The sequence below is a fragment of the Glycine max genome, chromosome 16 (assembly GCF_000004515.6).
Source record: "Glycine max cultivar Williams 82 chromosome 16, Glycine_max_v4.0, whole genome shotgun sequence".
Taxonomy (NCBI): domain Eukaryota; kingdom Viridiplantae; phylum Streptophyta; class Magnoliopsida; order Fabales; family Fabaceae; genus Glycine; species Glycine max.
Genome location: NC_038252.2, coordinates 37,997,126 through 38,066,810, shown reverse-complemented (window position 1 = coordinate 38,066,810; position 69,685 = coordinate 37,997,126). Strand labels below are relative to the sequence as shown.

At 33.9% G+C, this 69,685-nt stretch overlaps 10 protein-coding genes, 1 long non-coding RNA gene and 1 pseudogene across 14 annotated transcripts in view; 6 read left to right on the top strand and 6 right to left on the bottom strand.

The window, feature by feature from the left end:
- The window catches only part of LOC100817417 (putative DEAD-box ATP-dependent RNA helicase 29), a 6,030-nt gene extending 2,637 nt beyond the window's left edge, over positions 1-3,393 (bottom strand). For all 3 annotated transcript variants that reach the window (XM_006599683.4, XM_006599684.4, XM_006599685.4), the window contains exons 1-5: positions 2,985-3,393; positions 1,737-2,898; positions 1,583-1,640; positions 759-866; positions 546-594 (exon numbers count right to left, since the gene is read on the bottom strand). In XM_006599683.4, the coding sequence (XP_006599746.1) occupies positions 546-594; positions 759-866; positions 1,583-1,640; positions 1,737-2,898; positions 2,985-3,330 (1,723 nt within the window). In that variant the 5' untranslated portion in view covers positions 3,331-3,393. The remainder of the gene's footprint in view (positions 1-545; positions 595-758; positions 867-1,582; positions 1,641-1,736; positions 2,899-2,984) is intronic.
- Positions 3,394-8,897: 5,504 nt separating this feature from the next.
- On the top strand, positions 8,898-11,570 carry LOC102667935 (transcription factor GTE12). Its single transcript, XM_014768797.1, has 10 exons — positions 8,898-8,911; positions 8,984-9,140; positions 9,228-9,276; positions 9,412-9,490; positions 9,582-9,627; positions 9,715-9,846; positions 9,967-10,035; positions 10,134-10,407; positions 10,634-10,740; positions 10,830-11,570. The coding sequence occupies exons 1-10, from the start codon at positions 8,898-8,900 to the stop codon at positions 11,568-11,570; spliced, it is 1,668 nt and encodes a 555-aa protein (XP_014624283.1).
- A 1,655-nt stretch (positions 11,571-13,225) lies between these two features.
- Positions 13,226-15,336, top strand: LOC100816878 (uncharacterized). The gene is made up of 4 exons (XM_003547591.5): positions 13,226-13,574; positions 13,761-14,108; positions 14,247-14,423; positions 14,662-15,336. The coding sequence occupies exons 1-4, from the start codon at positions 13,332-13,334 to the stop codon at positions 15,043-15,045; spliced, it is 1,152 nt and encodes a 383-aa protein (XP_003547639.1). The 5' UTR covers positions 13,226-13,331; the 3' UTR covers positions 15,046-15,336.
- A 5,016-nt stretch (positions 15,337-20,352) lies between these two features.
- Positions 20,353-22,082, top strand: LOC100527817 (uncharacterized). Its single transcript, XM_003547590.4, has one exon. The coding sequence runs from the start codon at positions 20,661-20,663 to the stop codon at positions 21,789-21,791; it is 1,131 nt and encodes a 376-aa protein (XP_003547638.1). The 5' UTR covers positions 20,353-20,660; the 3' UTR covers positions 21,792-22,082.
- A 6,604-nt stretch (positions 22,083-28,686) lies between these two features.
- Positions 28,687-29,499, bottom strand: LOC100815817 (uncharacterized; annotated as a pseudogene).
- A 202-nt stretch (positions 29,500-29,701) lies between these two features.
- LOC100815287 (putative pentatricopeptide repeat-containing protein At1g17630) lies at positions 29,702-31,426 on the bottom strand. Its single transcript, XM_003547589.4, has one exon. The coding sequence runs from the start codon at positions 31,424-31,426 to the stop codon at positions 29,702-29,704; it is 1,725 nt and encodes a 574-aa protein (XP_003547637.2).
- An 8,455-nt stretch (positions 31,427-39,881) lies between these two features.
- Positions 39,882-43,602, top strand: LOC100791899 (KH domain-containing protein At2g38610). Its single transcript, XM_003548286.5, has 7 exons — positions 39,882-40,095; positions 40,178-40,266; positions 40,636-40,787; positions 41,739-41,855; positions 41,948-42,064; positions 42,196-42,339; positions 42,886-43,602. The coding sequence occupies exons 1-7, from the start codon at positions 40,016-40,018 to the stop codon at positions 43,030-43,032; spliced, it is 846 nt and encodes a 281-aa protein (XP_003548334.1). The 5' UTR covers positions 39,882-40,015; the 3' UTR covers positions 43,033-43,602.
- A 1,178-nt stretch (positions 43,603-44,780) lies between these two features.
- LOC100792419 (protein RETICULATA-RELATED 3, chloroplastic) lies at positions 44,781-46,323 on the top strand. Its single transcript, XM_003548287.5, has one exon. It carries the CDS (start codon positions 45,201-45,203, stop codon positions 46,161-46,163), a length of 963 nt encoding a protein of 320 aa, XP_003548335.1. The 5' UTR covers positions 44,781-45,200; the 3' UTR covers positions 46,164-46,323.
- Positions 46,324-46,699: 376 nt separating this feature from the next.
- Positions 46,700-49,718, bottom strand: LOC106796559 (uncharacterized). Its single transcript, XR_001385507.3, has 3 exons — positions 49,585-49,718; positions 47,880-47,977; positions 46,700-47,577 (listed from the first exon to the last, which is right to left on the bottom strand). It is a non-coding gene; the product is annotated as an uncharacterized lncRNA (long non-coding RNA).
- LOC102661443 (acid phosphatase 1) lies at positions 49,186-53,479 on the top strand. Its single transcript, XM_006599682.4, has 3 exons — positions 49,186-49,860; positions 49,959-50,171; positions 53,046-53,479. Exons 1-3 carry the CDS (start codon positions 49,472-49,474, stop codon positions 53,221-53,223), a joined length of 780 nt encoding a protein of 259 aa, XP_006599745.1. The 5' UTR covers positions 49,186-49,471; the 3' UTR covers positions 53,224-53,479.
- Positions 53,480-59,423: 5,944 nt separating this feature from the next.
- On the bottom strand, positions 59,424-62,530 carry LOC100305569 (uncharacterized). The gene is made up of 4 exons (NM_001250304.2): positions 62,380-62,530; positions 61,897-62,152; positions 61,708-61,829; positions 59,424-60,361 (listed from the first exon to the last, which is right to left on the bottom strand). Exons 2-4 carry the CDS (start codon positions 62,144-62,146, stop codon positions 60,197-60,199), a joined length of 537 nt encoding a protein of 178 aa, NP_001237233.2. The 5' UTR covers positions 62,147-62,152; positions 62,380-62,530; the 3' UTR covers positions 59,424-60,196.
- Positions 62,531-63,754: 1,224 nt separating this feature from the next.
- Positions 63,755-67,064, bottom strand: LOC100790842 (acid phosphatase 1). 2 transcript variants are annotated; one of them, XM_003548285.5, is made up of 4 exons: positions 66,912-67,064; positions 65,136-65,585; positions 64,473-64,685; positions 63,756-64,145 (listed from the first exon to the last, which is right to left on the bottom strand). In XM_003548285.5, exons 2-4 carry the CDS (start codon positions 65,540-65,542, stop codon positions 63,968-63,970), a joined length of 798 nt encoding a protein of 265 aa, XP_003548333.1. In that variant the 5' UTR covers positions 65,543-65,585; positions 66,912-67,064; the 3' UTR covers positions 63,756-63,967. The 2 variants fall into 2 exon arrangements, with proteins under 2 accessions (XP_014624016.1, XP_003548333.1); XM_014768530.3 differs by lacking the exon at positions 66,912-67,064 and having other exon boundaries at positions 63,755-64,145; positions 65,136-65,640.
- Positions 67,065-69,685: the final 2,621 nt, after the last annotated feature.

The following is a 69,685-nucleotide window of genomic DNA, read 5'->3' as shown; positions in this document are numbered from 1 at the left end:
GTGAAGCCAAGGTCAAGTAGAACGAGTTTCCATCTTCAAGAATCCAGTATATTAAACTATTATCTGCCGTAGTTATAAAAATGAATTTACAGTTATAGGTAGTAATTTTCAGTGACTATACTTAGAGGATATAAGGTCAACTAATACAGTGAAAGCAAGCAATTAACACAACCATCAGACAACTCTGCCAGCCTTGTTATTAATATATTTGATAGTTCCTTTTTTTGTCATTAATCAATTATATACAATAGTAATCTTCAATTATTATATTCAATACAAATCTTTTTCCCCTTTCTTTTGATATTTCTCTTTTGCTAAAGCCTATGACACGTTCTTTAAGTATAGAAATCACCTTAACCACATTTCTACATCTTCGGTTGAAATAGAAACTAGACTGACCATGATTAACAAATAACATAAAACCAAGCATAAGAACTTGAAACAAGGGTATAAAATACTTCATGATGCAAATCATTCACTTTTCAAACTGAAAAATACAATGACCAAACTTAAACAAAGTTCAATGACAATAAATGAAATAAAACCTTTTCTTCCTTTCTCCATGGAAGGACTGATTTCCAATTGAATTTCCTCCTGCAAGGAACATATACATATCCCCAAGAAATGAATATATAGTAAAGAAAATCCAAAATAAAACTAACTAGATTGATTCCAATCAGTCAGAAGAATAATTCATGTTTTTCTAAAAAAGGAGGTTGAGTTCTCCAAATCCAAATTTCAGCAATAGCCATATATACCTTTTCCTTATTACTCTTCGACTGCTGCTGTTCATGAACCAAATTTATAATATTCTCATGAATGGCTCTTTTCCTTTTCATCACATCGGCCCATTGGCCAGAAGGGCCCTGCAATTTATTGAGCATCATTTTCAATGTTTAGGTAAAGTAGACACCAATATAGACATGCACATCATAACATATAATTCAAACGGGATTTTGGGTGGCATGCAGCATAAACTCTGACATGATACATCACAGAAAAGTGTATACCTATTACTCAAGAAAGAAAAAGGGATGGTTGGGCCAATGATCACTTTTAAGTACATTTTTTCCAACTTAGAATTTTAAATGATGAAGAGCAGGCAATGAAACTAAATATGATATAGTCTAGAAGTTAAATTGTCAATTTATCACTATAAGAACTGACATCACTCACTACACTCCACACCACAGGACTAAATATCTACATATCTGCACCACTCATAACAAATCAAAATTGTGTTTAACCCAGTAAAGAAATTATAGATGTAAATAGCATGCTTAAATACATTATCCACATAAAAGAGATGCAATAACAAACATAAAATGGATTTGAATTCAGAACAATCGCCAAAGATGACAGAAAGACACAGAAAAGCCATACCATCCACCATGATTATCCAACTTTCATTTATGTGAATATATTGAAAAATGTTAAATTGTATAAGAGAAGTCACTGGAAGGGGGAACAAGAAAGTGTTATTCTAGCTACCAAATCAAAAAATGAAATTATTGAATTATACCAAAATATGGAATTATAAATAGGACATAACATGGATAATGTACTTAAAGTAGAAATCCACCTGTTGATGCTTTAATTTAGCTGCTTCCCCTTCAGCTTCCAAAATGGTCTGCTTTGGCCTGATATTGAATTATTAAAGCAATGCAACTATAAAATCTACTTAAAGAATGCAACTAGAAAGGATATCAGCCTAATTAACATAATCTTGCACTCACCTAAACTTTTTCAAATGCTCAGAAAATGCAAGTGCCGTTAACTCCCCTGTTTCCAACACATTCATGAACATTGGATGCAGCCCTTCGTGAGGCAAATCCTTTACTCTTCTAATGGACTCCTTTGCGGGTAAGGGTTTTGTTTTTGAATACAAACGAAATGCATTTTTACAGGTCCTCTGCAACAATTCCAGTTCCGCAGAAGTATCAATAATTTCCCTAACTCTGTCTGAAACAAGGTCGATGACTTTTTGCGGGAAACGACCATAAATAGTTTCTCTATTTGCCATTGCCTGTTCACATCTAGACAATACTCCTTCCATATCCTGCAAGACCTCTTCTTCGGTGGGAGCAGGTTTGATTGGTTTCGAAAGAAACAAATGAAGATCCAAAAGGTAAGCCATATCCTCAGGAGTCACAAAAGAATATGCAGTACCAGTTCGACCAGCCCTTGCAGCCCTTCCAACTCGATGGACAAATATTTTAGGCTTGGGGGGAAAGTCCCAATTGATAACATTATCAAGTAATGGAATGTCAATGCCCCGGGCCGCAACGTCTGTCACAATCAACAACATTGTCTTTCTAGACCTAAACCTTGATACATGGATTTTGCGAGCATCTTGATCCATGTCGCCATAACACACAGATGGCTCGATACCCTCTTCACGAAACAAAAGGTTGAGAAACTCCACATGATGTTTGGTGGACACAAAAATCAATGTCTGCTGATCAGAACCAATGTGCTCCCTAATCAAATACAGCAACGCGGAGTACTTCTCTTCCTGCCTCAAAGTGAAGAAGGCAAGCTTCAAGTCAGGGCTAATTCGAGTTTCCAAGTCGAGGCGGAGAAGCTGAGGGTCTCTCAAGCCAGCCTTGGCAAATTCAGCAAGAGCACTGGGCAGTGTGGCACTGAAAAGCAAGGTCTGACGGTTCTCCCCGAGCTGAGCAAGAATCTGATGCAACTGCTCGGCGAAACCCATGCCAAATAAACAATCAGCCTCGTCGAAAACAACATACTCGACGCTGCGCAATGACATGTCATCAACCTCAGACAAATGGTGCATGAGCCTACCAGGAGTGGCAATTATGATGTCAGGACTCTGAGCTAATTCCTCAAACTGACTCTCCATACTATCTCCACCAACTAACAAACTAACACGAAGGTCTGATCGAAAGAAGAAGAAAAAAAAAACAGAATCAAATGAAATGAAAGAAACAGAGAATGAAAAAAAAACTTGAATTGAAGGTGACCTGTGAAGTGGCCAAGCTCTTTGGTGAACTTAAGAGTTTGAAGGGCCAAGTCCCTGGTAGGGGATAGGATGAGGGCTCTGACACCAGACTGAGGGATATGCTGATTGAGGCGGTGAAGCATGGGGACAAGAAACGCTGCCGTTTTGCCAGAGCCCGTGCGAGCCATGGCAACGACGTCGGAGCCAGAAAGGATGAGGGGCATGGTCTTCCGCTGAATTGGAGTGGGCACTTTGTACCCTTTGCGCTTGATTCCTTTGAACACATTGGGATTCAGACCAAGTGATTCAAAACCCCCAGATTTTGCATTCTTCTTCATCTTCTTCTTCTTCGTCGCTTCGCGTCCCATCTTTCACTCTGCTCTGTGGGCAACGGCTTCGAGTTTCATCCCCAAACCCACAGAGTAGGGTTTTATTCACTTTCATTTTATAAAATAAATAAAAATCAACCAACTATCTTACTATCTTTATTTTATTTTATATATATATATATATTAAAATAATTATGTGTTTTTTAATTTAATGGAAATTACCAGTAAATAATATGAGTGCTCTTTTTTAGTCAATCTTTATATATTATCCCGTATTCTGCACTGGTACGAACGATTAGTTCCGAAATGGTATTTTTGTTAGTCAACAAATCATTAGGCCGACTTTCGGCCAGACCAATTGAACTAAGTGATCTAGCTGGGATTTCAAAATTTTGCAATCTATTCTACTTACCAGTGTTTTTTACAGTCTTCTTTAAACACATTGATGATATCTTAACTTATTTTCTATTGTTTTTCTCAATGTGTCACACTAATATCTCCTTAGGAGAAATGTTAGCAAATTCTTAACTTTTTGAATGTAGACCATAATATTTAAGCATATGAACCTCATGTGTCTATATATCTATAAATAAATATATAGATATAAATCACAAAATGAAGTACATATGAGTGAGTGTATAGGAATCCAAATCTATCAAATCACTTATTCTACATTTTAGGTCTTCTCATTCCTTCATCTTGCAGATGTTCTTTGTGTAACATTTAAATTGAATATAATTCTATCAAGTTATATTATTATTTTCACATGACACATGTAACATATGAGACTTCTTTATTTTTCTAGAGAGCCTCCCTAAAATTTAATTTCAATATACACTCTTTGAAGTATTTACTATTAATGAAATTTATTAAAAAATTACAAGTTATGAGTCATAATATATCTAATGAGTCTTACTCTTAAATTTATAATTTTCAATAATGATAGAATATGTAATATGTATTTTTTCTACTGGTATGATAAAATATGCATTAGAAAGAATTTATTGCTAACATTCCTCTTATTTTATTTAATCATTATAGATTTTATAATTTCTTTTATGAGATATAGATTCATATTCATTTTAATATTATCATTTCTAGTATCATCATCTTTTTCTCTCATTTCTTTTGAAGGGAACCTTTATACCATACAATAAAGTTTCTTTTTTAACGGTCTTTACCACCATCTTTTTCTCTCATCTCTTTAGAGGGGGAATGTTTGTACCATACAATAAAGTTTTTCTTTTAACTTTCTTTTCGCTTAAATTCAAACTTATGAGAAGTTTCTCTTTTAACTTAGTAATTACTTCACAAATGACCCTCACTGTTTTTCTCTATTTTAACCTCTCAATTTGTTTTATGTGTACATCTTCATTAATTATCTACTAAATAATTATATTAATCCAGTATACACAAATTTAGACCCCTATAGAACATATCTGTCTTATTTTTACCTTCAAGTCATTTTTCCTTTTACTTTTTGCCAAAATCAGAATACATTTGCTAAAAATAAAAAAGGACATAAATTTTGGGATAAAAATTAACACTAGAAATGTAGAATGATCATGCATCCTGTGCAACAGCTCTTATATTGATGAAGAACGTAATGAAATATGATGCTTGGTTGAATTATAGAAGAAACGAGTGAGTCATCGAGTCTTTGAATCTTTGAAAGCAAGTTAGACTTAAAGTCATTAGGTCGAGAATACATCTCACTAGTTGTCATATATGATTACCCCAACACAAATAACTATGAATGTTGTGCGGTTATATGCTGGCCTCCCATCCTAGTTGTACAAAAAGATTGAAATACATGAGAATGTCTGCGTAGATTTGTTTTTCAAAATCAAAATAAAAACTCGTCAACACAAAGGTAGGGAACGTAGAAAGATGAGGTAATATATAAATAAATAAAGGGCATCCTTGTGCTACAACGAGCAGCTAGAGAGGACTTTACTGAGTGGTAAAAATGCATGTTTGTTTTACCTTTTTTTGAATAAGTAAATAATAATAAAGTGTCAAAAAGTTCTGGAAAAAAAAAAAAAGAGAAATGCTATCGAATATCTTATTATTTTTTAATACTAAATAGTATTCCTAGTGTATTTTTCTCATATGCCCAAGTTATTTTAACATGTGAATTGAGCAGCCTTTGTGCTTCAAAGTTCAATTCCAGCCGTAATATTTATGAACAGCATTCCGAATGATACAAGATCTAAACAAAGCAAAGCAATAAACAAAACAAAATCAGCCAAACGGTCAAATAAAAGAGATGAATGAATCCAAATTTTCAAGTTAAACCTGCTTGCCTAAACAATAAAAAACAATTTTTTCACTCTACTATTTATCCAAACGTTTATCATATCTTGACTTAGTTTAAATATTGGACAGGAGTCTTAGGTTAGTAACTCCAAAATAAATGAAATGTAGGATTAAATTTAGGATCTAGGACATTACAGTGATTCTCTAATATAACTGGCAGGAATAATCTCAGTATTCTGTACATACTATGGATAAGTTAGTTAGTTCCATTCCCTTGGAAAATAGCAACATTTTGCAAGGCAACAAGTACCCAATAACTGCAAAAAAAAATCAGACATACCAACCATAACAAGAATTGATATCACAGAGAATATGAAATGTAGTCAAATGGTTTCCCTATGATCATTCATTCATGCAGTGTTGGTTCTGTTACGTGGTTGGACCTGCACTAGATCAAAAAAAGGAAAAAGAACAAGCACAGCAAAACAAGAAAGGCTCTACACCAGCTTTACGTAGTTCAGCAGTGTGTCTACATCCATGAGAAATGACAGCTCATCATCATCACATTGATCATGAAAAACACAGTTCAATACAAGCAGCAACTAGCTTTGATCTCTCTCGGTTTCTTTCTAACAAAACCTCTCTCAATCACCTAGCTCACTATCTCCTCACGAACTCTCTGAATTTTTCTGCAAAACTCTCGGTTTTTCTATATCACGATCAGGGATATTTGTACACTAGTTGCTAGCTCTTGGAACCAAGATTTTCCTTTGGTGCCAAGTCACCAATTTAGTTATGACAACTGAATTCAGTTATGACATCAACCAAGGAACCCTTCACACTTGTGGCTTTTGGTGATTTTGAGTCATATACCACATGCAGACTCACAGCCCTCAATTCTAGCTTAATGCATGTTCTTTACTGAACTATTGCTGTGCATCAGTACTGCATAAATGGTTGCCGTATTTCTTTTTCAACGATTAATATAATCGCACCACATATCATTTTGTAAATTTTGTAAAAGATGCTGGTATGTTTATCTACTATACTGATGACTCCCAGAATGTGTTTGCTACTAGAAATTTCACCCACTTGCATAATCACCTCCACTATCCATCCGCTGCAAAACAAACAAAAAGAACATATCTAAATAAAATTATAATAGCTTTATAGTGCATGGAAGAAGTAAAATCCTAAATTAACAACTCAACTTATTCTTAGTGCTACAAATTCACAGATCCATTTGCCAGTTTGTTTTGAACTTCACCGTACTCCTAGGCAGGGCAAGGACACTATGTACTATTGCCAATTTTCTTTGAATTTCATCCAGGACACTATGTACTATTGCCATGAAGCCACCTTAGAGATGGGTAATAAACTGACAAAGATTGAGTAGTCCTAAACATTCGGACATCTGGAACAATTAGACATTTTTAAAACTGAATTAAAAATATAAATAAAATCAATAGAAATCATTTATTCATGAGGGAGAGAATGACTTCTCCTTTCAACTGAGACACAAAATAAGCACATAAAAATAAATGCATGTTGGAGTACAAGTCTGAAGTGAAGTCCCATACTAAATAGAAATAGAAAAGTTAAGTATCATATAAGTGAGGAGAAAATCCATAAATTTAAATCCTGAGGTTTTAGGTTAAGACTTGATGTGAAGTTCAACTCTGCAATTATTGATGTAAAGGCTAATGATGTAATACTATTTATCTTGGAACAAAAAACAAAAAGATTATTGATGTAAGGGTGAAGAAAAAAGCAGCAAAAAAGAAAAGGAACAGAAAAATAGAACAACTGCTTGGTGTATACACAGAAACAAAGTCCAATCACCATTTCTGCAATCAAAGTATAATGTACAATAATCCAATTTTTTTTTTCTTTTCTTCTTTTTGGGCTACACAATGTGCACTTGTTGGAAACCAACACTCAACCTATATTTGCCAAATTGCTCACACTAGTGGGATAAAATTGAACAAAAAACTACAAGCTTCAAGAAATAAAACCAAACGCTTAAGAAACCTGACCGGACTACCCTTAGCCAAGACATGATTGGTGCCAAGGCTAGATACCCAAATTCCCATCACTGAAGAAAAAATTAATAAAACAATATAAATGAGAAATTTTCAACTTTTTCTTCTGGCTCAAAGTGGCCTCTCGGTATCAATTAGAATCACTTGAGCTCGAGCTGGAACTGGAACTAGATTTTCTACTGTGAGATTTACTAAAATAAAACAGAATTCAAATTCAAAAACATGACCAAAGTACCATATTTCATAAGGAGTAAACATGAAAGTTGGTCCTAATAATTGTTAGGAGTATTAACTTGGTCCCTACAATTAATGAAATTTTTAAATGATTTTTTTTTACAAGATAAAGTTTTAAAATGTTAATTAACTTAGTTTTCTCCTTCTCTTTTGTAACTTTTGTGTTTGTGACTTGCCATAGGCGATAAGTGAATGGTAATAGCCAAATTTGGTCTAGCCATCACGTATGTATAATTTTAGTCATCATTTTGTTGAAATTACTCTGGCTAAGATTGGATGAAGGTACTCTGGTTGAGACTGAGGTGAAGATAATGTGATCCTGACCTAAGCAATATGTGTTTGTGTCTATTTTCAGTCCAAAAATGAGTTACACAAGTAGAATACATAGAATTAAGTGTATTTACAAGAATCCTACTTGAAAACTTCTGTATTCTACTTCTTTTTACAAGGAAAGCGTGAGGAAAAAAAGTTGATGTAAATATAAAGAAAAAAAATACTTTTGTTTATATTTTATGTCTTTCTTTATTGTTTAAGGTATATCAGTTATTTAAACTGCATATTTTTTTTTTCACTTTTCACACAATTAAATAATAGAAAAGAATCACTTTTCTTTCATATCTCATAATCTAATTAACAAATCGTCTCTTTTCTGTTGGTCCCTTTTTTCCTAAATAAAAATGGATAACGCGAGGTGGCAAGAAATGGAGTGGAAGGATCTAGACTTGTCTTGAGTTGAGAAACGAAGTGTTACCGGAAAAAAGGGGAATATTTTTTTGTGTCAACGGAGGGCAAAACAGTCTGATGACAAACTATTTATTTGGCTGACACGATCACTCACGGAAGAAGAATCCTTGATCTTATGCCCCACAAACATTACTACATGATCATGATCGATTAATTCACATATCTCAATACTCATACTAATACCGGGTTTGCTTTTGATATGATATCCCCCAAGGCCAAATGCAGTAGTAATTAAACATTCATTTAACACACATGGAATTCCTATATGCTCTCTACGTACTGTTAAAAAGCCTTGATCACTCACTCACCCTTCTTTGCCAATGCAACATGAGCCGATTGAGGTGAGTTCAGTCTTCTCTTTCATTTGGCACAACATTTACATTTACATTTTATGGAATTGTTTTGTGTGACAGAAAACTGCAAAAAACAGAAGGGCAAAGGAGAAGCCCACGAATATCTGCATTGGAGGCTGAGGCTCATGTCCATTCAATGAGGCGCCACTTGGACAACGGTCAGGGACCTGCATTCCGAACTAGGGGCAGAAAGAACACAAAACTGAGGCCAAACAAGGTCTTGTTTAATATTAACGTTTTTCATGCCTTGCTTAATCCCTATCTAATTATCTTATAGTTCACACTCACAAGCCACATTATGCAGGGTGTGAAGCATTCCTGCCATCAAGATATTCAAAAGAAAAGTGGTGATGGTGAGTAAAGGTCTTCTCACCCTCAATAAATAATTTGCTCAATCAAACTGAGGTGGCTTTGAACTTGATTAAAATTATTATTTCTTATGACACTCCCAGTGCATTCAATTTACTACGTTATTGATCATGTATCAGATAAACCATCAAAACTGCCATCTTCACCTTCGTTGCCTGAGAAACAAATACTTCAACTTGTACTTGACACTTTACAAAGGTGTACCTTACTTTTATCATTGTTATGTTACCAATTCGAAACCTTTGTTATCTCTTGTAATTTAAGTATAATATTTTAAACTCATATACAGGAGAGACACGTATGAAATATTTGCTGAACCAGTTGACCCAAACGAGGTGTGTGGTCATTTTTAGTCATAGTATTTGTGGATATTACACGGCATTCCCTTCTAATTCACTTTTTTTATGGAACTTTGTTCTAAGGTTGAGGATTATTATGCAATCGTTAAAGAGCCTATGGATTTTGGCACCATGAGGGCTAAATTACACGAGGGGATGTACAGGAGTCTAGAACAATTTGAGGTTTACAGCCTTTATTTTATATATGCTCACGTGGTTTTCTCTTGCATTAATCTAACACCATTGGTATCAATTAGCAAATATGTATGCTTAAACTGCTGTAATGTCCCGGCTCATCATCTAATTCTAATACATGGTATTTGAACCATTATGCAGCATGATGTTTTCTTAATATTCGACAATGCAATGCATTTTAATTCTTCTGGTACCATCTATTTCAGGCAGGTATGGAATATAATGCTGGTGAAATTGTGGCTCCTAGTTTTGCCATAAAATCTCTAATTTATCTTCATAAAATGATTTATAACCCCTTCATTTTGCAGGCTCGTGTAATCAATGAACTAGCTAAGAAAGTTTTTGATCTATTAAAAAACAATCCTGAGAAGTTTGAATTGGAATTCTCAGAAACAAGGCGAAAAGTAGGTCGGAGAAACCAAGGAGATTCTAGGGATTCCACAGACCTGAAATCCAGTGAAATAGCTAGTGGTGTGCCCTCAAAAACTGTGCCATGTTCTTCTCGTGGTACACCAAACAAGAGAAGCTTTAAGGCAAATCATGGGTCTAAGCATGTTGAGATTACTGCAGGTAAGTTACTCTGTAACATTCTTGTACTCAGATTAATATTCTACAAGCTAAATACTTTTTTTGACATTCTACTGGTTGTATTTTACACTGAAAAATCTCTTCCTCCCAAGCTTAGCTGCAAAGCTTCTTATGTATCATTTGTTCAACAAAACTATTCTTACATGATTTGTGTATTTAGAACATATCCAAAAAATAATAATAAAAATTTATCTATCAGGTACTGAAGAGAGAAGCAGAGGCAGATCTTCTGAGATTGATAGGCGATGTACTTATAGACCTTTGTCCCTTGAGGAGGATAAGTCAATATTTTCAACAGTATATGGTAAATTGAAACTGCTTGAGCACGTGAGTAATCTTGTTTATTCTCCTTGCCTAATGCGTCAACGCAGTTTGACAATTCTAGTTTGAATTTGTTTTTCTTATCCTTTATATAGGTAAATCAGCAAGATATTGGCTACAAAGATAGCTTGATGTTGTTTGCTAAAGATTTAGGACCCACTGCACAAAATATTGCTAAAAGGAAATTACTTGGATGTGAAATTCGTACAGCATCTACTTCTGCTCCATGCAGGCCAGATACTTCTAATGGAAGGGAAAAGGTTGAAGGCACATTGAATGCTGAAAGAGAGAAAGACTGCAGGCCCTTAGATGGTAATGCTTTGGGATGTCACAGGTTGTCCTTAGGGTGTCACAAAGAGTTCCCAAACAAGAGTTTCTGTTTTGATTCATCCTATTTGCAAGCTTGTGCTGAAGATTTTACTTACTCAGATCAAGGATCCAAAGAAACTGGTAAGAAGTCTGTGAGGATGTTACTGGACAGATCAAAGTTGCTTAATCAAGAAAATTTGTCTGTTTCAGTCCTAGAGAATTTTAAAGCTGGTAGTGTGGTAAACTCAAGGTTAGAAAACAGTTGTGAGCTTCAAAGTCAACCTCAGGCCATAGAAAGTAGTGATGTTTCAGGTTACGTTCAAGAAAAAAGCCAATTGCAAAACAATTTCATGTTTCGTTCAAATTGTGCAATGGGTGATCGTGAAGGAACAAATGAGATTAGTTGCTCAGCTGATCAGGCCATGAAGATTTTAAAATCAGACCAAACTGTGTCGTCGGCTTCTAGTTTTGTTTTCAATCTTCCATATTTGAAGACACGACTTGATCAGATAAATTCCTCAGAGTAACATAGGTTGTTACAACTGCAATAGGATTCTAGTGACAAGATGAGACCCTTTTCTACTCAAGTGAGTTATCAGAGAATTTTGATCGGTAATCCTCCAACTTATCTGCACACTACTATTTGCGGTCACAATCAGCCTAACACTAGTCATTGAATAATAATCAATAATAGCATACTGAGATTCGACGCCTTTGTTGTTGTCTAATCTTTGAAGGGTTAAGGGCCAAATGGAAATTCATGTTGTGTGTTAAAATTGCTAGGCGTTTGCCCCTTTTTCAAAGAAGACCGCATTAATTAGTTGTCTAACATGAGGTATTAAAGCATGAATTGGTGGTTTGTTGGAATGGAATGCTATTGTTAATTTTCTCCTTTGTTGTAAATGGTGACCATCTTTCAATAATAATTAATACACATGATATGTTTCTAATAAAATTTGACTGAGTGATATATGCTAGCTAGTTATGGTGCTGAGCTGCCCGTGTCCATTTTGTAATCTTAACCTACCAACGTATGTTTGCTTGTCATGTACTGAACTATATGGAACTGCAGGCATATTAATTGACAGATTACTTACAATGGCTTCGTATTAGGTGCTCGTAAAGTTGGTCATGGAAAAGCTCGTTGAGAATTAGTGGTCTAAAGACAGGAAAGTGTTAAGTAAATCCAAGATTCAGGCAAAAAAAAGCTGTCTTGTTCGATTTTGGAATGTGCTTTTAATTTTTGAGACAAGTATATATGAAAAATATAAATGTCATCTGTGGACCATATTTTTTCATCCTCGCAAACATGGAAGCTGAATACGTTAAAATTAATACAAATTTCTTGAAACTTTTAGAAGAATACAAATTGAAAGGTTACGTAGTAGAAAACACAAATAAAAATCATGTACCATTAGAAAGCACAAGATCCATCCTATTAGAATTAAGTGTCAAGATGATTATGAATATTTTAATAGTACAGTGCACTGCCATTTGTGTTGTGTTATTCATGTCTCATTATTTGGTTTTATTTACCTTCAAATGCTTATATATCAATATCAATATATTCTAGGACTTTTCAAACAAAGCAAGTAATAAATGTAGGCTTGTATGCATAAGAGTGAGACAAATTGTCATTGTGCGCCTAAAAATGGGCCTTGTGGACTTTTTTATGTTCACCGTTAATTAGTTTAATTATTTTTAGAATTTTATTTTAATTTTGAAATTGAACTTATATGAAAACCTGTGTATGACCTTTTTGACTTGGTCTTTCATCCAAAAACGTGGGTTAATGAAGCTAACAAATATTCACATTTTTATTCTTTAACATCCATAATTTTATTCACTAAGTTAATGGGCTTATATTAAGCTTAGAAATAATCACTGAGCCTATAATAACTTCTAGTTGTTTAAAATGAATGTACATGAATCATTAATCTTAAATGAATATATTGGATGCGTTCAACTCAGCTCCTATATGTGGGATATTTATCAGTATTGGAGATAAGGGGTGAATCTATGAGATGAATAAGTGCAATTTTGATCTTATCTAGATAGAAATGAAACTAAATAAAAGAATGGGGAGATTTAAAATGAACGATGGGAAAGGGAGGGGCGTTAATTGCTACGAATCCTACGTTCAAGGGGGGCATGGAGGCACCAGACACTTGTGTGTTAGATTTAAAATGGGAAAGGGTTGGTTATAATGAGTTGAAAGTTGGGAGGGACAGGGTTGGTTGTTTTCTGATCGAGATCGTGGCAGTGGCTGTGGTTTGGTGGTGGCGGCAATGGCATACAGGAGAAGACACGGAATATCCAGAGCTTCCACCTTCAAGGAAGAGGTTCATCCAGATCATGATAATGCCAATGACCCAACTCCTCTTCCATCTTTGTCCTCTTCCTTTTCCTTCACTCCATCTTCCTCATCCTCCCTTGCTGCTCAGGCCATCAAAGCCTCTGCTGCTCGTCGTGATCCCTCTCTTTCTTTTACTTTTCCCAAATCTGAACATGATCAACATCACAGATCAAAGGTAATCAACTAATTTTCTCATCATTTTCATTTCATTGAGTCAAACGGATAAACAAAGCCTTAAGTTTTTAGTTGAAGTATGGTGTCAAATTCACAAGTGTGGTTTGATTGAGGGTCACTGATGGTCATGATCTCCCGCAACAATATATATACATTGATGTAATAATATTATATGCATGGCATGCAGAGCTTTGACGCTTACGGGGATGTTTCCAAGTCTGGTGTGTGGGGCGTCCTCGCCAAGAAAGCCAAAGAAATTCTAGAGGACGACAAGTCATCCCCACAACACAACAACGTCGTCAATATCAAGCCTGTCGTCGACATCGACAAACTCAAATCACACTCTTTTAATACCTTTGCTCCTAATAAGGCAGCAGGAGATCACAGAACTCCAATTAAACTAAAAGAAATTTCTCCAGATCAATCAAATCAAACTGCAGCAGATACGTGGAATCCATGGCAGCAACCAGACCAGACAGGAGGAGGAGGAGCCTCTCAAACTATCCATGAAACACAACTCAAGGCATCTCGCGACGTAAGGTGGCACTAACAATTTTGTGATGATGCATGTGCTTCATTTCAATGAATATTCTCAATTGTTTCGATCGCTTTCTTTAATGACATGACACGCACGACTTTCTTTTTCGTTTTGTTTTGGTTGGGTGACATACAGGTGGCAATGGCAACAGCTGCCAAAGCAAAATTACTTCTTCGGGAGCTAAAAACCGTTAAAGCGGATTTGGCTTTTTCTAAAGCACGCTCTGCTCAACTAGAAGAGGAAAACAAAATGCTCCGGGACCGCGAGGGTACCGACAAGGGACAAAACGTTACCCGTGCAGATGATGATTTGGTTGGTATTGATAATTAGTTAAGTTTTTTATTTATGTTTTCTCGTGGTTTTAAATTGTGGTCGCAATTGCAATTATGGTGAGTAAGAAAACCTTCACATCGTGGGCAACTACTGAAAAATGAGGACGCGACGCGGTTGTTGCGGCGAGTCGAAATACCTATGTTGCGATTGCAATTGTGATATTTAAAACCATGTGTCTTCTACTTGTTCCTTAATTAATTTGCTGGTGATGGACCAGATCCGGCTTCAACTAGAGACACTTCTTGCTGAGAAGGGTCGATTAGCTAGTGAGAACGAGGTATATGCACGGGAGAATCGTTTTCTACGGGAAATTGTTGAGTACCATCAGTTGACCATGCAGGATTTGGTGTATCTTGATGAGGGCATGGAAGAAGTCACAGAAATTTATCCCTTAGATACCACTGGCACTGTGGTTCCTCGGGTGTTGCCAAAGTCCCCACGCTCGCCTTTAAGTCGAGGAGGCTCGCATACTAAATCATTTTTTTCTGTGCCACAAATACTAGAACAAGAACAAGAAAACAATGTTACATCAGAGTTAGATGAGGCTCCTCCTAGTATCGATATCTCAGTCTCAGTTTCTAAAGATCAGCATGCAAAGTGATCTTTAATTTTATACATGTGTAGTTTGGTTTAGCCTTAGATGGGTTTCTTACTAGTGGAAAATACATATATATGCACAATGCATGCATTACTTGTAAGATTTATTCACATGTTTCCCAAGGAAAGAAAAAATTAAAATAGGACCGACGATGGTTAGTGTTGTACGTGTTCCCCCGAAACAAAAACACATTTGTTGTTAATTGATTCTGGATCCATATATATGTAACTTGCCCGCCCAGAAAGGGTTCGTTTGGCAATGCAAATTCTTCTTCTTTCTCTCCTTTTTATTAGCATGAACAAATTTTATTACTATATACCAAGAGAAGTCTAACACTTACATAAAAAATTTGTTTATTCACTTGTGTTTCAAGTTTGTTTCTCACCATCAGAAGGCTCATTCTTTAAAGTTTAGTTCAAAAACTTCATATATAGCTTAATAGCTTCACAAAAGTTAACCTAAAGTTTTGTTTGTTTTGTTGTTTTATTTAAGCTCAACGATTAAGAGCGTTCGATTTGTTATTATTGCAGAATCATGTGCATGCGGCCGTCCAATTAATGCAGTCAGAATGCTAATATGATGTCACTAATAATGAAAACGAGCTTCTACCAGAATTTGTGCTTACTCTATCTCTTGACCCATGTCAATGATATGATACAATCATACAACTACAAAATTATCCTAATTTCTTTTTAGTTTCTTGTCAATGATTTAAACTTGTTACCTTATTGTACCATCTTAAATAAATAATTTCCAGGAGTTTTAAAAATAGGAAATTATTAATTATTGCCATGCACTTTACAAGAAAGAAGGGCCGGGGGGCAAAGCGGATTCCCTTCCTTTCTTTCTTTATTGTAATTTGCTTTGAAAGCAAGAAATACAATAATTTAGGAAAAGTTAAAATCATCCACGCTTTATTTAATCATTTTCTTATGTTAACTACTTTATTCAGCCAAATCCTTCATTCGTGATCAGAAACTTACAGTTGCCGACTTAACAAAAAGAGGGGAAAAAGTCACTGACTTGTTATACATTCTTTTCATCTATTTTTCAGTTCCACGTATGCCAATTACAATTACCTGTTAGTGTCAATTCGTCCAGCACATTTTTCATACGAGAAAATGCCATCATATCGCTCCTAAATGTTACTCAGGTGAAAATGTTATGTTGGTGTAAGTTGTGAGAAGTAAGTGAAACTTGTGTTTTATCAAGAATTGGACGTAATCTCAGTAATAAAGATGAACTGGTATAAATTTTTGTGTTTGATATTTTTTTGTTTTCCTTCTACTTTCAACTAACCCAAGGTTAGAATTGGTTTTTAGGCTTTTGAAAATATCTTGTGCTTTATATATTTGTTGTGCATTTTTATTAAAAATCTATTATCTATTTTACAAAGTTCTCGAGACAAAAATCTTTGTTGATTTACGAAAAAGGTTTAAGAATTTCTAAATTCTCAATTCAACCTATCTTCTTGTGATTTTTGTCTTTACAATCGTGTGAAGAATCATCTCTATATCCAACAAGAAATATGATCTCTCGTTGCATGCACAACGGTTAACATGCATAATGCCCCATTGATTTTTGCTTTGACGTGCCCCATTGGTTTTTAGGCTTTTGAAAATATCTTGTGCTTTATATATTTGTTGTGCATTTTTATTAAAAATCTATTATCTATTTTACAAAGTTCTCGAGACAAAAATCTTTGTTGATTTACGAAAAAGGTTTAAGAATTTCTAAATTCTCAATTCAACCTATCTTCTTGTGATTTTTGTCTTTACAATCGTGTGAAGAATCATCTCTATATCCAACAAGAAATATGATCTCTCGTTGCATGCACAACGGTTAACATGCATAATGCCCCATTGATTTTTGCTTTGACGTGCCTAATTAACAAGGGCTTTTGGGTAAGTTGTGCTAATGAGAACTCGAGCATAATCAACCCTATGCATATCTCTGGCACCTTCATCAATATCAATAAGTGAACCAATACCATTCACCAGCTTGGAAAAACACTCATGTCCCTATGCTTCAAGGGTATCCCCGTGCACTGAACCCAGGCCAATCGATTTGCTGATACCAAGTACCGAACTAAAAATAGAGAGAATTTTCCCCTTCTTGTTTTACCAGTTCATGTACCTTTTCATCGGACACCCCCTGTTGTTAGTACTAAATCCCCACCCATATATCTCAGGTTAACCTCCTCACTTCCATCCATAACATGAATCTTACGTGATCTATCATTCATTTTAAGATCAACAAGAGTCCCCACCCAGCTATCTGTGAGCCAACTTTTATCATCTAAGTTTACATTAATTACCATACCCTTCCAATCATCCCCTACAGACTTCTTGTCGTTGTTATTTTTCACTCTCCATACTTTCTTAACTGGCAGCCCCTTCAACTTCCCATCATTGGTGTGAATTCTGATATGTCCATTGTTGTGGTTAAAAGGTTAAGGACTTCAACGACTGATTCATGAAATTATCTCTACCTTCATCTTTAGCTTTATGTTGGTACAGCTCCCTATATGAATAAACTTGGTGAGGCCGATGCAGTGGCTTTTTCGGGGAAAAGAAATCACCAGTTCTTCTGTATCTGGGTAAATTCACATGAATTTTCTGATCACCAATGTGAATGTTATCTAGTTCCTTTTTCTAGTGACTTTGGATACCTGAAAAGCAAATAAAACCAAATCTCCTACCCCATTTATTTTTCCTCTCAACTATGAAAACCTCCTTCACTTTCTCATATCTACCAAAGATACTCCTGAATTCCTCTACACCAAAACCATCCGGGAAGTGTGAAAAAAGTAAGTCACCACATTTGGTTTGAGCGATTTCTGGTTTTTCACCAAAGTCCAGCCTTCATCACCACCCTTACTAACACCCCCACCTTGATCCTTCCTCACGTCCTCACACTGTTTCCCAGAAGAACCACCCCCACAATGTTTCCCTGACCTTCACTAACTCGAAGAACCCTCAATCTGTTCCCCTTTCCACCTCGCTACACTCAGAGGATCATCACCCATAGTTCAGAAGATCATTTTCTACTGGATACTCCTACTTTATTGGTTTGGTTGAATTCAAATGTTATATCATTAAAATATAATTCAATTAAACAAAGGATAATATAATTTATGATTCCCTATTACAACTTTTTTCAAATTGCATAGCCTTCTCTAGGGATGCAAAGTGAAAGCATGCCTATTTCCAAATGCATATTATGTTCATATATCGTGGCTAACAATAGCACACTCAGCTACGACATTAATAACCAAGAAATAAGTCTGAGTAATGTGGAAGTAATGCAATATAGATATATCGTTGCGTAGTACAGACACGCCGAGTGATGTTGATTTCATTTCATGGTTTACTTTTGAGAGAAGAAGTTTTTTTTTTACCAAACAGGGTATTCTTGTAAAACAATATATCATAGGTGTTTTTCAAAATTACCTATGTGGGAGCAGAAAAGCATGTTTGAAATTATATTGTAAGAAAAATCATGCCAACAATACGTATTTATGAGTTTAGAGCACCGATTAAAATGACTTGTTGAAGACATAGTTGTATAAAAGTAGCTTGTGTTGCACCAATCCTTAATTGATGAGTCAAACTTTTTTTTTACTTGATCATACACTTCAAATACAGGATTTTCAATAAGAAAAACCCTAAAGAGCTAAGGAGACCTAATACATTATTTATTAATCGTAGGCATTTTTCACACAAATCAGAATTAAATATCTAAAACTCATAATCAATTAATCACATTATTAGTATGTTTAAATATCATTCAAATCCAATGAATCATAATATTAATTCATTTTTAACAAAATAAAACGGTATAATTAATTGTGGCTCACTTTTTTACCAAATTCTAACTAAAATGAACACTATGACTCATTCATCAATCATCACTGCTCGCTGAACTGAGCTGTACATCATTTTAGATTTTCATTGAGATTGAGGTTAAGGTCCAAAAAGAATTCATGGAGATTATTGGATTTTAATGACCGTAACTTCAATATCCTCGCATGTTATATCCAAAATACGGATAAACATTCTTTTCATTATTGTTGCATAAGATTAAATTCATGAATGATGAATGCACTTGCTTCTATTTTTAGTAGGCAGATATTGGTACATCTTCAATGAATTGAATTGATTCACGAGTGTTTCTGCGCTGCACTCCAACGAACGAAGGAAACAAAACCAACTACCATCACATTAAATTTGGAGCCACTTGGTTTCGGGACAGAACAATTTGGTATATATGTAAAATAAGTAGGGTCATACGTGTAAAAAGACTCACTCATACAGAGTGTGTGCCTTTATTTATTTATTTATATTCTTTTCTTTTTGGTGACGAGTCATCAGTCATGTATGCGTGAATTTCTTTAACAAGTTTTTTTTTCTTTATTCTCTTTCCCCTACCGGTAACTGTATTTGTTTTCTCCTAGTATTAGTTCTTATTGTCCATTATTTATGTTCTTACTTCTTTCGCAGACTTGATTAAGGATTTTTTTGTTCAATAAACAAATCATTTTTTAAATATATTTGTTTTAATTTTTTAAAATAATCAAAAGCTAAAATAATATAAAATTGGATCAAAATCGAAAGTTATTTTAAATAATTTTTCATAAAATCATTTTTTTTTTCAATATGTAACAAATTCGTGATAAACATATTGAAAATAAGGACATTAAATTTTAATCCAACTTATTCAGGGCTTTTCTTTAATTGAGTTTAAGTCAATTCAGTCTATCTAATCGTAAAGCGCTAATTCTTTTTTGGCTAAGTAAAAAATTAAAAAAACAAAAAACAAAAAAAGACATAACGCAAATTCAAACCGGACTTTGAGTTTTTCTATTACCAAAATAAAAATGGACTTTTTATTTATTTTCATAAACAGAACTCAATGAAACTAAGTTGTCATCTATACGTAAGCTTAACTAATAATAGAACCCTTCATACGAGTTTCCGAGATAAGACTGTGTTTTTTTAATTATTTATTTTAGTTAACATAAAAATTAAATTTTAATGTATTATTATTAAAAGTACACCTATATTCAATCAAATAACATTATTATATAAAATAAAATTAAAAAACATCAATTACGTGGAGGAATTTAAGTCTTAAATATATTCAAAAATACTTAATACAAAGTTTTATTGCGGATAATAAATTTATCTAATATGTTGATGGTAATGAGTCTCTGACCTAAGAAAAAAAGAATAATAATAATCTGACTGGACTTAAGAAAGATTACCTCACCGAAAAATAAAATAAAGTATTATATAGTCATCAAGAGAATATTGAATGATGTGAAAAGGTTTGTTGAGAGAGAAGAAGAAAGGGGATTGAATGGAAGGGGAAGGGGGGCGATGGTTGCATTTTAGGAGCAATTTAGATATAGAATAGAACAATGTAGGATTGGTGTTTTTGTTTTGGCACGGGCCACAAAAACAGTCACGCTGCTTTCTGCTTTTGTTGTGGTGTCTCCTCAAGTGGACCTCAACTTACTTATCTCCTTCTTCCCGCATGATCCCAACCAAAATGCAGTAATGGAGGACTCTGATGAAGATATTGTCTGCAACTGGGTGCCTTCCTCCCCCGAATAAATGGATTTAGGGCTTTCAATTCTTCTTCAGCCCCTTTTTGGAGATTCCCCAGTGCTGCCCTTGCCTTTTCCCATTACTTGCAACGGTTCAATTCAAAGCTGCTTCTTCTTTAGAATATTGCTCTTTATACCCCTTGTTCTCAATATAACCCAACAACTCACAACTTTATTATTATTATTCTCCATGAGGCTTCATCTTCTTCTGCTGCTGCTTCTTCTTCTATGCTTTTCTGCTCCTCATGCCAGTGCTCAGTCTAGCCAAGCCAGGTCCCTTGACGCAATTCTGCAAGAATATGCCTTCAAGGCTTTGGTCAAACCCAGAACAGGTACCATTTACAACGCAACAGCAACTCAGCTTCCTTCCAATTTGACCGGGGTTAAGATTTCCGCATTGAGATTAAGGAGTGGCAGCATGAGGAGAAAGGGGTTTCCCAGTTACAACGAGTTTGAGATTCCCATAGGGGTCATTGCCAAACCATATGTGAAGAGGCTGGTTTTGGTGTACCAAAATTTGGGGAATTGGTCCAACAGCTACTACCCTCTGCCCAATTACACTTACTTGGCTCCTGTCCTGGGACTCTTGGTTTACAATGCCTCCAATTTGTCAGCTACTAATTTACCAACGCTCAATGTTAATGCCTCTGGTGACCCTATCAAGGTCAAGTTCCTCCATGTCAAAGTTCCTCCTCTGGGTGCTGTTCCAAAATGTGTTTGGTTTGATTTGCAGGGTTCTTCCAATTTCAGCAATGTAACAGGAGGCAACACTTGCTCCACCTCCTCGCAGGGCCATTTTTCTATTGTCGCCGAGTCTTCTGCTCTTCCACCACCGGCTCCTTCTCAACCGCCGTCACCACCACCACCACCAGCAGCAGTTGTTCCAAAGGAGAGCAAGAGTAGCAACAAGGTTGGGGTTATTGTGGGGTCTGTCTTGGGTGGATTTGCATTCTTAGTTTTGCTGAGTTTGCTGGTTTTGTGGCTGCTTAAGTACAAACAAAAAAAGAAAATACAACAGATGGAAAGGGCTGCAGATGCCGGAGAAGCGCTTCATATGGCCTCTGTTGGGGATACTAAAGCACCTGCTGCCACGGTTACTCGAACCCAGCCTACCCTTGAACACGAATATGCGCCCTGACACACACTCATATGTGCAAGCTCCGTTGCTGTATTCATAAATTCTTCAAACACCTCTTTTTGGTGGTTGTTTGCTTAGGCTCTTTTCTTCCCCTTGGTTAGTTTATACTGGTGGTAAATGGTAATATAGTATAGATTTTTGTGTAAAGTAAATCTGTTTATTATTATCTCCTTTGTGATTCATTGTGGTGTGAATGTATGTACCAGCCCAAAGTGATTCTATATGTGATGAATTCAGTTGTTCCATTGACAAGAAATAAAAATGTAGATCCTACTTTTGGGATTATTTTTACTGATCCTCTTTGCTCCTGTTTTGAAACTTGATAAATTGGTATGAATGGTTGGCTCACAAATGCCTTTTATTGCTCCTGCAAAAAGCACTCTTGGGAATTCATTGTGGGCTTCTTTTTGCCTTGTCTCTGCTTTTGTTGGCATTGAATTGCTAATAATAGGATTTAGGTAGGATATAGAAAAGGGAACTTGATCATGAAGAAAGCAAATGGCTTAGAATTAGATTATTCAAGTTGTAACTGTGGCTGTGTTCATTGTATGTTCCTGGTCTCCTAATTATGTTTCCAAGCAAACAAGTGAGCAAAGTAACTCAAGATATGCTGCTGAGTGGTAGTCCTTGCAGCACATGAATCTTCATACTTTTGCTTGCAATGCTTTCCTCTCCCCTATCCTTCAAAAGAACCACACAGAAAGAACATCCAACCAACCATAAGTTGTGCATAAAACTAACTTACACGACTTGCATAAGCAACCATCCATTGATTCATTTGTTCCAGGAACGATGATAACACTGAAACTAGGTGCACATAATTGATGGACAAGAATGATTGATTTTCCTGCCCTTCTCAGGGTGTGAATGTTTGACTAGATACATATATGGGGTCGGTTACTCGGTTTTTCAGTTTTCACTTTTCAAGGATTGATATTCAGATGTGATCAAACTTAATGTCCAAAATTGCAGCCAAATGCTCTCCTATCACGATATCTTCTTCCCTTTTCAGATTGACATTTTATTGTCGTAAAATTCGGGACAGCGCATGGCCAACGAATCCAATTAGTTTGCTATGACTTTAAGCTTAGAAGCCGTCAGGACAACGCATGTCCAAACATCAGGACCCTTTCTTTAAGTTTTGAAAAGGATAAATATATTAGTAGTATTTTTAGGCATTAAATTTAGAGAAAAAAGAGTATATACTAACATGGTAAAAAAATTTGCACTATCATTTGCATTATCATCCAATTATAACCTATATTCTATATTATGTAAGTTAAATTTGTTGACTTTTATAATAATTACTTAAAAAATTATATTAATGGTGAATTATGATTGAACAATAATGTAATTTTATATAGTTAATATATTACCATTAAACTCTTAAATTTATTTATATTATTATAGTTTTCAAAAAAAAAAATATTACAACATACATTTTCTTGATAAACAACAATATTTTTCTATCTTTCCCGGTTTAAGTACCACCCTCTAAAACACTTTGTTGAGAATTCATGAATAGGATTCCTAAAAAAAATTGATGAATGTTTCATTTTCCTATAACTATTGTGCTTATAATGAATTATCATGAACATTTTAGTAACTTTAAAGTCAGTTACTACATGAAAGTTTTACTTCAGCTATAAAAATGAGAAAATTTTATTCTTGTTTATTCACAAATTTATATTTTCATCAATTTTTTATATTTTACCGATGAGAAACTCTTTTTCCCATGTTAATTTTCTAAAATTGTTAAAACATTCGTTCGCCTTAAATAAAACTGATAAAAGGTAACCTGAATTGCTTTAACTCTACCCTGAACCTGAAGCGACCAAAATCCGCTAATAAAAGCTTATAAAATTTAGGTTATATTTTAGTCGCATGAAAAAAAAATATATAAGATTGGTTGAATCCCTCTTGCCAACAACAAACTAATCGTTAACGATAAAAAAAAAAGTCCCCTAAAGAATCATTGATTTTTTTTTCTCTTTCAAATAACATAACTAATATTATTACACGTTTTTTTCTTCTTCTTTTCCACCAGTTGATACTCAAAATATAATTTATATTATTAGCATCCAAAGGAATCAAAGAAGAGGCATGTCTCTAAATGGCTGGATGAGATAAGATGAGTGGAGAAAGAATGACGTCCACAGCTCAGCAGCACCGACGCCAAAAAAATCAGTTTAAAACTCAATTATTAAGTTGTGTCTTGTTGCAAAGCTAGCCCTAGGGAAGTTTGCATACATATTATGAATTTATTGTTTTATTACTGTGTTCTTTGGTCCCTGGAAGCCACAACTCCATACCGCTACCCAAACTGAATTGTCGACCCTTCTTCAAAGGCATACAAGATACATATAATGGAAAGACAATTTTAATTTCCACCACAATTTACACCTTTTCACTTTTTGCCCACTCAATTGGCCAAACTTTGAAGCTACCTAGTATATTGCAAAACTTAAGGGATTATTTAATTTTTTAAAAAATATTTTCTATTTTTTTATCTTTGACTAAAAAATGTTATCATATTTTACTTTATTTCTTATGTTTGGAATTTATTTTCATTGTTATCTATATAAATATTAAAAAAAGTGTCACTTTATAATTAAAGATACAAATGCAAAATTTCTAAAAAAAATATTTTTTTTTCAAACGTGAAAGTTCCTAAGGGGTCATTTGGTGTGAAAACTAAATATTTTATGTTTCCACTTTTAAATACAAAAAGGACACCTTATTTTAACTGTATTTCTTATATTAAAATATTTGTATAAAAAAGTGAAAAAATAATTTATTTTCATTATTTCTTATATAAACTTTTACAAATAATTTTTTTACAACAAAATAAGAAAACAAAGAAATATTTTTTCAAACCAAATAGTATCTAACCTTTTCTCCAAGTAACCAAACTACATTTTATGTCACTAATACTATAGTTATTCCTATCTTTAGTCCTATTTATAAGACTTGTTTTTAACTGCTTCACAAGAATTAGTGAATTTATTTAATTTAGTTAATAATATTAAAATATCAACAAATATATATTTTTTCTAAAATAATTCTTTTAAGTACTTATACTTTGCATTCTTTATGTTATGAGAATATAACATATTAAAGACTCTATCATCTCTAGACACCGACTCATCTCTAACGATTGACCGACTCATCTCAAGGGCCGACCAAGTTATGACTAAGTCTAGGAACAAACTAAGTGAGACATCGCATTTCTGACATGACACATAAATGCAACAATGCACTCATACCACATACCGAATCAACATGATCATATATAAACACGGGTCTTTTGAGAATCAATATTATGAGAACACATGTAAAGAGTTGTCGAGAAAACACTTCATATAAATAGAGATGAACTTCAAGCTTCACCTCAAGTTAATGGTTAAGGCATAGCTGGGATGGAGCATAGTGGAGCCTCTGAGTCTTGGGACACTCCATCCTCCCTTCAATGTCCTCCTGATGTGAATATATTTAATTTTTATAATCTCTTTCCACCATATCACCTAATTATTTAGTACATTTTTACTTAATGACATTTGAAAGAAAAAAAAGCCGATTGATGTAATAGACAATTTGAAAGACAAACTTCACAAAATTTGCATGCAAAACTGGCTAGGGGTCATAATATATTGCATTACTCAATATTGTTTGTGCCTAATAACCAAACAAATGAATAGGACGGGTCAGCATAACCTCAAGCTGCATCAGAGCATCTTGACATTTATGCAGAATAGCTTAAACCTCGTGACGCAAAATTGATTTCAAGACAAGATGCATATTAGAAATACACACAGCTGAGTGGAGGCAAGGATTTGTTTTGTTTTGTTGAAAAGATAATGAAAAATAGGGCACAATCCTTCTCATTTTCTTTCCAATTTTCGCGAAGTATGGATTGGCTTGTCTAATTATTCATAAACCATCAATATCGAGTTCTATTCTCAATCACAAAAGTCCTTCAAAATTCTAAAAGGCAAGAAACATATCTAAGTCCAATTGTAGTGATTGATCCATTCTGCTTCCTTGGAAAAGCTGGAGCATCAGAAAAACAAAACATTTCCTTCACAACCACACTGATAAAACAACCTACATTTTCCAACACAAGAGAAGTTATGATTTCTATTCTATAATTTTATGCGTAAAGAAAAGGATAAATTACATTTTATCCACATGTAGGTTCACCCACTTTCTGATTACCCCTGCATTTTTGTTTTGTGTCACTCACCCCTTACTCGCTAGAGGTTTTTTTTTTTTTTTTTACATATATTACCCCCGTAAAAAACAAAAGTTAGGGGTGATAAAATGTTAAGCTATCGTGCCAAATAGAAGGCTAACGTTTGTAACTTAACCAAATTGAGAAAGGTTGAAACTACAAGAGAATTGAGTTTAATTTGACAAAAGAAAATCAAACCTCAAGCTCAAGGTACCTGTTAGCTTTCTTCGGAAAAAAGCTCACAGACACATGTTAGTGATGTTACCCTGAGCATGAAAAAATGTACAGATGTCAATTGTCCTTTTAGTTGTCGAAAGTTGTCGAAATCACAAGTTCTTTTTTTTGATAAAAAGAAAAAAAATATATCAAAGAGTAAAAGAGCAAAAGTATATGAACAACTAAAGAAAGTAAGAAACCACTAAACAAAACAAAGAAGCTACGTAAAAGATATCACATGAAAGAGAATAATCTAGGCAATCCCTCTAAATATCCAACAAAGAACCCATTCTAAAACAGCCACTAGCTAAGCAACATAAAGAGGCTATTAGGAACTTATCCTATAGAGAGAGTAATAGCAAAACAATATCATTGAAAATTCTAGAATTTCTGTGACCATAGACACCAAATCACTCATATATTAACTGCACACAACTAAAGAATGTTGCCTTCTGTACTGCTCCATCAACCTATAAATTGTAAGAAGAGGGTATATAATAGAATAAATAGAGACTCGGGTATGAGGATGTAATACTAAGCGTTGGCTGCTATGATTCACAGCTTCCAGTCATATCAAACTCATCTTTGTTTTTCTTTTTTCTTTTCAAGGAGACATGCTCACGATCACATCTAGGAGTGTTTGCAGATTGAATTTGATGATTTTGAAGAAAAAAACCATCAGACCCAATCATTTTGGTTTTATTAATTTATTATTCAATCAATTTAATTTAAACTTTTAATCTAATTCAATTCAATTTAAAATAGTTTGAATTAGATATGTTTTTAATCTTAATCCTACTTTTAACTTTTTAGAAAATATTAGATAAAAATAAAATATATAATAAAAAATAATTCAAAATATCAAATATTTTATTTATATGTCATTATATAACTAATAATAGAATATTTCATATTTTAACTAGTAAAAATATCTTTAGTTAAATATATTTTTCATATATATTTTATAAATATAGAAGAAATAAAAATAAAAATGAGTAATATTACAAATTTATAAATAAAAACATATGTACATGTATAAGTTTAATTTTGATTAGTTTCTAAAATTAAATGTGAAATCCTACCCAATCCAATAAAAAAATTGCGATTTTTCAATTTTATAATCCGTTTGGTTTTTAGTTTATTCGGTTTTTAGTGTTCTTGAGAAACTTTGATATTAAGAGCCATGATCTGCACGGTGGCGAGATTGTCGGAGGAGAGGGCGATGGCAGACTGGAGGAGCTGGAGACGGGTCGGGTTCGTAGGGAGGGGTTCTGGGATGGGGAGAGAGAGGCTTCACATTGCTGCGGGAAGCGCGTCGCGGCACAGGCTTGTTGGAGAACGAGTGAATGAAGTGAAAGGAACCCAGCCCAAGTTTCTTGGATGTGTGGACCAATTATACGGTGCAATGTGTCATCTAGGCATTCAGAGGGCAAAACCGGATATCCACTGTTCATTCTACCGCACACATCAAAACTTAAGTGGTGGGCTGCAATTTTGGACACTACATTTCACATCTGAATTTCATCCTTGAAAACTGAAACCATGTAACCGACCCCATATGTCTATCTAGTCAAACATTCACACCCTGAGAAGGGCAGGAAAATCAATCATTCTTGTCCATCAATTATGTGCACTAGTTTCAGTGTTATCATCATTCATAGTACAAATGAATCAATGGATGGTTGCTTATGCAAGTCGTGCAAGTTAGTTTTATGCACAACTTATGGTTGGTAGGATGTTCTTTCTTTCTTTCTTTGTGGTTCTTTTGAAGGATAGAGGATAGGAAAGCATTGCAAGCAAAAGTATGAAGATTGATGTGCTGCCAGGGCCAGCACTCAGCAGCATATCTTGAGTTACTTTGCTCACTTGTTTGCTTGGAAACATGATTTGGAGACTAGGAACATACAATGAGCACAGCCACGGTTACTACTTTAATAATCTAATTCTAAGCCATTTGCTTTCTTCATGATCAAGTTCCCTTTTCTATATCCTACCTAAATCCTACTATTAGCAATACAATGCCAACAAAAGCAGAGACAAGGCAAAAAGAAGCCCACAATGAATTCCCAAGAATGCTTTTTGCAGGAGCAATAACAGGCATTTGTGAGCCAACAATTCATACCAATTTATCAAGTTTCAAAACAGGAGCAAAGAGGATCAGTAAAAATAATCCCAAAAGTAGGACCTACATTTTTATTCCTTGTCAATGGAACTACTGAATTCATCACATATAGAATCACTTTGGGCTGGTACATACATTCACACCACAATGAATCACAAAGGGATAATAATAAACAGATTTACTTTACACAAAAAATCTATACTATATTACCATTTACCGCCAGCATAAACAAACCAAGGAGAAGAGAAGAGCCTAAGCAAACAACCACCAAAAAGAGGTGTTTGAAGAATTTATGAATACAGCAACGGAGCTTGCACATGAGTGTGTCAGGGCGCATATTCATGTTCAAGGGTAGGCTGCGTTCGAGTAACCGTGGCAGCAGGTGCTTTAGTATCCCCAACAGAGGCCATATTAAGTGCTTCTCCAGAATCTGCAGCCCTTTCCATCTGTTGTATTTTCTTATTTTGTTAGTACTTAAGCAGCCACAAAACCAGCAAACTCAGCAAAACTAAGAATACAAGTCCACCCAAGACAGACCCCACAATAACCCCAACCTTGTTGCTACTCTTGCTCTCCTTTGGAACAACTGCTGCAGCTGCTGCTGGTGACGGCGGTTGAGAAGGAGCCGGTGGTGGAAGAGCAGAAGACTCGGCAACGGTAAAAAAATGGCCCTGCGAGTGGGTGGAGCAAGTGTTACCTCCTGTTACAATGCTGAAATTGGATGAACCCTGCAAATCAAACCAACACGTTTTGCAACAGCACCCAGAGCAGGAAGTTTGACATGGTGGAACTTGACCTTGATAGGGACTGGAGCCAGAGCAGGAATTAACATGGAGCATTGGTAAATTAGTAGCTGACAAATTGGAGGCATTGGAAGCCATGAGTCCCAGGACTGGAGCCAAGTATGTGTAATTGTGCAAAGGGTAGTAGCTGATGGGCCAATTCCCTAAATATTGGTTCACCAAAACCAGCCTCTTTACATATGGTTTGGTAATGACCCCTATGGGAATCTCAAACTTGTTGTAAATGGGAAACCCCCTTCTCCTCATGGTGCCACTCCTTAATCTCAATTCGGCAATCTTAACCCCAGTCAAATTGGAAGGAAGCTGAGTTGTTGCATTTCTTTCTGTTACATCACATTAACAATCATATCAAAAAAAATTCTTTCTTTCTCCAATCTCTGTGTTATGATGCAGAGAGCACAGGGGTATCCAAGAATATTTTTCTTTATTTAATTTTCTCAATAACTCGGATTCAGTGTGGCATTTTCCAGTAATTGACGGAATAAGTCATGGAATGACATAATATCTAGCTTCTCGGCTCAGTTTGCAACAAGAGCTCTTATTGGCTATCAAGTTTATAGTTTTCACTCGCCATGTGAAGATTCAATTCTTCAAGGATCACATAAATATCTTCCAGACCGAAATGGACTAAATTCCCTGCTGAAAATGTGTAAACTTTCTTTCTCACCTCAATCCAACTCTGGCCAGGTATTTTTTTTAGACCTTTTGTCCTTGCCGACACCCTCACTCTTGCAGAGTCATCCCATCTTCCATTTGCAGCATAAATATTTGACAGCAGCATGAAGCTCCCAGTTATTTTTGACTTCAGGGTTAGAATTTGTGAAGCTGTTTCTTCTACAATGTCCATATCTTTGTACATTCTGCATGAGTTCAGAAGAGCTCCCCAAACATACTCATTAGGTTCAATTGGCATGTTTCGAACAATATCAGTTGCTTCTTTCAAAAGTCCAGCACGACCAAGGAGATCAACCATGCATGCGTAGTGCTCTACATTGGGTTCAATCCTAAACTCTGTGACCATCTGATCAAAAAGGTTACGACCAGCAGCAACAAGTCCAGCGTGACTGCAAGCAGATAGAATAGCAACAAAAGTGATGTTGTCTGGCTTCATTCTGGCTCTAATCATCTCATTAAAAGTTCTCAAAGCATTCTCACCAAGCCCATGCATTCCATAACCACCAATTAAAGAGTTCCATGAGATTAAATCTCTACCCTCAATGTTATCAAACACTAAATGTCCTTCCTTGAAATCCCCACACTTCATATACATGTTAATCAGACCATTTCCCACCAAAATATTGTCACTCATCATATTCCTAATGGCATAACCATGGAGCTCCCTTCCAAGGTTCAATGCTGCTAACTCAGCACAAACTGATAAAACGCTGGAAATTGTCACACAATTGGCCATTACTTTGGCAAGCTGCATTTGCCTAAACAGTTCTAGTGACTTCTCACCACGCCCCTTATACGCAAAACCACTAATCACTGCACTCCAACTTATCACATTGGGCCTCACCAGGGAATGGTCATCTGAATCTGATTTCTCCATATGCAAAAATGCTGCATAGGCTTCGTCACACAATCCAGATTCAGCATATGACGATATCAAAGCATTCCAACTCACTAGGTTCTTGTTCTTGATTTCCAAAAATACTTTATGTGCATCCCCCATATGTTGGTGCTTCCCATAAGTCCCTATTAGTGCATTTTTCACAAACAAATAATCTTCATATCCACCTTTAACAACATACCCATGGATTTCTTTGCCCCAGTCAACTTCAGCCATATCAGCACACACAGATAACACCACAGCCAGTGCTTCGGCACCAATTTCAATTCCCCTTGTCCTCATCACCTTAAACAACTCAAGAGTTTCATCATAAAGCCCACATCTAGCATGGCTCGACAAGAGTGAGGTCCACGTCACAGAGTTCGGCTGCAAACCTTCCAACTCCATCCGCTTAAAAACCCTAGAAGCACCAAGAGAATCACGATTTAAGGCATAACCTGAAACCATAGTATTCCAAGAGACAATACTTCTCACAAACATTCCGTCAAACAGTTGGCGTGCATCCTCCATTCGCCCAAGCTTCCCATACATACCCACGAGTTCATTCACGACATGAAGGTGATTCCGAAACCCCATTTGCAAAGCATGACAATGGACAATCCTGCAGAGATAAGAGCTACCCAGAGACGAGCAAGCCCGTATTACCAATGGAAGAGTGAAACCATCAGGCAAAAATCCAAGCTTTCGCATTTCAACATAAAGCTCAAGTGCGTGTTGATGGTACCCATGAGAGACATTGGCTCTGATAATGGAGTTCCACAAAAGAAGATGGTGGAGTGACTCAAGAGGGATTGCATCAAAGACTTTGCGAGCGTGAGAGAGAAAGGCAAAGCGGGCGTAAACGGCTATGAGCCTAGCGGCCAAGAAGGGTAAACGATGCGCGGTGGTGAGAACCAATTGGGAGTGAAGCTGACGAGCTTGTTGGAGAGTGAAGCAGCGTTGAAAAAAGGCGTGGAAGGAGTAAATGAGTTCATCATTGTGGACGTGGGAGATGAGAAAAATGGGTTGAAATCGTGAAAAGAGAGAGCGGAAGCGCTCAGAGGCTGCATTGAGCATGAATGAAGATTTTAAATAATGTCACCTTTCAAGACGGGGTTTCAGGGAATCGGAAGAAGAAGGTGGAGTGAGTGCGGCGCAGAAGAGTTTTTGATAGAGAAGGAGAGCGACTTTGGAGCGGATTTTTTTTATTTCTATTCTGATTACATTTTTTTCCTTCTCTTTTTCGTTTTTCTCTTGGCTTTTTCTGATGCACATTCGATGTTGGTGTTTGAGCTGTTTTTTTTTTCTGATTTCTTCTTCGTTCTCTGTTTGATGCAGATCCAGTGCTGGTGCTGAGGCCTGGGTAGCTGTTCGGTGCGCGTGATTCTGGTGTGGCGAAGATGGGATTCAAAAGTGTTGTTGGTTGTTTTGTGGTTCCCGCTATGGGCTGCATTTTGGAGTGAGATACTGAATTCTGTGTTGATTGTTTGGAGTGGAAGTGAGGTTATTTTTGCTAGATTTCGATGACTTTTGTAATTGTATTGATATAATTTTTTATTTTAGTTTCTTCATTTTTTTTACATTTGTAATTCTACACATTTATGAAGAATGTATTAGATTAGTATTTTAAAATATTTTATAAGAATGTATTGATTTTTAAGATTTTAAAAAAATTATATGATTAGAATTTTATAATTTAGATTTTCATGAATTTATAATATATAAATTCATGAGATTCAAAAGAATTTGATAAATTTATAGGATTTTAAAAGACTTAATAAATTTTTAAAAAATTTAAAATTATAAAGAATTAATTAAAAGATAAAAAAGAGTAAAATCAATAAAAAAAATTAATTTTGTAATAGGTAATTGATTATAACTTTATATCTTCTTATATGTTGCATTTTTTTTTATAAGCAAACTATTTCATTGGTGCAAAAACTCAAACACTAGTAGTACTTGGATTTACAAATTTTGTTATGTTTTATGATTATTGAATTTTATTAATGATTATTGTTTATCATATGAATAGTATTTTTCTTAAAAAATATCTTATTATTTTTTGAATTTGATGGTTTTTTTTATTTTTTTTCCAAGACTTAAATATGACAATTTTTTAATGGCTCAATCCGATAATCAATCCAATTAAAATTTGATTGGGTTGACAAAAAAAAAGATAAACTTAATCTAATCCAACCCAATTAAGTTTAATTAGATTGAGTTAAAAAAATAGATAAGACTCGATCCAACCCAACCTACTTACACCCCTAGTTGAAAGACAAAGTGACAAATTCATCAAGGTTCTAAGAACAGATGAAGGAGGGGAGTACACACCAAAGGAATTTGAGTCATTTTGTGAAAAGTTTGACATTTAACATGAAGTCATAACTTCTTACACCCCTTGGCACAATGGATTGGCAGAAAGAAGGAATGGAATTGTACTCAACATGCTAAGAGCATGATGAAGCAGAAGAATTTGCCACATTCCTTTTGGGGTGACGCAGTTACCACAACAGCCTATTTGCTCAATAGATGTCCCACTAAAAGGCTCAAAGAAAAGGTGCCATATGAGTATTAGACTAGTAGAAAACAACTATGAGTCATTTGAGAATTTTGGGCTTTTTGTGTTTTAAAAATGAGAATGATGCAAACAGAAAGAAATTGCAAGATAAGAGTGAAGTCATGATTCTAGTTGGCTATCATGCCATTAGAGCATATAGACTTTTCAATCCAGCAAAGCAAAAAATCGAAGTGAGTAGAGATGTGATGGTGAGTGAGGTTGAGTCATGGGATTCGAAGAACCAAATGAGCAACCCGAACTCAATAATTCTAGTACAAAATGAAAAAGATACAACATCTAATGTGGCTTAGAACCAAAAATCACAAAGGGACAGGGAGTTTCCAGCCAAGTATACAAACTTTGAAATGCTTCATGAAATTGAAGTAACACCCGAAGGTGATTTAGTGCATTTTGCTTTACTGGCAGATGCAGAACCAATTGATCATGAAGAAGCCATGAAGGAATATGTTTGGAAGAAAGCAATTATGGAAGAATTAAAGGCTATTGAGAGGAACCACACTTAGGAGCTAGTTGAATTACCTTTGAACAAGAAATCAATTGATGTCAAATGGGTGTTTAAACTAAAACTAAATCCTAATGGGTCTATTGCAAGACACAAAGCTAGATTGGTGAGTTAGAGAATTCAAGAAAAAGCCTGGTGTAGATTATACAAAAGTTTTTGCACTAGTGGCTAGGCTTGAGACAATAAGGTTGTTTGTTGCCTTAGCTAGTAGTAATTGATGGCAAATTTGAATTCTTGAATGGTCCTTTAAATGTGATGGGTTTTTTTGAACTCCCTTCCTATGTGGAGTAAAAACCTAAATGAGAAGACCCATTTTGTCTCACTTATTTAAGTGGAGAGGGGTTAGATTAGGGTGAAAAAGAGAGACTCATTTGTGAGGTAAAAATAGTTACAAAACATTGAGAGAGAAAGGAGAGGAAAAATCATTGTGATTTTCACACACTCACTAGATAACGTTTTTCAGATTGCAATTTCGGATTTGTTCACCATTGGATCGAGCTAATTTTTGGACAATGGGTTCTACACATGTGATACTTCAAATTTTCCTATTGGATTGTCAAAAAGATATCTATAGAGGGAGATAAGTGTTTCACATTCTCTATTATACATTTTGGGTTTCATCTTCTTGTTTTTCTATTGTAAACATTGGTGTTCATATTTGGATTTGACTGTTTGTAGCATGTTTTAGTACACTTGTTAGAGACTCTCTTGTACCTTTATTGATTATAGTAGAGTTATTTCTTTAGTCTGAACGACTCATGGTTTTTACCCTTGCATTGAGGGGTTTTTCACGTTAAATGAATTGTGTCTCTTGTGTGTTCTTGATTTTTATTTTGCACTCTATATTTTATTGGTGTTCTTCATAGGTTTTTCCAAGTTAGGGAAAATTTATTTTCGCTACCTATTACTCTGTTATTGAGTTTGTTATTGTATTGATTTATTTTCCCCATCAAAGTGGTATCAGAGCTCTTTGGTTAAGGGGTTGTTTTTCTACTTGCTTGAACGATGGAGGCACATATGAAGATGGTATCCTTGAGTGGAGCAAACTATCACTTTTGGAAGGGCAAGATGAAGGACTTGTTATTTGTGAGGAATATGCATCTTCGAGTCTTTAGAACACAGAAGCCAGATTCTATGTCTAATGAAGAGTGGGGTTTTGAACATGAACGCGTATGTGGTTTTATTACACACTTTGCATATGAACCTATTTACAATCTTATTTCTCATGAGACACATGTGGGAACTATATGGCAAACTCTAGAGTCCTTGTATGCTTCTAAATCAGGGAGCAACAAATTGTACCTGTTGAAGAACTTTGTTGAATTGAAGTATAAGGACAAAATTCCATTTACTGAGCACTTGAGTGAATTTCAAGGATGTTGCGATCAATTGTTAGTCGCAGGTATCAACTTTGATGATGATGTGTTGGGATTGTTCCTATTAATAACTTTACCTGATTCGTGGAAGACATTTCGGGTTTCCATGATTAGTGTTGCCCCTAATGGTATTGTTACTTTGCAAATGGCAAAAACTAGTGCTCTTAATGAAGAGATGAGAAGAAAGGCGCAAGGTACTTCTTCTCAATCAGAAGTGCTTGCTACTGAAAACAGGGGGAGAAGCCAAGAGAAGAAGATGAAGGGTGATAGAGACAAGAGCAGGAGCAAGTCTAGGTCTCCATACAAGAATGTTGAGTGCCATTATTGTCACAAAACAGGGCATATCCCGAGGAATTGTTTTCTATGGAAGAAGGAGAGTAAAGACAAGAAGGATCATGATGATGACCGTGTGACTACTGCTACTAATGATGATCTTGTTATTCTCCATGACCTTGACTCACTTAATCTTGTATCTAATGAGAGCATGTGGATAATTGATAGTGGTGCTACACTGTATGTTACAGCCAGTAAGGAGTTATTCACATCTTACACTCCAGGTGATTTTGGAGTCTTGAAGATGGGTAATGATGGCGTGTCCAAGGTGATTGGTGTTGGTGATGTTTGTTTGCAAACCAACATGGGAATGTAGTTGCTACTTAGAGGAGTGAAACATGCTTCGGATGTCCGCTTTAATTTGATCTTTGTGCAGGTACTTGATGATGTTGGTTATGATAACCACTTTGGTTCTGCAAAGTGGAAACTCACCAAGGGTGATTTGGTTGTGGCCAAGAGGGAGAAAATTTAAAAGTTGTATTGCATGAAAGCTTTGGTTGCCTCTTTGTGGCACCGAAGGCTTAGTCATATCAGTGAGAATGGGCTGAATTGTTTAGCCAAGAAGGATATGCTTCCAGGATTGAAGAATGCAAATTTAGAGAAATGTTCCTATTGCATGGTTGGTAAACAAACCAGAGTATCCTTCAAGAAGCATCCTCCCTCCAGAAAATCTAAGTTGCTTGAATTGGTGCATTCAGATGTTTTTGTGGCCCTTTGAAGGTGAAATCCTTTAGTGTAACACTTTATTTTGTTACCTTCATTGATGACTATTCCAGGAAACTTTGGGTCTATGCTTTGAAGACGGAAGACCAAGTTCTTGAGATGTTCAAGGAGTTTCATGTCTTAGTTGAGAGGCAGTCAGGCAAGAAGCTGAAATGCATTCATACTGACAATGATGGGGAGTATTGTGGACCATTTGATGTCTACTGCAAGCAGCATGACATTGCTCATGAGAAAACTCCTCCTAAAAGTCCTCAACTGAATGGTTTGGCAGAAAAGATGAACAAGACATTAATTGAGAGAGTGAGATGTATGCTCTCTAAAGCAAAGTTACCCAAGCACTTTTGGGGTGAGGCAATGTACATGGCAGTGCATGTTATCAATCTTAGTCCTGTTGTTGCTTTGAATAGTGAGGTGCTGAACAAAATTTGGTTTGGCAAGAATGTGAAGTATGATCACTTAAGAGTTTTTGGTTGCAAGGCTTTTGTGCATGTTCCAAAGGATGAGAGATCCAAGTTGGATGCAAAGTCAAGGTAGTGTATCTTCATTTGTTATGGTGAGAATGAATTTGGTTACAGGTTCTATGATCCTGTTAAGAAGAAGCTTGTTAGAAGCCGTGATGTGAAATTCATGGGAAACCAAACCATTGAAGACATTAATAATGTGGAGAAGTCTACACCCAAGGAAGATAATGGTGTGACTGATTTTGAACCACTTCAGTCGCCTATTTAGAATCTGAATACTGATATTCAAAATGATGTTGGTGTCCAGCAACTTGGAGAGGAGGTTGATGTTCCTACTGCTGATGATGAAGATGAGCATGACATGTCATAAGATGAAAATCTTGATGATGCTACCGAACCACCTCAAGTTCAACTCATGAGGTCCAATAAGGAGAGACAACCTTTTAAGAGGTATTCTACTAATGAGTATGTGATCCTAACAGATGATGGAGAGCCTGGGTGTTTTAGAAAAGCCATGGAAAGTGAAGAAAAGAGAAAGTGGCTGGATGCAATGAAGTTTGAAGCTTGTTATGAGATCGTCGGTTTGGCAGTCACCTCCACATAGTTGTGAGGGAGGAGATTTGTTGGATTTTTTTGGGCTCCACTAATGATGACTGAGTTTGAAATGTCAAACTTGGGTAGATTGGCATATTTCATAGGCTTGGAGTTTGTAACAACATCAAGAATAATTGTTCTACATCAAAAGAAGTATGTTAGTGATGTACTAAAGAGGTTCAATATGGCGGATTATAACCCTGCAACAACTCCTGCAAAAGTGAGTATCAAGCTAGACAATATAAATGAAGATGATAAGTTGGTTGATTCCACATTGTTCAAGCAATTAGTTGGCTCTTTAAGGTACATATGCAATAGCACCTGATATTTGCTTTGCAATTGGTTTAGTGAGTAGATTTATGGTTGAACCGAGGAAGTCTCACTTAAAGATTGCCAAAAGAGTATTCAAGTACTTAAAGGGAACTCTGAAATATAGTGTGCTAGTTCCTAGTAATAAAGAATAGAAAGCAGTGGAGTTGCATGGCTATTCTGACTTGGATTGAAGTGGTGATAAAGTAGATAGGAAAAACACTTCAGGGAACTTGTTCAAGTTTTTAGGAGCACCAATCTTTGGTGTACTAAGAAACAACCTGTTATGGCTTTGTCATCTTGTGAGGCTGAATATATAGTTGGGTCATTTGCCGCATGTCAAGCTATATGGCTTGATTCATTGCTAATGGAGATAAAGATTAATGAGAAAAAGCCTATGCAACTATTAGTTTATAACAAGTTTGCTATTAATATGGCAAAGAACTCGGTTTCTCATGGTAGGAGTAAATATATTGAAACTAAATTTCATTTTCTATGGGAGCAAGTGAATAAGGGAATAATTGAAATCGTGTATTGTCCAACAAAATTGCAAACTAATGATGTGCTTACTAAAGCAATGAAAGCTAAGCGATCTAAGAAGTTAAGAAAAGAATTAGGAGTTTTGGCTCTTTGAATTAATGGAGGGTGTTAGATAGTTAATTCAAATAGGTTAGTTTTGTTAGTTATTAACTAAACTTGTGATGTACAACTCTATATAAGATAGAGTGCTTATGTGAAATAAACATAATAAATAAAAAATGTTACAAGTTTCTATCATTTTGTCTTTCTTCTCCTACACAACTATTTTGCTTACTAAATATAATCCCCATTAGTATACATATTAAAATCATGTCATTCTATTTCTACCTCAATTCTTAACAAAGAGAGGTTGGTGATAAAAACTAAAAGAGTAAAATATGATGTTATAGTTATTAAATTCAAAGTTTTTTTTTTCAAAAACATTAAATCCAAATAGTATGCATGCATTGAAAATGGTCTAAGAAAATCAGACTTATAAACCTATCTCTATTAAATAGGTCATCACTTAATAGTAAATCCTAATGTAATGCAAATGATTAAAATTGAAATAAAATATTTAATAAGAACACAAATATAAAAATTAAAAAGATAAAAAATAAAACGTTATAATTTTTATAGAAATTAAAAAGTTATTCAAGCCAAAGAAAACAATCGATGCTTGTTATAATATAATGATTCAGTTTAATATATTATTTTTAAAATACATCTTAATAATTTTTTTTTTTATGTTTGCTCACTTGAAATACCAGGTTATCTCCCCCCGGTACACAGGACCAATATAAATAAAATGTGAATAAGAGTAAATAAAAAATTAAACTAAATCATGCAAGCACAGAAAAAATAGACGTGATATCAACCAGTTTTAATTATTTGTTATTATAACAATTTTTTATTGCTATAGATTATAGATTTTATTATATTAATAATTAAGGTTCTGTTAAACAATATATATATATATATATATATATATATATATATATATATATATATATTCGAAATAATAGGAAGATAAATATTAATCCGTATCTGTAATACATTGATTAAGAGATTAAAATAAAAAAAGATTTATATCGAGACACGTAACTTTTTTATATTCTCTTATGGTTTATATTATAAATATTTTCCTTTTTTAAGTTTTTAATCAATATTACAATAACATTAGTTAGAGTATTTTGAATGAGATTTTTTTAAGGTTTTGTTAAGTGAAGAAATTATTTTTTATCGTTTCTTTTTTATTAGAGTAATGTGACAAAAAATTTCTTAAGAATAAAATATATAATTTATGCAAGAAATTGTAAAAAATTATTTTTTAATAATAAAAAATAATATTTATTTAATGCATAACAATACTATAATAAATTATAATTAAGTAAAAATAAAAAATATAAAAATATGAGTTTTTTAAAAATTTTAATCTGCAGTAAAATTATATATAAATTTCTTATAATAAGATGAAATTTTAAAAATCACAAAAAAATAACTTAAAAAACTCATTTAAACTAATTTGAATTGAAGATGTTATTAGCACAGGGAAACAATGGAGATTAATTAGAGGGGAAAGGACAGATTGAGAAGAGGTAAAAGAGAGTGGGTCCAGTCAATTACCGTTGGCAAACATTATAATAGTTGCCTATTGGGGTTTCCACTGCTTTCAACACAACCCCTTTTGATTCTTTGCATGCCCAACACGTGTCTCCACTCTCTCTACACCTATATCTTTTTTTGGACAAACAAAACAAAACAAGTAGTATTATAATTAAATAAGGATTTGTTTCTTGGAAGTAAAATTGAGTCTCCAGCCAGCATTTGACGACAGACACTAACTAAACCTACGGCTGGTTTAGGTCTGGTCTCCAACCACGTTTAGGTTTAGCTTGAGCGATGTCGGGCCTGTATAACTCCAACTTCTCACCAGTGAGAGCTGCTTCTCCTCAGATTAGAACCAACCCAGAAGTCGACAGGTATTTATGCTATTGAACTAGATTACTAGGGCTGACGTCAATCGCTCACTCTGAACTGAATTCAATTCTTTTGTGTTTTCAGTCAGTACCTTACGGAGTTGCTGGCAGAGCATCAGAAGTTTGGTCCCTTCATGCAAGCCCTTCCCATATGCAGTCGTCTCTTGAATCAAGGTTTCTTTTCTATTCTGGATCTCTGCCACTCACTTCACTTCCAACTTTTTAAAACCCCAGATTGCCACTGTAGAGCATAACGTGGTTTTGACTTTGTTCAAGTATTTGGCATGGTGTCTGTTGGGAAAATATGTTTTTTATGATTGGATGAGAGGTAAAAGAGAGGGGGAAGGGAAAAGTGACCAAAATCATAACCCGATAAGGAGGTAGATTTGTTTCTCCCCTCCTAAACAGGGAGATTAGTTCCTTCATTCCACAATATCTGCTCTTTCCTCTTGTTTAAAAACAATACAAATATTTATTTATCGTGGTTCTTTTCCATTTAGTAGTACATATGGGTTTCTCATTACAACAGTTCTCTCTGTGCAGAAATATTAAGAGTTTCTGGAATGCTGTCCAATCAAGGTTTTGGTGACTTTGACAGACTGCGGCATAGAAGCCCTAGTCCTATGGCTTCTTCAAACCTCATGTCAAGTGTCACTGGAACGGGATTGGGTGGATGGAATAGTCTTCAGCAGGAGGTGACTGCTACCTCCAAACTTTGTATCATCAATTTATGCTTGTCATCATCTGTTCATGGAGATGTCAATTTTGTTTTTGCTACTTTAAAAGACTGTTATATATTCTCACATATGCTTGTTTAATTCCTAAATTTGAAAGTGCTAAGATTTTGTCATTTACTGTTAGCCCAATGGCCTGGATTGTGGTGCAAGATTTATTCATCGCATGACATATTGTGCTTACTCCTTTTGTCGAATAACAGAATGCAAAGAAAGTAAAGCCTGTTCTTGGTAAAAGCAAAAGATGTTAGTTATATGTGAACTAAGGACCTTGGAAAAGAGAGAAAAGTGAATTTTTGGGTTTCCCCATAATTTACAATACCTAAAACCTATATCAATATGTAGCTTTCTACAAAAGATAAAATTGTGTGTGTGGGGGGGGGGGGGGGGGGGGGGGGGGGGGGGTGTTGTTCAAGTTCTGTTTTCTCCCCCATTTTTTGCTTCATAAACATAATAGGATTTGAAACCCTTCTTCCTTCAACATTCCGCAAAAGTTAACTCTATTTTGACCTTTGTCTTCATACTTTACATATCTTTGTAACTGTGTTCCATTCTTTCTTCTTCATTTAGACTTTCCAGTTTACATTCTGCTAATTTTTATATCTAATTTGCTGCATTCTTTTATTATTATTTTCACGATCATCCTTCATTTCTGACTTCATTACTATGTTCTTATTGCTCCTAGAGTCCTAGGCAGGTGATTATTTGCGTAAACTGTTACTTATTTATCATGAATTTATTTAATTATGGGTTCTTTTTCAATTTTGAGTATTATATGTTATTTTCTGGTTTTCTTTTTTTAAATGACAAAAAGACTTTGTCCCTAGTTCTAGTTCTTCATCATGTTCTTTTCTTGCAGTATTTGAGCTTTTATACATAGATAATGTTATTATTTTGCCCCCTGCTAAACAGAGATTACGCGGAACTCCTGGAATGACAATGGACTGGCAAGTTGCACCTGCAAGTCCTAGTTCATACACAGTTAAGAGGATTTTGCGCTTGGAAATTCCAGTTGATACATACCCCAATGTAAGCTCTTATATATTGATACCATTTTCGTAAAGACAAATCAATTAATTGATCAGACAGCTGAAAATTTTCTTTTCTATTTGTTGCATTAGTTCAATTTTGTTGGAAGACTTCTGGGACCCAGAGGCAATTCTCTAAAACGGGTAGAAGCTTCTACAGGTTGTCGTGTGTATATTAGAGGAAAGGGTTCAATAAAAGATCCAGACAAGGTAATGATGGTCTTGATATGACTTTCCAGGTCTAATATAGCAAAGTGTGAAATAAATGTGATGCTTATTTTTATTGATCTATATATTACTCTTGTTTAACGACTGAGATTATTATCCTTTTAATCTTACAGGAAGAAAAATTAAGAGGAAGACCAGGCTATGAGCATCTCAATGAGCAACTCCACATTTTGATTGAGGCTGATTTACCTGCTAATGTTGTTGACTTAAGACTCCGGCAAGCTCAGGAAATTATAGAAGAATTGCTCAAACCTGTGGTAAGTTACTTCTCATGTCTTAATCTTCTGCCCTGTGGGTTTGCTGTGTGAGCTGACTGCTATTGTGGTTTACTTTTATCTCCTGCCAGTATTAAATTTGTGATCCCAAAAAGTTCACATTTTTAAAAGCTTGAAAATTCAATAGGAAATGTAAACAAACAAGTTATTTGCATTGTTTTGAATTTTTTAAGTTAAATCTGAAGTTTGGCATGAACTTCAAAGGAGTCTAAGTTGACTTATTGGCATTCAGTTGAAGTTCAGATGGTTTACCTCTTGTACCTTTGCCTTTTTCCTGAAATATTCTGTTGGAATCACTTCAAGCTAGCAGATTAAGTTGGTGCAAAATATCTTAAAACATTGTGCAAATTAAACATTTTTCCTCAAGCTCTAGTATGTAGAACAATACCTCCCCTCCTTAACACAACCATCTTATTGTTGGAAATCAGAAATGCTGAAACTTCCATATGGTAACCACTTTGTTGATTAATCTTTTAGCTGTGAAGAGATTTTTATATTTACTCTCTGTTGTCAACTTTTGATATACAGGAAGAGTCTGAGGACTATATTAAGAGGCAGCAGTTGCGTGAATTGGCGATGCTGAATTCAAATTTCAGAGAAGAGAGTCCTGGACCAAGTGGAAGTGTATCTCCATTCAACTCCAGTGGAATGAAACGAGCTAAAACTGGCCGATGAAAGGTTTCCTTGTTACTTGTAGATGAGTGTTATTGTTTTGGAGCTATCTCAATCAAAGCATCTATGAAAGAATAGGCTAACAATTATTGCTGGCTAGTATTCTGGTGGTTTTAAATCCTCTCCCTTTATTTTACATTTTTCTTCTAAAACAACTGGAGTCAAAGCTAGAAAGATTTTTAGAGAGAAAAAAAATGATAATATAATTGGGTATTGAGAATAGGTGTGTTCAAATGAGTCTTTTTCTTGCACACTTCATACATTTATTATTGAATTTATTCTTGCATCTGTAACTTGTGAGAAGCATGAGATATATGTTATGGGTGAAGTTTTAGGTCTTGAGTGGATCAAATTTTGTGGGCATGTGACATGCCGGGTCTCATCAGTATTCAAAGATTAGTTATAGTATAGGTTGAATTTTTTTTAGTTGTTTGTCTCAAACATTTGTATTTTATTCACTGTGTTACAGTTATTGAACGATACATGTCATGTCACAGATATCTTTCCATGTATTGCAGAAGGAAAAACTGGTATTTGTTTATATAGAATATAGTATATACTATATTTGTTTTAGATTTATGCCATGTCAAATGGAAATAGATGGGATTATTCTCTTTGTTTGGTTTTTGTTAACTCCCTCAGAGAATCTGACACAGCGTTAGATATCAATCCCACGAACAAAGGAATTAATAAGTAATAACAAGTCTTAACCCCTTCAACATATGTAACTTGATTGCCAAACCTTTTAATAGGTCGAATTTTATGTCTCAGAAAAAAAAAGGGTGAAAGATGCTGCTAATTGTATTCTTTAGAGAATAATGACAATGATGTTTTGCTGCGAGTAACCAGGTGCAAACTCAAGAAATTTAGTGGGAGCAATGGAGACGAGAATTTGATGTTAGTAAGAGCCTCATGAATACTTTTTAGGAAAAAGTTATAGGAAATGTTTTTTTTTTTAATCTGCATAGTATATTCTGTATTGTGATTAAAATGATTAAATATTTTGAAGGCAAGTTTTAAAAATCTTCTCTATTGAATATGTTTTTATTAACTCATTTTTTCTCCGCATATGAAAAGAAAAGTTAAATACTATGAAAACTGCTTAATAAAATCTCATTATTAGAAGGATTATTAACCCAACTTTGAAGGAAAATTAGTAAATTAATAATTAAAGAATTATAAATCTACTTTCACACCTTATAAAAAAAGGGTTCGAATTTGTGTTTATATTTAGTGGTGAATCTTCCTTCCAAGTTTCAATAAGACTGTCTTAAGAAAATACATGTATGTAAAATGGTTAATTATCAATTTGATACTTAATTTGTTGTTCAAGTTTTTAAAAAGTTCAATTTCCAAAGTTTGTTTAAATGCATCAATTTAATATTTTCCGTCCATGGGGTTAGGATTGTGAATTTCTCACAACTTTTGTTTATTAATAATGATGTTTTTTTAACTGCCAATATATTTATTATTATTTTTCAAAAAATAAAATGATTCTCAATGGTGCATTTTAGAAAAATTTAAGGATCACATGTAATCTTTACAAAACTTAAAGAGTAAATTGGATCCTTTTTAAATAATTAAGACACCAAACTAAATTGATAATTAAGTAATGTAAAAAATCAAAACTAAGAAGGAAAAAGATCCTGCACCATGTGACAAATTGAGGAAAATGGATGCATTCCACACAGTTGTACAATCACACATTCATGTGTATTTAGACCATTTGATGAAGATCAGACCACTACTGATATTTTAAATGTGTATTCTAAGGTGTTTACAAAGATGGAAATACGATGAATACTGAGTAGTCAGATTTGAAATTGAGTGAGGTGGAGCGCAGTCCGATATTTGGTGGTCGACGTGGCAGCTGAGAAATTTGAAATCCCAGAATCAAACAAACACTAGCTCAACTTCTTTCCCTATCAAAATTAGGTGGCTTAGGTTTTTGATTTGTTCTTGTTTTGTATCTTTCCTCCAAGGTGTTTTATTTATTAGATTCTTCTCACACTCTTCACTTTTTTTCGCATATCGCTCCACCACTTATTTTTTTACCCCACCCACCAATTATCTTCTCTTCTCTTCCGCCAAGGTAATCCCTTCCCTCTCCAATAATCAAACAATCTCACTTTTTTCTTTTGATACATTCAATCTCAAAAATTGTTTTAAAAATGGCAATGGCAGCCCAAGCCATGGCTCAATTCCGTTTCTCTCCTCTATCTTCTCATTACCGTTACCATTACCAGTACAATTACCATTCCACCCCTTCTTTCCCGTCCCCGCGACGTCACCCCCGCAACCAAAGGCTCCACCTTTCCTTCTCCGGCGGAGACAGAGGCGGAAGCGGCGGCGGCGGAGGAGGAGGAGATTCCGATGGAGGAGGAGGCGACAACGAGAAGAACGTGGGATTGGGAGTTGTGGGAATGGTGTTAAACGGATGGAGATCGAGAGTAGCAGCGGACCCACAATTCCCATTCAAGGTGTTAATGGAGGAACTGGTGGGAGTGAGTGCGGCGGTGGCTGGTGACATGGCCACGCGGCCCAAGTTCGGTCTGAACGAACTGGACTTGGTTTTCTCAACTCTTGTTGTGGGGTCCATTCTGAATTTCATCCTCATGTATCTGCTGGCACCAACGTCTTGTTCTTCTTCTAGCTCCACACTACCATGGATCTTCGCCAGGTGTCCCAGCAGCCACATGTTCGAAGCGGGGCCTTACGGGAGCGTGGAGCGTTTGGGGACTCTGTTGTACAAGGGGGGCGTGTTCGCGCTGGTGGGGCTTGGCGCCGGGCTTGTAGGAACAGCGATATCGAATGGGCTGATCGCGACGAGGAAGAAGGTGGACCCGACGTTCCAGAGCCCGAACAAGTCTCCCCCTATGGTTCTGAACGCCTTCACTTGGGCGGCGCACATGGGTGTGAGCAGCAATGTGAGGTACCAGACTCTGAACGGTGTGGAGTTTCTTTTGGACAAATGGCTTCCTCCTTTGCTCTTCAAGTTCTCTGTTTTGGCTCTTAGATTCATCAACAACGTTGCTGGAGGGATGACCTTTGTCATGCTCGCTAGGTTCACCGGCTCTCAGGCTGCTGCTGCTGCTGCTGTTCCTGTTCCTGTTCCTGTTCCTAAACACTCTTAATTACTTTGGGTCTAGTACTTTGGAATTACTCATGACGTGCCACCTTGTCCTGAGAGAACCAACAATTAAATGCACTATTTATTTTTATTAGCTCTTGTTTCATTTGCATCTTTTTCACGGCCACTTCATTTACTTAATATAGTGTTGTTTTTCAAACTAACACGTTCTGTTCGTGGGACTGATGTGGACCTATATTTATTAATTACATTTAACGCAGGCTAGTGTTAGTCTTGCTTCAAGTATCATTCCGTATAGCAGCCAGGGACTACAACTAAAGCTTTCAGAAAACTGGATAGATAGGATCCGTCACGCGTATGAAATGCCACCATATAAAAGTTTCCAGTCTTCCATAACTTATTTGGCATTACTAATGCAAAAATTGAAAGATTTAACAATTTGTAATGCCACAACCCACAAGTGCCGTTTCTCATAAACGTATAAACCATCCATATAGTATTGTGCAATTATTATTTTCTTAACGCGAGGGAAACATGTAAATGAAACTCGCAGCAAGATTCGAACATGTAAATGAAACATATGCTAGTTCAAGATAAAAGAAACATTATTATTTTTTACATCAATTTTATTTTATGTATAATCGATATAAAAAATGTTATATTTATGTCAGTTATATGTATACTTGATGTAAAAAGTTATTATTATTAGTTTGGTTTTACCTTAATCTACATCCAAATAAAAAAAAATAACATATTTTAATTTTGTGAGGATGAAAATTTTAGTGTAGTAAACATTTTCAAGGATGAAAAACATGTGTTAGCATGTGAATGTTCTGCATGAAACTATCAGTGTAAAATGCAGGCGCGCTCTATTTGTAACAGCCCGAATGATAAAAAAGAATTTGATCAGCTGAAGCAGGCAATTTAGACTGTGGATGTTCTGTATGAAACTATAAGTGTCACTGTATATCATCAATTTTATCTGACAGTCTCTGGTGCAGAATTGCAGTAAGGTGTGCGCAACCAAGCTAATTTAGTGAATATAATGAGGCCGCAGGTGCTCTTTTGCTTGTCCAACCTAAGTGCTCTCTTAACTAACTACATTTCCAATACTTGGAAGTTGGAATCATAACTCCACCACAAGCAAGAACCATTATGTGATCAATCGCTGCAACAACCATATGCTTTTGGTGCAGCTACTCCCAGTGCAAGTCCTTCAGTCAAAGCATGTATATGTAGAGCAACCGCACCACATGATATGAATGATTGAAACACTCATGGACAAATTGCAAGGAGTGGCACAACAGAAACAAATCCTAATTTTGAAGACAAGGTCGCCGCGCACCAAGAACGAAGGCAACAACAGATGCTATGCCCATGAGAGAGCAAATCCAACCAGAAAAATCCCACCAGGGCCAAAAAATAATGAAACAAAGAAGCCGAAAGCATCCTTCGAGCTGTAAACAAAATAAAGAGATAAAATGTGAATTGTGTGGTAGAGTTGATATGATCATACAAAAGCTGAAGCATTTCTGATATTTAAAATTTAAAAACAAAATCAAAGAACTTGAGCAATGATATTGAATAATACCACTCAAATAATGCTACACACTCATGAAAAATCAGCCAAGATATGACTAAATTCAAGATTAAAGGCTAGTTTATTTGGATTAGAAAATGCTAAAGACTACTGATCTAGCAACTAGCGTTTTCCTAACCAATTACTACATGACTGATTAAAAATAATATACAAACTTACTTGTAGTAACGGTTGAAATTCTGAAAAAGGGTGCTTAGAGCTTCCATAAATGCTACTGAAAGTGTTGCAGCTGATGCAACTTGTGAAGCAGAGGCTTCCTGTATCCAAAAGTATGAGGAACTGATATATTATATATCTGAAAACATTTACCGATAAAAAAAACATACATCTGAAAATAATATACTGCAAACACGTGTGGCCCAAAGAGCTGAATTCGGACAAATTTGTCGAAGTAATCAGGCAATAAAACAATGAAGACATTGCCACCCCTCTTTCAACATATTCCGGACCCATATGTTTTCTCTATCCCTAATTATAAGACTCCCTCAATTAATTTATATCCCTTAAGAAAAGTAATTAATTTAATTAATCATATTAAATATGTCTATTACTTGTACTATCATTCTAAAATTATCATTTTCTTATCTCTCTATCTACTTAATTATTTCTCATTAAATATGCAAAGATGTAATAATGCTCCATAACATGGCATTCTGAGGATAGACGCCCCTTGATGCTCACAGCCAATCCCTCTGGAATGTTGTGTGCCGCAATAGCCAAAGTTACCAATAAGCCATGAGAGAAACCCTTTGAGGCACCAAAAGAATGGTACAAGAACAACTATGGTTGCATCAGCACCCTTTATATCTCACACGCTTACTTCCCCATATTGCTCAAGAAACTGAAATTCGAAAACTATATAACAATCAAGAAATTATCATCTCATCAAAATTGCTAATGATGCCAAGGGAATATGTAGCCCCCGCCAAAAAATAAGAAAACTTGACAGGGGGCTTATTCCTATTCCTATCCTAAGAAAAATGTGACAGAGTAGAACTATGAGTGTAACGATTTAGATTGTTTTTTTAGCATTGCTATATTTGAAGCCAGCCCCTTAAGGTATAACGAAAATTGTTTAGAAATTCATGATAAGAAACGATGAAGAAAAAGACATGTATATGGAAGCAGCAGTGAAGAAAGATAGTGGTACCTTCTTACACAACCAATATTAGTAATTAATTCACATGTTCATTGGGTGATAAGGAAAATAAAATAAAATGGAAAGCAGAGAAATGATTGTTTGAAAGTGTGGAAATAGACAAGCGAGCAAAGACGACTTGGGTATTTAACTCACGGGCTCATTGGCATAGTTACAAAATCGGTCGGACCAGTTATGTAATTAATTTGAGATCAACTGGTCAAATTCAATCAGTTAGATACCAGATCTCAATTAGGTTAGCAAGTTATCAATTATTATTTTAAATATAATATAGATGAATTTTTCTTAATAAATAATATATAATTTAAAATTTTTAATATATATTAAACCAAATCACACTAATTATTAAGACAATTGAATGACTAACATAACATACTAGAAGATCAATCATAGGTTTCAACAGCTATGCCTTTTCCTTTTAATTTCTAGGAAGTTGCCGGTAAGCCCGATAAGTTTTAGGGTATTTAAAGCACTGCTCATCATCCTTGAAAAAGTCATCCTAATGCCAACTAACCACCTCGCGCATTTTCCACCTGTTTCCTCACACATCCATTTTTAATTTCTATCCCTTTCTACACACATAAAGATAAAGATGAGGTTGAAGATAAAAATTGTGCAGCGAATAGTTGCGGGACTAACATATTTGTTAGCCTTATTAACCAAACTAGTATTGATGAACCAAAAGGTAAAGGTTCAGAAGAAAACCGATGATGAGTCAGACAGGTATGGTCTGAGTTGGAGGCTGGCGGTTGAAACAAACAATGCGTATCCATGGCGAACGGTCCCAGAGAAGTGCTACAACCACGTCCAGAACTACATATCTGGCGGTCAATACCACAATGACCTCGAAGTTATCGTGGAACATATCTTGTCATATGCCTCTAAGATTCCTCTTGCCGGTGATGGCATGGATGCCTGGATTTTGGATGTTGACGACACTTGCATCTCCAACATATCTTATTACAAAGGAAGAAGATTCGGGTAATGAAAATGCTGACCAATATGTATTTTTTTTATGGTGTTCTTAATAAATATTTTGATTATATATATATATATATATGTATATGTGGCATGTGCAGGTGCGACCCATTTGACTCAGCGATATTCAAGGCATGGATTATGAAGGGAATGTGTCCCGCAAATCCTGCCGTGCAGCGATTGTTTAATGAGTTGATAGAGAGAGGATTCAAAGTGTTCTTGTTAACAGGTAGAGACGAAGCAACTCTCGGTGAAATCACCATTGGCAACTTGCGTAACGAGGGATTCATCGGCTACCAACGTCTTATTTTGAGGTAATTATATGCACCAAATATGTTAACTTCTTTTCCCACCAAGCTTGCTTAGTTATTAGGCATATAGGGACTATTATTTAAGACAAAAGAGCCTCTATGGAATAATGCTAAGATAACAGTTAGAATTTCACACGCTTCAAACACGTATAACTTGGAATCTGTTCGTTATATGACAGAAAATTATAATTTATTTCATTTCATGAACTTATGGATGGAGATGATGACATGATGTGTATTAAATTATGTAATTAATTTCTTAGTCTTGCACGTTTCGTTCCTAACTATATTTTTTTTCTCCAATTCACATTTTTTTAAAATAGTTAATTTAATTAATTATATGAAATCTATCAATTAATTATACTATTATTTTAAAAATATTTTTTTTCTTATCTTTCTATTCACTTAATTATTTTTTATTTTTTTAAAAATAATTAAATAAAGATATACAGTACAAAATAATAATAATTAATACATCTAAAAATTAGAAAAATAAATAAATAAACTTTTAAAGAGAATCTTATAATTAAGGAAGGAGATATTAACTGATAAATTAATAAATAAATTATTTATTTTAATTATAAAAAATCAAATAACTTTTTTATTTAATAGTCTCTTCCATTTTAGAATATATGATGATTTAAAGAAAAAATAATTTCAAAATATATTGATGAAAAACCTTAAACTTAAACGTGATATATTCTAAAATAAAAGAAGTAATAATAAAGCAATCAATAAAAATGGTATTGGCGCAAATCAATAGGAAGAGAGAGCACAGGATAAAACATATGGCTTAATTGATGGTATGACGTGGATTCCAAATATTTGTTGACCTTGGGTAAGCGTAACTTCCTAGAAGGACTCCTGTTCTATAAGTATGAGTTTTGTCTCTATCCATTCATTATTTAACATGTTCTTCAGTCAATCTTCTTTGGACGAATATTTCACCTCATATATATGCATGCATATTCTGAAAAACAATTTAAAATAACTTAATTATAAAGTCGGCAAGTAATAAAACGGCTGGAATTAGGTACTGTATATAGAGTTGTAAAGGAAACGACATAAAATCTTATAAAGTGAGTTGACAAAGTCCGAAGCATTGGCACTTGCCTTCCCTTCATTATCTGTTGTTTAACAGCCAGTGGCATGGATATTGTCCATAGAAATTAGCAAAAGGACATGGAAAATGTGCAGAAATCGTGCATTTCCACGTCCATTTTTTCCACTGGCATGCCATTCTATTTATATTCAATGACTTTCATTAATGCCATATATATCACATCATGCAACCAACACTTGAGGAGAGATAGCAAGTAACTTGCACTCCATTAAATAGGAATGTCAATTTGAGTTTTGAAAATCAGCTTTTCTCAAGCATATAAATAAAATTAATTGGTTAAAGTATTCTTTTGGTCTTATATTTTTTATTTTTATGGTTTGAAAGTGATTTTTTAGTCTCTATAATTTACATTTTAATTTTTTTTTAGTCTTTATAGTTTTGAAAATAATTTTTTAATTCTTATAATTTGTATTTTAATTTTTTATACTTTATATTTTAATTTTATTTTAATCATTACTATGAGTAATATTATCAATTACAATTAACTATAAAAATATTAGTAAGTAATTCATAACTAATTTATCGTATGATAATTTATAAAAAAATAATTGATAATTTATAATTAATTTGTAGCTAATTATTTTTATATTTTTTTTGTAGTAAGGATTAAAAGGTAATTAAAATATAAATTATAAGGACTAAAAATATCACTTTCAAACTATAGAAATTAAATGAAAATTAAAATATAAATTATAAGGATTAAAAAAATAATTTTAAATTACAGGAACTAAAAATTAAAATGTAAATTATAAGAATTAAAAAAATCACTTTTAAATTATAATAACTAAAAAAATAAAAATCATAAAATTATTGGGACCAAAATAAGTAATTTAATCAAATTAATTTTTATAAGTGGTTAATGAACTAAACGATATTTTTGATGACACCAAAACTATTATATCAAAGTGCATGCCATGTCATTAGGAAAGAAAATTATATAGATATATTAAAATTAATATCTGTGTTGGAGTGGGCGTGCAATTGCCACCCACTAATTCTCGACCATGCTTTAAGGATGTGATTGGTGTCCGCTAATTATTAGAATTAGCAGTATAGAACTTTCTTCCAAAATGAACCAGCATGGTGCAAAGTAAATTATGGGAGTCAAATACTTCATCTTTAAAAAAAAGTATTTTAAACTTGACAGATTAGTTTATTGAAGTAATTATTTTATGCTTCCCTCATCCCTGTGTATTACATAACGATGCTTTAAGTTTATTTGATTTGATTGTGTGATATGAACAAAAAATACTGCTTGAATGAAATAAAAAGGGCAATAGACTTAGTCAAACTATATATAACTTTTTCAATTTTTTTCTTTATAAACTTATGGTTGAATTACAAAGTCTACACCGCCATGCTGACAATGCATAAATTGGATTGCTTGCGTATTGTCCTAGTCGACATCGTGCATGCAAAATCAATAAAGAAAGATTCCGAAAGCTCCTCTTTATTTACTTTTCCTCTACTATTTCTAGAATACGAGACAACTATACCCAAACTTTTGATTGAGCAGGTCTCGCTTAACCAGCTTGATCTTAATATTTTTAATCATTAGTTAGCGAAGACTTGTAATATTCAGGGTCTTGGGTCAATATTATGCAAATTAAAGGTTGATTAATCATGAGGTAAAGTTGATTATTGGAATCCATTAAGATCAGCTCAATGATGAAAATTTTGAATAATTAATTTGTACAAGAACCTTGTATACAAAAAAAGTTTACAATTGTTTATGAATTGTTTGGTTTTTGTAGGAGCGCTCAATACAAAGGGCAAAGTGCAGTGAGATACAAGTCTGCAATTCGGAAGGAGATAGAAGGAGAAGGGTACAGGATATGGGGAAATGTGGGAGATCAGTGGAGTGATCTTCAAGGAGAGTGTTTGGGCAAACGTACTTTCAAGCTCCCCAATCCCATGTATTTCATTTCCTGATCAAATCTAGTTATATTTAGAATGTGTTTGTTTTATAATTGAAATGTATCGACACACATTTCAATGCATCCTTTTGTGAGAAGTAATCATTCATGTTTGAAACTTCCACAAGGGAAAAATAAACACATACTTAGTAGTATTTTACCTTCAACTTTATATCTAGCTGCATTCCCCTTCTAAGCTTAATGGTACTTATTTTCGACTTGTACTCAAGAAACAAATGCTTTGGCTACATACCGAATTTCAGAATTGATCTTGTCTTATTCGACTTATGGTTATTATCACAATATTATATAGGTTTAAATATGTTGTTGGTTTATGATAAATATTTATTTGTTATATTTAATTTCTAATAAATTTTTCTTTCGGATAAGATATTTAATATTTAAATTTTTTTATCTTAAGTCCCTATCCGTAGTCGAGATCCGTTATTTGCTTACATGATTATTAACTGGCCACGTAACCATGCGACGTGTGATGTCATATGTACTCGTTATTTGAGTAGGATTACACGTGTCACTGCCACCTCATCAATAACCTCTCCCATCTCGTCTATGATCGTCATTTCACCCACCACCACTCCCCCTTCGACACCGATCAGTCCTCCTCCACCTGCTTGTGCACATGCAGTCAGAACCAACTCAAAAGTTTTCCCATCAGATAGCACCCTTGCTTGCTTCATCTGTGGGAAAACCAATAAACCATCACACCCTAAACCATTACTCGTGTACCCACCAATCATCAAAATGCCAGGAAGCGATGTTTCTGTCCAGCATTTGATCAAACACTTGGCGGGCATTCTTCACACTGCCACATTTGCAGTACATCCTAATCAATCTGTTGCTCACACAAATGCAAGAGTGCAAGATAAATGCCATAATCAGCAAAAGCACCTTGACCCATGAGTTCCAATACTTGATCAAGGTTACCCTCTTCACACAGGGCCACCAAGTCCACATTCAAGTGGTTTTGGTTTTGATGGTCGAGCTTCAATTTCTGTTCATTGGGATGTTTCTCCTTATGCAAAGGATAGATTTTGTGAGTGGAAAGACTACTGGTGTTACCGTTTGGACGCCTGCTAGTGTCGAGAACCGCGTAGGTACATAAAAAAACAAAGGAAGAGAAATGGGTGAAGAGCTCCATGCTTTCTACTCTGCTAGTGTTCTAGTAGCTATCGCTAATAAAATATCTAGTTTATCGCTCCCCGACACTATCAATCGTGAAAGTAGATCTACGGAGAAGTGAGAGAAAAGAAATGGCGCTTGCGGATTTGGTTGTTTCACATGTCTAGATGGGGTAGTTGCATTGAGTGCTTGACCCGATTCTTGACGGTGGTGACTTCGTCGCTGCCATCGCGAAGCTTGCATTCTGGTGAGTTGCGGCGGATAAGGATGACCGCTCGGACGTGAGGGAGGTGGTGGAGGAGTTGAAGTGGGTGCGGAACAGAACAAAACACTCAAACGATATTGTTTTTCAAATACACGTGATATTACATGTCCCGTGTCTACATGACGGATTAACCGTTAAATAAGCAGATAATAGATTTCAATCAACACAAGACTTTAAATAAAATTTTTCAAACATTAGAAACAATTTTGAAGGAAAAATTTATTAAGAATCAAATATAAAAAATAAATATTTATTAAGTATAAAAACTTATTTAAGCCTATTATATATTAATGTCATTGTGGGGGTTCTAGATTAACTTAGTAAACTACTTTGCATGCTAGTGCCCTTGGTGTGTATATATATATATATATATATATATATATATATATATATATATATATATATATATATATATATATATATATATATATATATAATTAAAGTCAATAAAACAATGTAAATTATCCATAATAGGCACACGCACACACACAAGATCAAGTTACTTTATTTGTTGGCTTATAAAAATAAAATAAAATAAATCTCAATAAAGTCTCTCTTCATTGAATATTTTAATAGTACAATTTTGAAAATTTGGATCATGTATAATTTTTTTATAGGAAAATTGGATATTTATAGTTATGTAATTTTATTGTCAATTGTCAACATTTATTTATAATTTTTTTAAAAATGTTAAATTGAATTATTTTAATGAAGTATTAAATGATTTTTGAAATTTTTATATAAAAAATGTAAACTTGGTATACTTGTCTAATCATACAAACTTAAATTAGGAGTAAGATTCATTACAAAATCTTGGATTCAACAAAAAAGCTACTCAAAATTACTTTAATCCAAAATCAATTTTAAATTATTCTCTAACATGAAATTAAAGATATAATAATATATTCAAAGTCAATTTTAAACTCAAAATTAATTCCGTAAATTTATTTTAAGTTGTAAATTTTACATATATATATATATATATGCAAACCAACCCCCATCTTTTTCAACTACCCTCCTCTCTCTTATCTTAAAATTCCAACTCTTACTTCTTTTTTTTTTACCATCCACCATCCTATGCTCCAGTATCCCATCTCAAAACCTTGACTCATCATTGGTTTTCTGGTCACCCTCTTTCGCCCTACTCCCCTATGGAGATTAATAGAGATTACATTAGAAGGAGAAACGGAAAGAAGATGTGAACAGAGAGAAAGAAACATGAATAGAGACAAAAATAAGAGAGGAATAAACTTGGAATAACTCTTCTTATTAGGCTTTTTAATCTAAACTGTACTTTAATGAAAATAATAAAATGAAAAATTGTTTAAATTTTATCACATATCAATATAAATTTTATTTTTACACTGAAATAACATATTCGTCAATCTCTTATCTTCCTTGATCTTTAAATATATTTTTTTCCATAGTATTCTTTGAAGAAAAAAAAGAGTACAATTTGCTTTACTTCTATTATAATGGAGAGTACCTAACTTGAAGAAAAGAATATACTTATCTCTTTAATTTATCCTTCATTGTTCCAAGTCACTAAATAGTTGGCTATACCTTGGATTTTTCCACTGCCTCTATCTTGTACCTTTATCCCTTTCTTTCTTATTTTTTTTAATATAAATTAGCTTTTACAACTTTTTTTATTCATATAAATCAAACTCAACCACTCATTTATATTAACTTACGCACTGTTTAATCAACTAAATTATACCCATCGTTAAATTAACTTTTAGGACTCTGATCTTCACTTAAAATTAAGAACTAATTAATTAATTGTAAATTATTACACCTTTTTTTTTCAAACTTATGGTCTTAACAAACAATTTATTTGATTTATTAATCAATTATTAACTTGGGAAAATAAAGAACATCGGGCTCGTATCCCATATTAAATAATCGATCATTGGTTATAATAAGTAGTTATTTGTCAATGATTGATCGTCGTCGTCATCAATTTTTCAATTCATATTTTAGCTTTTTGTGAAGAATAACTGATTATTGGAAAGAATTCTCATTTATTTAGTTGACATGATAGCAATTTTTTTATTTATAGCTATTTGTAAGTTACTTGATTATTATTTTCAATAATTGTAGTAATGGATTATCCTAAAATAATTAATTATTATTCTATTCCAAATTTCAAAATTTAAAGCCCCTAAAGTTTAAAAATACCAAATACTGGGTTCCGTATTTGTACTTTAGGGTTCAATTAAACTTGGGAAAACTTGATCATATGTTAAGCTTGTTGTTGGTTAAAAATGATAGCTCATTAATAACTGTTAAATAATTGTATTTTGATAATAGAAAATAAATTAAAATTGTTTTTAAAAATAATTATTTAACAGTTATTTGCACTTAAGTGTTAAAAAATTGATGTTTCATTAAATCTTGATTGCAGATATAAAAACTGGAGGTACTAAAAGTAAAAAGTGGAGGAATAACGAAAAAAAAGATGAAACCAGTGACAAGGCCCAGCCCAGATGCCTCGCTCAGTGCGCAGTTTGCGCTTAACGCGACTGAAGACACAAGCGCTAAGTGAGGGCGTTAAGCGCGAGGAGCTCGCTAAGCGTGAGGAGCTCACTAAGCGTGATCCAACAGAACAGAACGCGCTAAGCGAGAGAAACTCGTTAAGCGCACGATCTACACATGCTAAGCGAGGAAGAACGCGCTAAGTGAGCTTACGAAGGCCCAAAACTCACTTTAGAGAGTCAGACCAAGAGGAAATGACACACCGAGTCTTATAACATTCTCACTACTACCTAGAGCCTGAAAACTCTTCCTTAGGGAATTCTTTTCTCCCTTCCACCATTTCTTCCTTTTCTTTCTTTTACCCTTTTAATTCCATCAATTTTTATACTCCATCCATTGTAAAACCCTCAATGCCCATGAATGGCTAAACCTCTAGTTAGGGCCTAGCAGGCCTAAAAGCCAAAGCGATGTATGATATACTCTCACTATTTATCAATGCAATACCAAGTGTTTTCTATCTTATTATCTTTTCTGTTTATTTTTCGTGCATTATTCATCTTTACATTCTTTTAGGGGTTAGGTGTTCGGTAGAAGGTAATCTCTAAATAAGATTTAAAGAAAGTATGCATGCATTAGTTTTAGGGGTTAGACACTCGACAAAAGATAACTTCTAATAGAACAAAAAGAAAATATATCATGAGAAAATCATTGCTAGACATAGAATGATAATTTTATGCCCATGCATTTTTGCAAATATCTAGAATTCAGACTTCATGCATTTTATTTGTTGAATCTTTTCAAAGGCATTTGGGAGATAGATAAATAAAATAGGCTTGTCATTGTGATGCATCAGGGGCAAGTAAATGAATAGATGTGGGTAGGATAAAATCATTTGAATTGGTAAAGAAAAATCATAAAATCATACATCCTAGACAAATAGGGCATGCTAGGTCCTAACACTTGCATTCCATTGAATTCCCTCTTTGACTACTCTCCTTTTAATTCGTTTGCTTTCCATTACTTATAATTTCCTGTTATTGTTTCCTATTCTTTCTTCTACCCCTCTCTTTCATTATTTTTCCCGTATAAATTGAAAAGTATCCAAGATAAGTACAATACAAAATCCCTGTGAAATTCGATACTCGAACTTCTGAGATTTTATTACTTGGACATTTGATACACTTTCCAAACAGTTAACACTCATTAGTGACAACCGGTAAAAACAAATTTAAGTGTTGAGGGATATAATAAAAAATATACTTTTGATTTTTTATTTTTAACTAAAATTCATTTTGATCTTTTATCTTTTTAAAAAATTATTTTGGTTTTTTATCTCTCAAATTTGAGTTAATGTTATCCTTTAGAAACAATTATCGTTTTCGATTTTGACACAATTTTGAATAATTTTTTTTACTAATTCAAGTCAGGAAACATGTTCTATTAAATTTATCTATATAAAAATCATGGAACTCAGCTGATGTTTGAACGAAAAAAGAATCCTAAACATGATAAAAATCAAGTAAAAATTAAATCCCTTGGACAATTTAAACACAGTTAAGTCTTTTTCTTTATATATATATATATATATATATATATATATATATATATATATATATATATATATATATCACAAATATTCTCCATAAGAAACAATTTTATTCAAGACAGTATGGCTAAGTCTCTCTTTAGTTCTAAGCATGATACATCCATAATCCTTTAAGTAGTCGCCTCATTCAAGAACACAAGCATCTTCCACGTCAGTTCAACTATTAACATAAACAACAGCCAAGTTGGCTTAAATGATTGAACCACACTGTTAAAGATCAAGTTTTCATTGTTCAATTATCATCTATCTCTATTAATTTCTATTAATGACTGGACTCCATATAAGAGTTTGTCCATGATAGAGAACACTAACAGAAAGAGGTCATTAACATGGAAATTTCTCAAGTTTCAAGCTTATGAACATCAGGCAAGATCTTACCAATTAATTAGTTGAAGGAGTGGCTAGTATGTTTCGGTGTTGCTGTCATCCAAGGTATCATCAATAATTAGATCGAATTTGCTTTTATAAAAAATTACTGCAGCCAACAATATCCACGATAAAAAGAATAGAATGGCCTAGAATAGTCTCATACATTTATCAAGCTACAGCATCCAGACTAACGGTTGCAATTTGCCCTTCTTTATACAAGTTATTATTACCCAAGGACAATCTAAAACCTCATCCCACACATAGCAGTCGTATAGTTTGAGCCAAATAGGAATTTTTAGACGAGACATGGAAAGGGAATATACAAGTTCACCAAGCATAAGGATAGTGGTAGAGCTGGGATAAAATTTCTGCTGTTATTTATTAACAATCCCTACAAAGGGGTGATACTTATAAACAAAGAAAGTTCCACGATGAGTAGTTAACTAGAACTTGAACAATAGATTCAAAAACAAGGAAAGAATTCACCAGGAGAGACTCCGTGCATGTCAGACTTGCCTCGAGCACATGCCAAAAAGGATGATAGATCCAGGATACCCTTTTGCCTTCCTTCCACCTTCCTTTATATTGCTGTTGATCACAACAAAACCACTTCTACTAACGTGGCTTCTTCTCATGATTCTTCCCAACAGATTCCTCATAATTCCCAACTCCCCCAATGGTTTCTCCTTGTCTCTGCCTAATTAACCCTTTCCTTTCCTTATAGTATTTAGTATTTACCGGACAGTATGGAGTGCTACCCTACTTTGGGCCTAACGTTGAACCTCTATCAGATGGATCAAAACCCACAATTAGGGTGAATACAGTCTCCCATGAATATAGACTGTTAGATTTGCTAACATGCAGAGTGATCTAACGACAGACGGTTTCTTTTATTTCTTTCATTTTTGTTGCTTCGAAAAAAGGGTAAGCATTTAGCATTACTCTCTCTAGGCAGGGGAGGGAATTTAGTATTGACAAAGTACGGAGGAGTTTCAAACTTCCATGTTCCAGGAAAAAAAAAATGCTTAAAACTGCAGGTAGGGTCCTAAATAAATTGAAAATAAAGTAACAACAGTTGTTAGAGGAGGTCATAATCAGTATAACCAATTGCAGGTAGGGTCCTAAACAAATTCAAGCCATAGATTTTTTCTTCTCTTCCTCAAGTCGCTGCAACTCAGCCAATCTTTCTGCCCAATCCCTTTCCCTTGCAACTGCAGCCATTTTACGTTCTACCCTCTGAATATTTTTCTTCCGATTGGCCTCTTGCAGCTGAGCTTTCCTTTTCTTCCTTTCCGCCTGTATGCAAGAGTCCACATTGAACATTTATTCCAATACAGAAACTTTTAGTTTACAAAACAAAAAATCAATTCAAACATAGCACTGATATTTTGTTAAGTTCTAAGAAAATCACTCTAACCTCCTTAATAACTAAAACAAGCACCTCCTGACAGAAAAAATGGTTATAACCAACTCCATTTAGCCTAGACAAATTTTGAAGCTGTAAAACAACCAATCTTTGATTGGCACTTGATAGTCTTGTCACAGAATGCCGATAAAATCCAGAGTTATAGTCAAAGAATAACCACATAATGATCTAACACCACTAACATAGATATAGGTCACCTCGTTTACAAAATTTGAATTTCTAAACGGTTATTATTATGGCCATAATCTTGTCTATGGAATACTTTTGACATTCAATAGCAAATAAACTTGCCACCAAATCTACTCTAGCTAAATGTAGTAGCACTTTTCATATCCAATGTTCATGAAGATTACAGACATAAATGACAAAATGAAGTCCTCAAAAGAACTAAAGGGATATAGTAAAAAAAAATGCTGTCAATGAATAAAAAAGAAGGCAGATGCTTTCAAGGGCAAGAGTTAATGCATGCACTCATTATAGCTTCTGCAACAGATTACTAGATCCTATCTGTTGCTCATAATTATTTGCTTTCATTTTGGCTGCAAATTTAGTGAAAATAACAGCAAAGCAAACATTAGGCAAAATTATTGCTAGTTTATTTGGTAGGCACAAAATTCATGCCAATTAACTTCATGAGAAAGCAACTAAAGAACCAAAATTAGTTCATGTTGTAATATTATCAATCTAAAAAAGCAAAGTGCAGATGCTAAACAAGTGAATGATAATACAACATCCAAATTTTCACTGTAAACTACTCTGAACCAAAAGATAAACACTATTGTTTGAAACTCATTCACCTTATTATACTAGTAGAAAGATTATGTTCCCCTCATGGACAACATTCACAAAGTTCTAACACAGACATTTAAAAATTTACTTGTTAGAAATCCCATCCAACTTATAATTGAATATTGAGACTACATATCAATTTGTTGCCAATGAAAGGGTCCTCTTCACCATAAAATAAGATGACTCTCATAACAACAACAACAACAGCCTTATGCCACTAGGTCTTGTAACATGAAACAAATTCAAAATAACTATATGTTTTGCAACCATCATCCATTCCTCACACAACCAACTATTACAATGAATTTTCCTCTCCTGTTTCATTTCTAACCCCAGTTGTCATTTTCTTTAAACGCAAACGGAAAACACACACAACACTCATAAACCCTCCAAAATTCAATGTGTACAGAGTAAAGGGAGAGCGCACCAATATAAAGGCACGGCGTTGCCTCATGCGTTTCTTCTCATTTCTCCTTTTGACACTCCCTTCATTAGGCTTGTTTGGAAGTATCGGTTGGCCAGGTGTATATTGAACCCAAGCATAAGGCCCTGAACCAAATAAAGCATTTCAAAATATGATATCTTTCAAAATCAAAAGCACAAAAAGGGGACGCACCAGAGGGTCTCAAGCTGGCCCTCTTTCGACGAGGTCTTTCAGAGGGGCGTCTCTTGGGGAAGCGAGTGTCTGTCAAGCTGTGGAAGTGACTCCAAAGGGGAAGAAGCCGTTGAGGAGGTTTGCAGGGAGATGGCAGAGCAAAACAAATTGGAGCCATCGAAGCATTGGTGGAGATTCGAGGCAATAAAGCTCTTGATGATGCGACTGAGAGAGAGCGAACAATGTTCCTAAGGGCTCCAGCAGATCCCATTTCTCTCTGCATTGAAATTGAAACAGATGAATGGCAATCAAATAAGCTTAACAACACACTAAAAAACTGGCATTTAATCGAACAGTTTATGAGCAATTAACTAAGCATGGATCGAGACAGGGAAAAAAATAAAAGTTATAAAACTAGTAAAAGAGGTATTCAGAACACCCGAAGATGAAATCACCATAGTAGAACAGTAAGAATGAAAGTAATAGTGAAGTCATCGAACCTACCTTGTGGTTTACGGTCCGCGGATCAGTTACAGTTACAGCTTGGGGCAAGAATCAGAGTGAAGAAATGAGTTGGATGAGATAGAGAGCTGATTGATAACTGTGAATCCGTGACGAATGAAGGAACCAACAAGACAATTGAAGTTCCCTGCTTGCAATAGTTGCTAGGTCAGGATTGTTTTATAGTTTTTGTAGAAAATACTAGTGAAAATATTTCATACCAAAATTCACTCCTTAACCACTCTTTTCTAAAGTTATGTAAAATGTAAATGATAATTAAGTTATATAATAAATATACATTTTTTTAAAATATAAATTATATTACACTTAAAATTTATAATAAATAAATTATTCTAAATGTATAAATATATTTTCATTTTACAATAAATAATTTAAATTGTAATATATATTTATTTTGAAATAAGTAGCAAACTTTAATTCAAAAATTTAGATAAATGAAAGAAAATTAAAAGGAGTAAGGATCAAATACATATAAAGAAAAAAAAAATAGCTTGGGATGGTTGAGTGAATTGTTCTCGGTAATTGAGGGATAATGTGTCAAATACACCTAAAAAATAAATAAATAAAGAAAGATAACATCAAAAAATACCTCATTGAGAAAGTATAGAGGAGAAAATCCTCATTCTACGAGCTGTGTATTAAAGATTTGTTTGATAATCGGACAAAATCATATAATGATTTTTAAGGTGAAAAGCTTATAAAATCAAGTATAAAAATCATAAGTGGTCTATACTAAAAAAATAACTTTATTATGATTAACAGAAGATACAAGAAAGTGTCAAAAAAACATATAATTAGCATACAATCAACCAAAGCAACAATGCTTGCAAATAAGAAACAAAGATGAAAAAAAAAACCTAAAAACAAGTGTGAACAACTTTTCTCCCTTTCTAGACCTCCAATAGATGATCCAACTAGTGAAAACGAAGAATCAAAATTTGCTGGAAAAAATCGACCCGATCCAACGCATAACGAATTTGTAATTGCAATTAAAAAAATGCAGTCTAGTAGATGTGCAAATTTGGCAATGTTTTTTTGTCTTCTCTCCTCTCTATTTGTTTGTTGTCGTGTGTTTTTAGTACAACAAGCGTCTAATTATGATCCTAATTTGACCATCTTCATTAAGTGAGACATTATGGGTTTACATAAGCTGTGTTTTGATTGCCGGTAGCATCTTTCGCTTGTTTCCAAAATGCAACGTCTTCCTTACTTCTGTCTCGTACTTTGTGTTACAACAAACTCATAGGAGATCCAAACAAGCACATCTTCAAGATTGCCTTGTCATATGTTCTCACCTGTTTATTACAAAAATCTTATGTTTGTGTTAATATTAGCCGTCACTAATTGTTTTAAACTTCTTTAAAGGCTTGTAAGAACTTAATTATATATGTATTTGCTTGATTATAGACTTTTAGTGTATGTTTGGAGTGTTTTTACTATACTAATATCCCTCTCATCATATTGTATAAACTTGGTAGCAGCACCCAAAAGTAAATTATTGATGCCAAATACATTTGCATGTCGGCTATTTTAATTTGCCACAAGTTCATGATACATGTAAATCATAGGATTAGGGAACAAAGTACATGGGATTAGGTAGCTTGAAAGTACGGTTCCCCAAATAATCTCCCTGGATATCACTCCACTGGTCTCCCACATTCCCCCATATCCTGTAACCTTGGTCCTCTAACTGCTTTCGTACATCGGATTTGTATTTCATTGCACTTTTCCCTTTATATGCTGAACTCCTGCAAATTTGATCCAGATAGTTCTATTAGTTTTAATATGCCTTCACTCTTCAATGGTTAAATTTTCACATACATGTAATAGGATTTCATATCCACAGACGGATTAAAAGGGAAGTCAATGAATATGTATTTTAGATTTTGTTTGAGGCATTAATTTAATAGAAGTAAAATTCAAGTTGGTATTGTTAAATATTTGAGTTTCATTATCCCATTTGATCAGTCTCTTAATTAATGAGATCTAAGTTAATTTTAACTAATAAAAAAGAATATATGAGTATTAAAAAGGTAGATTTAACACTCAACTATGCCCACAAACACATGCCATACCTCAAAATAAGGCGTTCATAGCCAATAAATCCTTGATTGTGCAAGTTGTTCCGGGTAACTTGACCAAGGGTCTCTTCATCTCTTCCGGTGAGTAAAAATACTTTGAATCCTTTATCTACTAATATGTTAAACAACCTTAGTACGGAAGGAATTGCAGGGCACCCTCCTTTCATGGCCCACGTCCTAAAGGAAAATGGGTCATACGGATCACACCTGCATATTATATATACACCCAATTATAATTACCCATACAAATTCACAAATTTCAGAATTTTTTATTTACTACAAACAAAATTTTGGGAAAATAAAAATGAAGAGCATTCTTGTAAAAAAAATAAAAGTATACCTATGTTAGTTGTCAAATTCAAATTTCATTATTATTAGAACAATATTACAAAGTAGAATGTTTTTTTTTTATAAAAAAAACGGGATGGGATAAATTGTGTTTTACTAGCCTTTGGATTAACAAGAAAACCAATAAATAAAAATGGAGGATGGAGTGAAGATGGACTCAATCAAGAGAGAGTCGAGGAACTAATTTTGTGCAAAAAAAGGGGCTCTTATTTCATATTGGACCAAGAGAAGAAAAAAAGGTGTGTTAGATTAGAGGTCTACGACTAAAAGCAAACACACACACACAACTTAATTAAAATGTATACATACCCATATTTCTTGCCTTTGTAATAATAGATATTGGAGATGCAAGTGTCATCAACATCCAAAATCCAAGCATCCATGGCATCCCCAAGGAGAAAAGTTTGGTTGACATAAGCCAAGATTACCTCCACAATCAAGTCCAAGTCCCGGTCGTACTGGCCATTGATCATGTAAGTCTCAACATATCGGGAACACTGAGGTGGAACTGTTGGCCATGCAACCACATTGTTTGCCTCCACTGCCAATCTCCAACTCAAACAAAAGCTAATTGCACCCCCCTCATCACTAGAACCAGAGGACTCTTTGCCCCTGCTTTTATTATGACCTCCTGTTATGCTCATTGCCTTTGTCTTTGGTGCCAACAATAATAACACCAACACCAACAACTCTCCTACTGGTACTCTTTTCGCCATATATTCACCCACACCCCCACGCGTGCTTCTTCCTTCTTTGTACCTATACCAGAGAAGATATTGTTGATAATTAATGGCTTGCAGGTGGAGGACCAAACTACAAGTGATTTTTATAGTCTCACGTAATAATTTATTATTCAATTTTTAAAGTTTGTTACTATTTTTTTTTACACATCACATGTATCTTTCATAAAAAAAAAAACAATTCTTATTTAAGCTGCTGAAACCATGAGTATGATCACCGTACGCGATAAAAAGTTTGTTGCTAATTGAAAGCATCAGTATCTTGTTTCTATTAATTATTAATAATCTTGCGTTCAATATTTTTTAGGATTACTTAAATCACTCTAGTTTTTTTTTATAATATTTTTTCTTAATACAATAAGTATGAGTTCTACTTACATAAATAAACTTTTATATGACATTATTTTTCAGAAAGAGAATATATGCCATGTCAAGTCACCTAGCATTATCATATCTTGAAGAAATAAAATTAGATTCTTTGATGTTGGGGAAGGGGAATTTAACTAGATATTGAACAGAGGTGTCAGTATTCCAGCATTAAGTGAAGGGGAGAAGTGCAAAGATTATAAACATAAAGTTTGGACTTTATTAGACGATAAAACTATACCCACAAATTTTTGGGTGGTACGTTGCATCGCTAAACGTACGTGCGTCTGTCCAATGTAGTATTTTTCTCTAAGTATTTTAATCGGAAGAACTTCAAATCATCAACGACGCATATTACATCAAATTAAAGGAATTTATACAATCTTCAAATTTACTTTTTTTTATATTTTTGGAATGAGAAGTTTTTACGGAACTATAGACAAAATAAGAAATTATTATCATTTACAAACTTAATTAGATGACACTTGAAAAATTACTCACGCACACAACTAAAAGAGTTTTTTGTTTTACTAAATAAGGACTCATTATAATTAATTATAAGACAACTCACTATCATATGTGATAAAATTTATGTTTTTCTTTTCTCTCCAATATAATCACATATATATAGTTTACTCGATATTAAATTAAGGATCAAATCCTGCAATAAACTGGTCATTTAAAATTAAAAATTCATTAATATTATGCTTTACACACCCATATAGTTATGATGACAAGTGACAAGCATTGCTCTTGCGATAATAGTTAAATCATAAACGTACGTCTTTTTTGGTACATGACATAATAAAATTTATGAGTTCCCATCTATCCTTCGACTTCTCAAGTGTTGGCAACTATCAAGACTCAAGAGAGAAGAAAGCAATCGATAATGTAATGTTAATTGCTTGAATATACTAAAAAATTAAACTAAACAGAGCTGAAAATAGAATGGATGTGCCTGGCGAAATATTAGCCGCACCTGCGTTAAAAGTAAGGCACTCAACTGAAAGAGACACTGATGGGAAGAAATAAAAAAACTAAAGATTCTTGCAATTGCAAAGGATGGTTGACGATATCACGTTATTCCCAATTTGATACCAAAGATAAACCTAACTTGGCTATTTATATAGAAAGGACTCGCATAGGAAAATAACTGTGCATGCATATGTAATATGTTGGCAAGTTTATGTATCCATAAATGACGTTTAAAATTGCAATATATGGAATGTTGATTGGGTGGGGTTGGCGTCAGAGAGCAAAAATGTTGAGTATGGTGGAGACCCAAAGGTAAAATGTGAGAGGTGAACATGGAGTGTTGGGTTCCTAGGACCCACCACCGTTGAAGAATGTCTTCAGCTTCCATATCTCGTAGGTAATTGTTATTGTGGATATAGCGTCAGAAGCCACATGGGAATGCATCATGCAATTTTCTGCCTCTCCCCTCCTCTCTTGTCTCAATATGATCATCTCATACACCCAAGATATATATCTACATGGTATTTCACAGAAAATAAATTTAAATTTTGTTGTTGAAGTGAATATTTTCAATAATTTGTAACCACTTTTATATATTCTTCCGTTAAGTTAATGATTTGAGTGATATTAAATTTAATTTTCTTAAATAAAATCTTAGTTAGATTCCAACATCATAAATAAAAAATATAATTAAAAAGAACAGCTTTCAACAAAGATAATCAAATAAGTTTTCAATTTGAAATAGATTAATTATCGATAAAATCATTAAATATTTCAATTAACTGTTGATTTTTATATGAATTAAAAGCCAACATTTCTATGTTATTAATAGCTCTGGAATATTCCATGGAAAATTAAACTCTTCATAAGAATAATAGTTGACTAACAAAAAAAAAAGAAAAGAAAATAAAGTTGACTGTTTGTTTGATCTTGAACAGCCAATACAATTGAAATTTCATGTGTTAAAGATTGTTGACAAGAGATATTGTGAATCATGACCAAATTAAGTCATGCGGATATCTAAAATAGGTTGTAATTAATTAAAAAAAAAGTCTTTTTCTTCTTTTCCGTACCCTCTTCAACAACCAACTAAACTCGATATTGGAAAATTAGTGCTCTATTTGGGAGCTTTGACATTGGTTTAAAATAAAATGGTCGAGATTTATATTGATAGTGGGCAACGGATTCACTCTATGCCAATGAGGGTGGAGAATACATAGAGGGATAAGACACCTAAAAAGTTCATAAGAAAGGAAGTGTTTGACATTTCTACATGCTCCGTGGCACGATCTTCTTGGAGGCAATTTTTTTTTTCTTATATATATATATATATATATATATATGAGGTGTAAGCATATCACACTAAGGTCAAAAGTAAGCAGAACGTCGGTTTATGCGTATTTTATAAAAGAATTATTTAAATTTATGAAAGTAATTTATAACTGTTTTATTTTAATAAGTTTCTTAATATATATAATTTATTAATTACAAGTTACTTTTGATTTATTTTAATAAATTTTATGTCAAATTTATAGTATAAATTTTTATATGATAGAGTGCATTGACTAAACACTTAATTATATGAACTCATTACCTCTTCTTTTTTTTTTTAGGGAATATACAAAATCATTACCAAAACATATACGATTTTTTTTTAATTTTCAAATTTTGTAATCATAATGGTAAATCAATAATTAAAAATTAATATATTTAAATATAGGTTATAATATTAGTTAAAAGTTGATAAGTTAGTTTTTAGTTACAAGCTTATTGTTATTTAAGATATCTAGTTTAGTTGGTTGAATAAGATATATGATTGTTATAAATTTTGACATTATATTTGATCCTTACAGATAAAAAGAATTAATGATTATATATATATATATGTGTGTGTGTGTGAGAAATCAAATTAGACCGGTATAATTTAGACAATTATTACATTATTTTATAATTTTCAACCGAATAATATTTTCTTAAAACTCATAGTTGGATTAAAAGTTCATTTTTCTTAGATCATATATGCAAAATTTAGTATTAATCCAAAATTATTTACTGCCTCATTCATATAAATTAAAATCAACGTAATATAAATATTTCAAAACATATTAAAATACGAATCATTTGATTATCTTTTTGTTATTATTTAATTTTGATAAAATTTGACACAAATAATTTTGATTGTATATCAAGTTATAAAAATGATGTAATAATTGTTAAAGTTATACATGTATAACTTGATCCTTTCTCATGTATATTAGGCAAACATATTTTTTTACGTGATATATATTATTTTTTTATGAATTTTGAACTCTTATTGTTTTTAAAAGATTAAATATTTTATTAAAAATAAAAAATAGTGTATTGGTTAAAGTAGATATATAATAAAATTAAAGATGAAATTTCATTAAAATAAATGGTGTAATATAAAATGAGGTAATGAAGGAGGAATTTCATTAAAAATTTCAGGGTACAATGAAAATACATATATTTGGGTATAATGCTATTAGTACGGATTATCCACTTACTTTGTAATAACTAATTTTTATTGGGTAATTATTATATTTTTAAGGGACCAAGTTTCATATAATTACTAACAATTTGTTTGTATATGTTATATATGTGTGTAAAGAATGATTAAATTATATAGTGTAATTTTGATCAATTATTATATTATTTAATATCTTTCAATTGAATAATATTTTCTCAATTTCTTTCACATTCCTTTGAATTGAAGTTATTAAATTAAATTATGTAATAATTGTTTAAGTGATACGGATA

Excerpts from the sequence above, each read along its gene's own strand:
- LOC100816878 (XM_003547591.5), top strand. The coding sequence starts at position 13,332 with ATGGCATACAGGAGAAGACACGGAATATCCAGAGCTTCCACCTTCAAG. Across the intron at positions 13,575-13,760 it reads ATCAACATCACAGATCAAAG|AGCTTTGACGCTTACGGGGA; the intron begins GTAATCAACTAA and ends CATGGCATGCAG. Across the intron at positions 14,424-14,661 it reads CCCGTGCAGATGATGATTTG|ATCCGGCTTCAACTAGAGAC; the intron begins GTTGGTATTGAT and ends GTGATGGACCAG.
- LOC100527817 (XM_003547590.4), top strand. The coding sequence starts at position 20,661 with ATGGATTTAGGGCTTTCAATTCTTCTTCAGCCCCTTTTTGGAGATTCC.
- LOC100790842 (XM_003548285.5), bottom strand. The coding sequence starts at position 65,542 with ATGGCGAAAAGAGTACCAGTAGGAGAGTTGTTGGTGTTGGTGTTATTA. Across the intron at positions 64,686-65,135 it reads TACAAAGGCAAGAAATATGG|GTGTGATCCGTATGACCCAT; the intron begins GTATGTATACAT and ends TATAATATGCAG. Across the intron at positions 64,146-64,472 it reads TATGAACGCCTTATTTTGAG|GAGTTCAGCATATAAAGGGA; the intron begins GTATGGCATGTG and ends TCAAATTTGCAG.
- LOC102667935 (XM_014768797.1), top strand. Across the intron at positions 9,491-9,581 it reads GTACTTGACACTTTACAAAG|GAGAGACACGTATGAAATAT; the intron begins GTGTACCTTACT and ends ACTCATATACAG. Across the intron at positions 10,741-10,829 it reads AATTGAAACTGCTTGAGCAC|GTAAATCAGCAAGATATTGG; the intron begins GTGAGTAATCTT and ends TCCTTTATATAG.
- LOC102661443 (XM_006599682.4), top strand. The coding sequence starts at position 49,472 with ATGAGGTTGAAGATAAAAATTGTGCAGCGAATAGTTGCGGGACTAACA. Across the intron at positions 49,861-49,958 it reads TACAAAGGAAGAAGATTCGG|GTGCGACCCATTTGACTCAG; the intron begins GTAATGAAAATG and ends TGGCATGTGCAG. Across the intron at positions 50,172-53,045 it reads TACCAACGTCTTATTTTGAG|GAGCGCTCAATACAAAGGGC; the intron begins GTAATTATATGC and ends TGGTTTTTGTAG.
- LOC100815287 (XM_003547589.4), bottom strand. The coding sequence starts at position 31,426 with ATGCGAAAGCTTGGATTTTTGCCTGATGGTTTCACTCTTCCATTGGTA.
- LOC100305569 (NM_001250304.2), bottom strand. The coding sequence starts at position 62,146 with ATGGGATCTGCTGGAGCCCTTAGGAACATTGTTCGCTCTCTCTCAGTC. Across the intron at positions 61,830-61,896 it reads GGCCAGCTTGAGACCCTCTG|GGCCTTATGCTTGGGTTCAA; the intron begins GTGCGTCCCCTT and ends TATTTGGTTCAG. Across the intron at positions 60,362-61,707 it reads AACGCCGTGCCTTTATATTG|GCGGAAAGGAAGAAAAGGAA; the intron begins GTGCGCTCTCCC and ends TCTTGCATACAG.
- LOC100791899 (XM_003548286.5), top strand. The coding sequence starts at position 40,016 with ATGTCGGGCCTGTATAACTCCAACTTCTCACCAGTGAGAGCTGCTTCT. Across the intron at positions 40,096-40,177 it reads ACCAACCCAGAAGTCGACAG|TCAGTACCTTACGGAGTTGC; the intron begins GTATTTATGCTA and ends TTGTGTTTTCAG. Across the intron at positions 42,340-42,885 it reads AAGAATTGCTCAAACCTGTG|GAAGAGTCTGAGGACTATAT; the intron begins GTAAGTTACTTC and ends TTTGATATACAG.
- LOC100792419 (XM_003548287.5), top strand. The coding sequence starts at position 45,201 with ATGGCAATGGCAGCCCAAGCCATGGCTCAATTCCGTTTCTCTCCTCTA.